The sequence below is a fragment of the Carcharodon carcharias genome, chromosome 32, assembly GCF_017639515.1.
Source record: "Carcharodon carcharias isolate sCarCar2 chromosome 32, sCarCar2.pri, whole genome shotgun sequence".
Classification (NCBI taxonomy): domain Eukaryota; kingdom Metazoa; phylum Chordata; class Chondrichthyes; order Lamniformes; family Lamnidae; genus Carcharodon; species Carcharodon carcharias.
In genome coordinates, this window is record NC_054498.1 from 9,090,796 (window position 1) to 9,145,147 (window position 54,352).

Below are 54,352 nucleotides of genomic sequence, written 5' to 3' on the forward strand. Positions count from 1 at the left end.
CTCCCCCTGCCCTCTCTCTCTCTCTCTCCCCTGCCCTCTCTCTCTCTCTCTCCCCTGCCCTCTCTCTCTCTCTCTCCCCTGCCCTCTCTCTCTCTCTCTCCCCTGCCCTCTCTCTCTCTCTCTCCCCTGCCCTCTCTCTCTCTCTCTCCCCTGCCCTCTCTCTCTCTCTCTCCCCCTAGCCCCTCTCTCTCTCTCTCTCCCCCGAGCCCTCTCTCTCTCTCTCTCCCCCTAGCCCTCTCTCTCTCTCTCTCCCCCTAGCCCTCTCTCTCTCTCTCTCCCCCTAGCCCTCTCTCTCTCTCTCTCCCCCTAGCCCTCTCTCTCTCTCTCTCTCTCTCTCTCTCCCCCTAGCCCTCTCTCTCTCTCTCTCCCCCTAGCCCTCTCTCTCTCTCTCTCCCCCTAGCCCTCTCTCTCTCTCTCTCCCCCTAGCCCTCTCTCTCTCTCTCTCTCTCCCCCTGCCCTCTCTCTCTCTCTCTCCCCTGCCCTCTCTCTCTCTCTCTCTCCCCTGCCCTCTCTCTCTCTCTCTCTCCCCTGCCCTCTCTCTCTCTCTCTCCCCTAGCCCCCTCTCTCTCTCTCTCCCCCTAGCCCTCTCTCTCTCTCTCTCCCTCCAGCCCTCTCTCTCTCTCTCTCCCCCTAGCCCTCTCTCTCTCTCTCTCTCCCCCTAGCCCACTCTCTCTCTCTCTCCCCCTAGCCCTCTCTCTCTCTCTCTCTCTCTCACCCCCAGCCCTCTCTCTCTCTCTCTCTCCCCTAGCCCTCCTCTCTCTCTCCCCCCCAGCCCTCTCTCTCTCTCTCCCCCCAGCCCTCTCTCTCTCTCTCCCCCTAGCCCTCTCTCTCTCTCTCTCTCCCCCTAGCCCTCCCTCTCTCTCTCTCCCCCTAGCCCTCTCTCTCTCTCTCCCCCTAGCCCTCTCTCTCTCTCTCTCTCCCCCTAGCCCTCTCTCTCTCTCTCTCCCCCTAGCCTCCCCCTCTCTCTCTCTCCCCCCTAGCCCTCTCTCTCTCTCTCTCTCCCCCTAGCCCTCTCTCTCTCTCTCTCTCCCCCTAGCCCTCTCTCTCTCTCTCTCTCCCCCTAGCCCTCTCTCTCTCTCTCTCTCTCTCTCTCCCCCTAGCCCTCTCTCTCTCTCTCTCTCTCTCCCCCTAGCCCTCTCTCTCTCTCTCTCTCTCCCCCTGCCCTCTCTCTCTCTCTCTCTCTCTCTCTCTCCCCCTAGCCCTCTCTCTCTCTCTCTCTCCCCCTAGCCCTCTCTCTCTCTCTCTCTCTCCAGCCCTCGCTCTCTCTCTCTCTCTCCAGCCCTCTCTCTCTCTCTCTCTCTCCAGCCCTCTCTCTCTCTCTCTCTCTCCAGCCCTCTCTCTCTCTCTCTCTCTCCCCCTAGCCCTCTCTCTCTCTCTCTCTCCCCCTAGCCCTCTCTCTCTCTCTCTCTCCCCCTAGCCCTCTCTCTCTCTCTCTCTCCCCCTAGCCCCTCTCTCTCTCTCTCTCCCCCTAGCCCTCTCTCTCTCTCTCTCTCTCTCCCCCTAGCCCTCTCTCTCTCTCTCTCTCTCCCCCTAGCCCTCTCTCTCTCTCTCTCTCCCCCTAGCCCTAGCCCTCTCTCTCTCTCCCCCCTAGCCCTAGCCCTCTCTCTCTCTCTCTCTCCCCCTAGCCCTCTCTCTCTCTCTCTCCCCCCAACCCTCTCTCTCTCTCTCTCCCCCCCCCAACCCTCTCTCTCTCCCCCCACCAACCCTCTCTCTCTCCCCCCACCAACCCTCTCTCTCTTCCCCCCTAGCCCTCTCTCTCTCTCTCTCTCTCTCTCTCTCTCCCTGGCCCTCTCTCTCTCTCTCTCTCTCTCTCCCCCTGGCCCTCTCTCTCTCTCTCTCTCCACTCTCTCTCTCTCTCTCCGCCCTCTCTCTCTCTCTCCCTGGCCCTCTCTCTCTCTCTCCCCTAGCCCTCTCTCTCTCTCTCCCCTAGCCCTCTCTCTCTCTCTCTCTCTCTCTCTCCTCTCCCCCTAGCCCTCTCTCTCTCTCTCCTCTCCCCCTAGCCCTCTCTCTCTCTCTCTCTCCCCCCCTAGCCCTCTCTCTGTTCTCCATTAAGACACTCCTTCAAACTTAGCTCTTTAGCCAATCATGTCCTCACTTGTCATACAAACTAGGAGCAGCAGTAGGTCACTTGGCCCTTGGAGCCTGCTCCGTTATTCAATAGGATCATGGCTGATCTGAGTCCTGCCTACTCCTGGTAACCCTTCACCCCTTTGCTTATCAAGAATCTATCCAGCTCTGCCTTGAAAACATTCAGAGACTCTGCTTCCACCACCTTTTGAGGTAGACAGTTCCAAAGACTCACAACCCTCAAGAGAAGAAATTTCTCCTCATCTGTCCGAAAGGAGTGACCCTTTATTTTGAAACAGTGACCCCTAGTTCTAGATTCTCCCACTTGAGGAAACATCTGCTGCACATCCACCCTGTCAAGACCCCTCATCCCCTCTTATATGTTTCAGTCAAGCCGCCTCTTACTCTATTAAGCAAGCCTAACCCGTCCAATCTTTCCCCATAAGATAACCTGCCCAATCCTGATTTCCAGTAACTCATGTGTAAAATTTTTTTGGCTGGGAACCCTCCTGTAACATGATTTGGGGGACAGTGCACCACACGACTGCCGCTACATAAAAGCAAGTTGTTGTTATATTCTTAGCATGCAAAAAACAACACACGTGATGCCCTTACCCAGCAGGCCGTCCACACTCACCCACCTTGATTGCCTTGTCACTCCGAATTTTCTCCTCCAGCTCCGTGAACGACTTCGATGCAAATGGGGGGCGGCCGAATAAAGCTTCTGCAGTGGAACCAGAGCACGCCGGGGGTCAATGAGGCCCCTTTTCACATCCGTCTTACAGAGTCTATGTACAGCAGCCCACCCTCATCCCTACACTCAGAGGGACTGTTAGAGCAGGAGCTGCTCATGGGCTACGCACTGTGAACATGGGAAGAATAGTAAAGGGCAAAGGGGCAAGACAGGGATGTGGAATTCTGCAGACGTTGGGGATAACGCGGTGGAATGGGAATGTCACTGGGCTAGGAATCCAGAGGCCCAGGCTATTGCTCTGGGTACATGGGTTCAAATCCCGCCCCCCCCCCCCCCCAAAAATCTGTAACTGAACGTCAGTCTCACTAAAGGTGGGAGCGAAACTATCATCGATTGTCATAAAAACCCATCTGGGCTCACCACATGCCCCTCAGGGAAGGAAATCTGCCACCCTTACCCGGTCTGTGAAGTATGAAAAATAAAGAATAAAAGGGTTTGAATGTAGCAGGGTCCTTCCTGATTTTGGGATAAGGGGTCCGGTACCTGTATTACCGTTCGTGCTTCTTGCTGGATTTTCAAATTGACTCCCCCTATGTGCCAAGCACCAAATATTCCTCCACATCAGATTAAAGTGGGGAACCATCATACAGACTCCAATTCTTAACTCCTTCCCCCACTGGGTCTCAAAGCTGTGCAACTCCTCAACCTTTCCTTCCTTCTCCAAGGCTCACAGGAACAGGAGAACGAGGCTATTCAGCCCCTTGAGCCAGTTCCACCATTAGATCATGGCTGATCTGTGACCTAACTCCATACACCCACTTTTGCCCCATACTCCTCAATACCCTTGGTTAACAAAAATCTACCACAGTTTTTCAAATTAACAATTGATCTTGCATCAATTGCCATTTGTCAAAGAGAGTTCCAAACTCCATCCTTTGTGTGTTCCTAACTTCACTCCTGAAAGAAATGGCTCTATTTTTTTAGACTCTGCCACCTAGACCTAGACTCCCCAACTAGCAGAAATAGTTTCTCTCTATCTGCTCTATCAATCCCTCTTAATATCTTGAAAAAGTCAATCAAATCACTCCCAGCCTTCTAACTTCCAGGGTTTACAACCCTAGTTTGTGTAATCTCTCCTCATTATTTAATCCTTGGTATCTTTCTACACAGGACCCCTTCCAAGGCCAATATATTCTTCCGAAGGTGAGGTGCCCAGAGTTGCGCAAAGCAGGAACAAAGGAGCAAGGCCATTCAGCCCTTCGAGCCTGCTCTGCCATTCAATAAGATCATGGCTGATCTGGTTGTGGTCTTAACTCCACCTTCTCAGCTGCTCCCCATAACCCCTCACTCCCTGGTCAATCAAAAATCCACCTAACTCTGCCTTGAATAAATTCAATGATCCAGTCCCACTGCTTTCTGGGGAAGAGAATTTCACATAATAACGACCCTTCGAGAGGAAAAAAAATTCTCCTCATTTCCATCTTAAGAGGGATAGACCATAAGACGTAGGAGCAGGAGTAGGCCATTCAGCCCATCGAGTCTGCTCCGCCATTCAATGAGATCATGGCTGATCTGATAATCCTCAACTCCACTTTCCTGCCTTTTCCCCCCATAACCCTTGATTCCCTTACTGATTAAAAATCTGTCTATCTCAGCCTTGAATATACTTACAACCCAGCCTCTACAGCTCACTGCAGTAAAGAATTCCACAGATTGACTCCCTCAGAGAAGAAATTCCTCCTCATTTCCATCTTAAGTGGGTGGCCCCTTACTCTGAGATTATGCCCTCTGGTCCTAGACCAAGCAAGCAGCACTTGCTTAGCAATAACCTGCTCACTGGCTCTAGCGGAACCCAAGCTGAGTCTCACTCAGCTCCTGAGCTCATTACAGCCTTGGTTCAAACATGGACAAAAGAGCTGAACTCCCAAGGTGAGGTGAGAGTGACTGTCCTTGACATCAAGGCAGCATTTGACCGAGTGTGGCATCAAGAAGCCCTAGCAAAACTGAAGTCAATGGGAATCAGGGGGAAAACTCTCCACTGGCTGGAGTCATACCGAGCACAAAGGAAGATGGTTGTGGTTGCTGGAGGTCAGTCATCTCAGCTCCAGGACATCACTGCAGGAGTTCCTCAGGGTAGTGTCCTAGGCCCAACCATCTTCAGCTGTTTCTTCAATGACCTTCCTTCCATCATAAGGTCAGAAGTGGGGATGTTCACTGATGATTTCACAATGTGCAGCACCATTCATGACTCCTCAGATACTGAAGCAGCCCATGTCCAAATGCAGCAAGACCTGGACAATATCCAGGTTTGGGCTGACAAGTGACAAGTAACATTCGCGCCACACAAGTGCCAGGTAATGACCATCTCTAACAAGACAGAATCTAACCATCGCCCCTTGATGTTCAATGGCATTACCATCACTGAATCTCCCATATCAACATCCTGGGGGTTACCATTGACCAGAAGCTGAACTGGACTAGCCATATAAATACTGTGGCTACAGGAGCAGTAAAGAATTCCACAGAGGCTAGGAATCGTGCGATGAGTAACTCACTTCCCGACTCCCCAAAGCCTGTCCACCATCTACAAGGCACAAGTCAGGAGTGTGATGGAATACTCCCCACTTGCCTGGATGAGTACAGCTCCCACAACACTCAAGAAGCTCGACACCGTGCAGGGCAAAGCAGCCTGCTTGATTGGCACCACAACCACAAACATGCACTCCCTCCACCACCGACACACAGTAGCATCTACAACTTGCACCAAGACTCCTTAGACAGCACCTTTCAAACCAACAACCACTAACATCTAGAAGGACAAAGGCAGCAGATAGATGGGAACAGCATCACCTAAAAGTTCCCCTCCAAGCCACTCATCATCCTGACTTGGAAATATATTGGCCGTTCCTTCACTGTCACTGGGTCAAAATCCTGGAACTCCCTCCCTAACATCACTGTGGGTGTACCTACACCACATGGACTGCAGTAGTTCAAGAAGGCAACTCACCACCACCTTCTCAAGGGCAACTAGGGATGGGCAATAACATCCCACGAATGAATAAAGAAACTCTCCTACAAAGGGAAACAACATCTCAGCATCTGCCCTGTCAAGCCCCCAAAGAATCTTATATATTTCAATAAGGTCGCCTCTCATTCTCCTAAACTCCAATGAGTACAGGCCCAACCTGCCCAACCTCTCCTCATAAGAAAATCCGACCATACCTGTCAACAACCTAGTGAACCTTCTCTGGACTGCCTTCAATGCCAGTATATCTTTCCTTAAATAAAGGGACCAAAATTGTTCACAGTATTCTAGGTGTGGTTTAACTAGTGCCTTATATAGTTTTAGCAAGACTTCCCTATTTTTATACTCCATTCCCTTTGAAATAAAGGTCAACATTCCATTTTCCTTCCCTATTATCCGCTGAACTTTTATGTTAGCTTTTTGTGATTCATTTCACAAAGACCCCCAAATCCCTCTGTGCTGCAGATTTTTGCAATCTTTCTCCAGTTAAATAATATTCAGCTCCTCTATTCTTCCTGCCAAAGTGCATAACCTCACACTTTCCCACATCATATTCCATCTGCCAAGTTTTTGCCCATTCACTCACCCTGGCTATATCCATCTGTAGACTCTGTTTGTCATCCTCACCACTTGCCTTCCCACCTATTTATTGTGTCATCCGCAAACTTGGCGATAGTACATTCACTTCCCTCATCCAAGTCATTAATATATATTGTAAACAATTGTGGCCCCAGCACTGAACCCTGTGGCACTCCACTAGTTACAGGTTGCCATCCTGAAAATGCCCCCCCTTTTCCCAACTCTGTCTTCTATTAGTTAGCGAATCCTCTATCCATGCTAATATACTGTCCCCAAAACCATGGGCTCTTACCTCATCAAGTAGCTTTATGTGCAGTACCTTATCGAACACCTTTTGGAAATCCAAATATATTATGTCTACTGGTTCCTTGTTATCTATCCTGCTTGTTACCTCCTCAAAGAATTATAATAAATTTTTCAGGTATGATTTCCCCTTCATGAAGCCTTGCTGTCTCTGCTTGATTAGATTATGTATTTCTAAATGCTCTGCTATTACATCCTTTATTATAGATTCCAACATTTTCCCAATGACAGACGTTAAGCTAACTGCCCTATAGTTACCTGGTTTTTGAACAAGGGTGTTACATTGGCAGTTTTCCAATCCTCTGGGACTTTTCCAGAATCTAAGGATTATTGGAAGATTACTACCAGTGCATCCACTATCTCTGCAGCTACTTCCTTTAATATCCTAAGATGCAACCCATCAGGTCCAGGGGACTTATTGACCTTTAGCCCCATTAGTTTCCCTAGTACTTTTTCTCTAGTGATAGTTATTGTATTTATTTCCTCCCCGCCTTTTGCCCCTTGATTATTTAATATTTTTGGAATGCTATTAGTGTCTTCTACCGTGAAGACTGATGCAAAGTATTTATTCAACTGCTCTGCCATTTCCTGGTTCCCCATTATTATTTCCCAGCCTCATTCTCTAAGGGGCCTATGTTCACTTTGGCTTCTCTCTTCCTTTTTATATATTTAAAGAAGCTCTTACTGTCTGCTTTCATATTACTTGCTAGTTCACCCTCAAAGTTTATTTTCTCCCTTTTTTGGTCATCCTTTGTTGGTTTTTAAAACTCTCTCAATCCTCTGGCTTACCACTAATATTTGCCACGTTGTATGTTTTTTCTTTCAATTTGATACCACCCTTAACCTCCTTGGTTGACCATGGTTGGTTTATTCCCTTCCTAAAATCCTTCCTGGCTCTAGCTCTTATTCTTGGATTGTGTCCCCTAGTTCTAGTCTCTCCCACAAGTGGAAACACCCTCCCAGTCTCCACCCTATCAAATCCCCTCAGGTCTTATATGTTTCAATAAGATCACGAAAACCACTTTGTCAATAAGATAACCCAAGTGTGGTCTAACAAGGGCTTTGTAAAACTGAAACAACTCCTATCTCCTCTAGTTTTAAGTTTCTAAAAACGCATTCCAAGATGTTTGGAGGGAAGGGGAGGGTTGAAATGGGAGAGTCACTAATTTCTTGAATAATCCCACCAGACTCCCTACTTCCTTTTCCCAAATATTGCTATCCGACATTTCAGCTCACCGTACAGGATAACTCCCACTGACCACAGGTCCACTCGAGCATCATACTGCTGCCGACAAACCATCTCTGGTGCCATATACAAAGGGGATCCCCGCAGGACGTATTTCTCATCCCAGGGAGACATGTGCTGAGCGAAGCCGAAATCTGGAGATAAAACAAGACATCAGATCAAAGCCGGGCATCTTCTAAAAGGAGAACGTTTTTGCTGCATGAATTTGGTACAACAACAGCAAATTGCATTTATATAGCACCTTTAATGTTGTAAAACAAGGCAATTGACTGGAGTGTTATCACAGAGTGGGCCACAGTAGGAGATATTGTGATAGGAGACCCATTAAAGGAGGTAGATTTTAAGCAATGTCTTATAGAGTATAGGAGTGAGTGAGGCAGCGAGGGAATCCCAGAGCTTTGAGTCCTGGACTAATAAGCCAGGAGTCCAGGCAAGTGCTCTGGGGATACAGAGATAAAAACAAAAAAACTGCGGATGCTGGAAATCCAAAACAAAAACAGAACTACCTGGAAAAACTCAGCAGGTCTGGCAGCATCGGCGGAGAAGAAAAGAGTTGACGTTTCGAGTCCTCATGACCCTTCGACAGAACTGCAGTTCTGTCGAAGGGTCATGAGGACTCGAAACGTCAACTCTTTTCTTCTCCGCCGATGCTGCCAGACCTGCTGAGTTTTTCCAGGTAGTTCTGTTTTTGCTCTGGGGATACAGGTTCACCAACGATAGTGGAATTTAAACTCAATGAATAAATCTGGAATATAAATCTAGTCTCAGTAATGGTGACCATGACAACCATCATGAAAAACCCAGCTGGTTCCTTTAGGGAAGGAAATCTGCCATCCTTACCTGGTCTGGCCTACATGTAACTCCAGACCCACCGCAATGTGGTTGACTGCTAACTGCCCTCCGAAATGCTGTGGCAGACCACTTCGTTCAAGGGCAATTAGGGATGGGCAACAAATGCTGACCTTACCAGCCATACCCACATCCCATGAAAAAAGCAATCAAGTTCTCCCTGGCAACCTAATTATACCACGACCAACATCACTTTAAAAAAAAAACAGGTTCTTATCCATTACTGCTAGTGGGAGCTTGTTTTGCTACCATGTTTACTACATTACAACAATTCAGAAAGTACTTCATTGACTGGAAAGTGCTTTTGGGGCATCCTGAGGTGAGGGAAGGTGCTATATAAATGTAAGTCTTTCTTTTCTTTATGTATCGACCTTTGTTGCAATTTAGGAAACAGTTTTTTTTGGGGGGGTGGGGTTTAGAAAGAAAGCAGGCATCAACTCACCAGCAAGCTTGAGATGAGGGGTGGTCAGGGAACTAAGCAGGATATTCTGTGGCTTCAGGTCGAGGTGGGAGATATTCCGCTGGTGGAGATACTGGAGAGCTGAGGCTGAGGGAGGAGGGCAGAAAGAAAAAAGAAGGCTGAATTGTGGAAGTGATAAACTTCTTAATAACTTCTAATACTCGTAGTAACTTTTTTGTGTAATAATTATGCACATTTTTCTTTTCGTAAGAACAAAACTGTCCCATCCCATAAAATTCACCTCTTCCTTTTACCACCGGCTAACTTTGAAATCTTGAGCTAACTATCATGGTGAGTGTTTCCCCAGAGACTCCTCCCTCTAGCCAAAGCTAGGCGATTCCTCCAGCCCCATTTAAATCTTACAAACTTGGCCTCTTCAATCGGACTCCTGAATAGTGTTTAGATAATGCTGCTTTCAGTTTGTTTGCTATAGTAAAGGTCTTAAAGCTTGAAATCTTGATTTGTGTTCCTTCCAGTCAGTCACTGGAAATTCAAATATCTTTTTGAAAAGTTATCCGTCACTATGGAGATCGTAATAATTGTCGGTGGGCCAAAAACCTGCAACTCCCGGTAATATCTTGGTCTTGCGCTTTTCTTCAGTGTTACTAATTAGATGCTTGTAAGATTGATTTGTTTTGAGGCTGCCTCTTCAATTTAAGGTTCAATTTTTAGGTTAAAATGGTGGAATGAAGAGAAGGGTCATTTGATCTGTTCTGAATTCTGCCTGACAACAAGTTTGGTTGTTAAAGATTAAGGGTGGGGGGATGCAAAATTATACTCTAAACTGTCTTTTTAATTCCAAGATTGAATGAAGTTGGGTACTTAAAAGATAATCAGCATTCCTACCTGGATACAAGGCCCGTGCAATTCACATTGCCATGGAGATGGGCTTTGAGAGGGGAACAGGCCATAAAACAAAATCATTGCAGCATCAGCTTACAGGTTTCTTTCTCATGATATCCCTGAATCTCACAGGCAAGACAGCCTGCGAGAAATCAGAGAGAGAGCAGAGCAGAGAATTAAAGGCAGCCAGTCTCTACTGTTCACCGCACAGAATGCAGGTGGGAGCTCGCGCTTGGAATAAAGAGACCAAGTTCGTGAGGATTTAAATGGGACTGGGAGATTCATATAGCTTTGGCTAGGGGGTGGAATCTCAAGGGTAAACGATACTGTGAAAGTCAGTTCGAGGTTTTGAAGTAATCCAGCTGGAAAAGGAAAAGGAAAGCAAGCTATTGGGAGCTGAGAATAACTTTGGACTGGTTCCTGGAGAATTAACTGTCCATTTAAGGTAAGAATAACGTTTAAGTGTGGAGGGGAATTTTCTGACAATTTAAAAGTTAAAAGGGGGGTCTTTTCTGCCTACTAAAATTGTGTTTAGACACTGTTGCTTTTGTTTGTTACAGTAAAAGTATTAAAACTTGCAATCTTGTCATGTCATCCTCCCAGTCAGTCACTGGAAATTCAAGTATCTTTTTAAAAAGTTATTCTCTACGGAAATCATAATTGTCGCTGGGTTAAAACCCTGGAACTCCCTTCCTAACAGTACTTTGCGTGTACCTGCACCAGACAGGCTCAAGGAGGAGGCTCACCACCACCTTCTCAAGAGCAATTAGGGTTGGGCAACAAATTCTGGCCTTGCCAGTGATGCCCACATACCATGAAAGAATCAGGTCCTTTCGCCAGAACTCAAATAACGACAGGTCATTGCCCAGAATACTGGGCATTTTGTGGCATTTTTCAATTTTATTTTGGGCTGGGCTGAGTTTGTTTTCAAACTGGAATAAGATAACAAGCAACCCATCATGGTTTAGCGTGACGATGCGCCAGCTTTTCGTTGCAAATTGTTAAGCAGCTACAGGTGAGATTTATGCCTCATGCATTAATTTTAGTCGAGGCCCACTCCAGAACTTAGCCACAGAATCTAGCGCAGTGCTGAGGGAGTGCTGCACTTGTTGGAGGCACTGTCTTTTGGATAAGACATTAAACCCGCAGGTAAATATAAGACTATTCCAAACAGCAGGAGAGTATTCCCGTGGGGTGGGATCCAGGTCAATATTTATTCCGCCACTAATAACTGGCCATCCGTCTTACGACCTGTTTGTGGGATCTTGCTGTGCAAAAACGGGGTGGCATACACACCAGGAATGGCTGTTCTTCAATACAGCAGGAGAAGAAATATTTGCATTTATGCAGCACCTTTCGTAACTCCAGGATGTCCCAAAGTGCTTTACAGCCAATGAACTACTTTTGAAGTACAGTCACTGTTGTAATGTAAGAAACGTGGCCGCCAATTTGTGCACAGCAAGATCCCACATATAACAATGTGATAATGATCAGATAAATCTGTTTTTGAGATGTTGATTGAGGAGTAAATATTGGCCAGGACACCAGGGATAACTCCCCTGCTCCTCTTCTAATAGCATTGAGGGATCTTTTATCTCCACTTGAGGCATCAGTTGAGTGTCTCATCTGAAAGATGGTACCTCCAACAATACAGCGCTCCCTCAGTACTGGCACTAGAGTGTCAGCTTAGGTTTTGAGCTCAAGTCTCTGGAGTGGGACTTGAATCCAAGACCTTCTGACTCAGGTGAGAGTGCTACCCACTGAGCCACTGGGCTGATGCTATTGTTGTCCCTGAAGCGCTCTGGGACGTCCTGTGGATAGGAAAGGTGATATGCCAATGCAGTTCCCTTATCTCTTACCCAGCTGCTGCAGAAAGCGCCTGGCCACTTGTTCAGGAAGCATCCTGCGACTGCGGATGAAGTGGGAGAGATCGCCGCCGGCACAGAACTCCATGATGAGGTAAATGTTCACGTTGTCCCACTGCCGAGTCAGGGTCAAAGTGCACGTTAAAAACTGCGGCAACCAGAGCCGCCAACATCACCCCCGCCCACCCTGCAATCAAGTCATTTCCCACTACCAGCAATACCCAAAATATTCCACAGGGTGGGGAGGTCCCCTGTTAATAGACCTAATCGCTCCAGTCCACAGAAGGCAGTGCAGTTCCTTGGAGTATTGACATTGGAGGGATGATTCCGAATTCCAGAATTCCCAGTGGGAAAGAGGAGTGGGTATTCCAATGGGAGGTGATCGCAGGCTGCTATCCACAACCTACAACTTTATAACTGGCCTGTTGGCTGCAGGATTGAGGACTTTCTTTTATTGATTATATAAATATTGGAGACTGGGGAGAAAGCCGGTTTCACTGATTAATTCAGTCACGTACCAAAGAATCTGTTCCTTTTCCAATTGGCTGTGGCATCTGAAGGATGAACCAATGGTGGGCATGAGGGGCAGGGTGGGAAAGAAGGTCACATGATAAAACCTTCCAGGAATATGTCCAGCTCAAGGTGGATCGATGACGAGTTAGCTGAGGTGAGTTAGTCAGGTCACCAAGACTGGCCAGGGCTCCCCTTCCTGATGGCTAGCCAGTGACTCCTCTCTGGATTCATAGGTTCAGCCTCCCTCGAATTCCCTGACTCCACTCCACCCAACTGGTACTCAGCGCTCGATGAAATCCCCAAGTGTCTGGCAGCAAGGTCAGCACAGGTCAGACCCATGGGGAGGGAAGGGAAACCAAGCTCGGTGCAGGCACAGGCACGAGCACCCAGACCAACATGCACACCGACACACACCCAAAAAACAAAATACTCCAGGCAATCAGAAACAGGCTGCAAACACTCAGCAAGTTAGGCGGCCTCTGTAAAGGCAAGAAGAATGTCGATGTCACTCGGATGGGAGAAATAAGTAAAGTGGGTGGAAGCCCTTTGTTGGGGACTGAAGTTACTTATCCAGCTCTGTTAACCTTATACATTTATCCTGCTCCCGTTTTCACACAATCTCAGCTCAAACCCACTTGAAAATCCTTCAGCTGCACGATATGAGGATGTCTGACCGTCTTCAGGATCTCGATCTCAGTCAACAGGTTCTCCACAGAGGCTTTGTTCAAACTTTTCTTACTCACACACTTAATGGCGACCACCTCTCGACTGTTCACCTGTTGGAAGACAGCGGGGAGGTCTCCATTAAGAGAAATGGGTGGGCAGTAAAACGCTGACTGATTAGATGGACCGTGCAAATGGGCTGAAGCTGTGAGGAACAATTAATGTATCTTTATATTGGTGCAAGTTATCCAGTTACAGTCAAGTTATTTGTTCATGTGTCACTGTCTTTCTCTAAAACTCATAACGGAAAGCGAATCTCCACTTTTATCTGGAACTTCACAGGGAGCAAACATGGAAGGTCAGTATCCCTAGTTGGGGTACAGTAGCGCTCTTGCCTCAGAATCAGAAAGTCATGGGCTCAAGTCCCACACCAGAGATTCGAGCACTTAACCCAGCCTGCAACACCGAGGGAGTGCTGCAGTGCCAGAGATACCATTTTGTCAGATAAGACGTCAAACCAATATCCTGTCTACTCTCTCAAGTACAAGTAAAAGATTTCATGAGACTATTTCAAAGGGCAGATCTCTCCTCGGTGTTTGGGCCATTATTTGTCCCTCACCCATCACTTAAAAAATAAAGGTCATCAGCTCAATGTCTCATTGCTGTTTGTGGGATCTTGCTTTGTGTAAATTGGCTGATCTGGTGCCTATAACAATGATTGCACATCATAAAGTATCTCATTAATTGTAAACCTTTTCGGGGCATCTGAGGTCATGAAAGGTACAGTATAAATGTTTCTTTCTTTGACATTTTCTCTGCTCCAAAGCAGAGTTGTACATTGATGAAGGAGTCAGGGTTGTTTACGCTTTACACTTTTGTTTATTCTTTCATGGGATGTGGGTGATGTGTGAGGCTCGCATTTGTTGCCCATCCCCAATTTGCCTTGAACTGAGTGGCTTGCAAGGCCATTTCAGGGGACAGTTAAAGAGTCAACAACATTGTTGTGGGTCTGGAGTCACATGTAGGTCAGGCCAGGTAAGGAGGGCAGATTTCCTTCCCTAAAAGGACATTAGTGAACCAGATGGGTTTTACAATAATTGATGATAGCTTCATGGTCACCATTACTGAGACCAGTTTTCAATTCCAGATTTTATTAATTGAATTTAAATTCCACCAGCTGCCGTGGTGGGATTTGAACCCATGTCCCCAGGGCATGTCTCCAGGGACACAGGTTCAAATCTCACCAAGGCAGCTGGTGGAATTTAAGTTCAATTAATTAATAAACGTGGAATTGAAAAACTAGTCTTAGTAATATGTGACCGTGGAACTATTGTTGATTGTCGTAAAAAAATATCCGGTTCACTAATGCCCTTTAGGGAAAGAAATCTGCCATCCTCACCATCTGGAAAAGACAGACTATGTTTTTAAGAGACAGTCTCCAGAGATTGCAGTCTACATGGGCTTTAATTCCACTGACTGTTCAAGGCCATCATGAAAAAATTCCACTTCAGCCACAAATACCAAAGGACTTGAAAACAGTGAACTCTCTTTTTTAAAAAGATTTTAGCATTGAAGATTAAATTTGGTAAGGATGCAATTTCCTTTTGTATATCTTGTAATTCTGCATGTGTGTGTGTGTATGTTGCAAAGGTCAAACTCAATAAAAACAAAAACAAAAACAGAATTACCTGGAAAAACTCAGCAGGTCTGGCAGCATCTGCGGAGAAGAAAAGAGTTGACGTTTCGAGTCCTCATGACCCTTCGACAGAACTAAGTAGAAATAGGAAAGGAGTGAAATATAAGCTGGTTTAAGGTGTGTGTGTGTGTGTGTGTGTGTGTGTGTGTGTGTGTGTGTGTGTGTGTGCTCACGTCAACTCTTTTCTTCTCCGCCAATGCTGCCAGACCTGCTGAGTTTTTCCAGGTAATTCTGTTTTTGTTTTGGATTTCCAGCATCCGCAGTTTTTTGTTTTTATCAATAAAAACGAACCCCCTTTTGTTTCAAACTCGAGAAAGCCTGCCGGACTAGTTTCTTTGTAACCAGCACGTGAAGGGTTAAGCACAGATGTTGAGTAAATGTAACCTTTATCCATACAAAGTCACAAAATAAAAACCCTGTCACAGTCAGACTTGGAGTGGTAGGAGAGGGAAGTCACTTTTACCCCTCCTTATGTGGCCATGACAGGGGTCTTTCACATCGTAAACAGGTAGAGGGGGCCCACTCACACTGTTCCATTCCAGACATAGATCAATGAAAAGTAAATTTAAAACCACTATATAATATAGCAATGGGGAACAGATGCATGAAAATAAATACAAGGTAGTGGAATCCAAGACACATATGATACCCATACAGTTTCTCACCTGTAGCACAGATGCCATTACCCGAATACAATTTCCCACAGGCTTTCTGTTATAGTACCCCTACCAGTCTCTCACCTGTGGCAGGGAAGCTATTGCCTTAACACAGCTTCCTCTAGGCTGTGTACACAAGTACCCCCCCCACCAGTTTCTCACCTGAAGTACAGGTGTCGCTGCACAACACCGTCTGCCACCGGTGTAAATTGCTCACCTTCCTGTAGGCTTTATACACAGTGGCATAGGTGCCACTACCCAGTTTTTCTGTGAGAATGAACTCCTCCAGTTTGGGCGGAGCGCAGCCAGACGCCATCCTAGCAGCTCCATTCAAGGGGGACTGCACCAGCCTAAATACAAATGCAGAGAGAGAGAGAGAGAGAGAGAAATTAAAACCAGAGGTTTAAAATGCAGCCGTCCAAGCTCCACCCACCGCTTTCACTTTGCAAACTGATCCTGCAGTCACCCCGATGCCGGCAACAACTTCCCTCGATGAGAAATGCTTCCGGGGAAGGTGGAACATAAATCAAGGCGATTAAAGTCACGCATCTTGCAATAAACATGAAACAAAACGACTGCATTTTATACATGTAAAAAAAAAATTGCGTTTAATTCAATCAATTCATGCGCGCGTCGCATTTGTAACATTATTTTGCAACATGCCTCTCAATTTACATTGTGCAATTTAAATTCAGGATCTTCGCTACAGGATAAAAACGACCCGGAAAATGCAATGCATTTTTTTTTCTGTTGCTGTGTACGGAAGCAAGTTTTTTTTTCGCAATGCAGAGGAGTAATATTTCGCAACTTCAAATTGAGTAAAGCAAATTAGTGTCAGCTTGGCAGCGACCAGCAGTGACCCAGTGCAGCACTTCCTGTAGTCATCTTCTGGCAAGATGCATTTGCTGTCTCGGTTCCTGCTGAAGAACCGAGTTCTTAAAGGAAGGGTGAGAGTACTCTGCAAGAAGTATCACTCTCTGGGAACGACAGTAAAATCACTTAAGATTGAAAAATGAATCTGTTTTAATGTGTAGCACTTTTGGAAAAAAAATATTTGCAGAGTACTGCTTGGAAGCAAACTGCATGTTGAGTGGTAGGATTATTTCCACTGTCTCACACAGCTCTCCTAAGATTGTGAAGATAATAGGGCTGTGATGTGCCCTTGATCTTGGAGTTGGCACCTTATCAGCCGTATTTGCAACTCTATCACTGTCAAGTTATGTTTTCGAATCAAACTGATTTTGAGAGAGGGTAGACTAACTAGAAGTCTGTTAAACCAGCCATAACGTCATTTCCAAAAGGATTTCATAGCTGGACTAATTTTTACTGTTGAAAGGCAACATATACATGATCACAGAATCACAGAGTGCAGAAGAGGCCCTTCGGCCCATCGATTCTGCATCGACATGTGAGAAACACCTGACCTACCTACCTAATCCCATTTACCAGCACCTGGCCCATAGCCTTGAATGTTATGACGTGCCAAGTGCTCATCCAGGTACTTTTTGAAGGATGTGAGGCCTCCACCACCCTCCCAGGCAGCACATTCCAGACCGTCACACCCTCTGGGTAAAAAAGTTTTTCCTCACATCCCCCATAAACCTCCTGCCCCCTCACCTTGGACTTATGCCTCCTTGTGACTGACCCTTCAACTAAGGGGAACAGCTGCTCCCTATCCACCCTGTCCACGCCCCTCATAATCTTGTACACCTCGATCAGGTCGCCCCTCAGTCTTCTCTGCTCCAACGAAAACAACCCGCGTCTATCCAACCTCTCTTCATAACTTAAATGTTTCATCCCAGGCAACATCCTGGTGAATCTCCTCTGCACCCCCTCCAGTGCAATCACATCCTTATGAAAGGTCATTGCCTTGAAACATTAACTTTGTCCCTCTCTCTACAGATGCTGTCTGGCCTGCTGAGTATTTCCAAGACTTCAGTTTTTATTTCTAATTTATACGTTATTTGATCTGATCCATAACAAGGTATGAATCATTGGGAAAGAATTAAATAGTTTAACATGGAGTTTTATAGCCACGTCCTGCTTATACCCCTTCGACATTCACATTCCTAATGTAATTTGATGGAGCTGATCCAACTACAATTCTCCTCATTGAGAGCATTTGGGATCATGTAGTTTGCTCCCTGTGATCAGCTGATAGAAATGCAACTCAAACAAGAGCAGAAAGGCTCAGCAAGCCTCTCCTTCCAAATCATAAAGTTATCATAATAATTACATTGAAGCATAAAGATAGTCAGGCCTGACTGAAGTTTGGAAAGTTTAGCAAACTGAGTTACATGCTAATTATTCTTTCATGGAATGTAGGCATTGCCAGCAAAGCAAGCATTTGTTGCCCATCCCCAATTGCCTCCATTTCAGACGGCAGTTAAGACATTGCTGTGGGTCTGGAGTTACATATAGGCCAGACCAGTAAGGACAGCAGATTTCCTTCCTTTCTTAATGGGCATTAGAGAACTAGATGGGTTTTTTACAACAATCGATGAAAGTTGTCATGGTCACCATTACTGAGACAAGCTTTATATTCCAGATTTATTGTGAATTTAAACTCCAGCAGGTGATGTGATGGGATTTGAAACCATGTCCCCTGGGCATGTAGCTTGGCCCTCTGGATCACTAGTCCAGTGACATTACCAGTGTGTCACCATCTTCCGATAGAATATTTCTACGTTCCACATATTTATAAGTCAAGGCAAAGCTGTATTTTTGTGGTGTTTATGCATCCATGCTACATATCTTTCAGGACTAGACCTGCCCCTTACATTGTTGAATCTTGAAGGATGCTGTCCTCCACTTGAACCTCACCCAATTTAAGAATGGCAATAAATCAGGGCTACGTTATTGTCATTCCTGACACCATCATCTTATCACTCCTATGCCCTAATGACTCAGATTGTTTCAGTTTTGTTTAGTTTTAGTACATCAGTAAGATGAGCCAGTAGTGGCACATTCTGTCTGAAAATGCTCAGTGTCAAACAATGGGAAGTCACATATTTAATCTAATTCACATGGTTTCATTCCAATGCTCTCTTGTAGCTGTCCATTTTCTCTAAACTTGAGCTCATTCAAAACTCAGTCGCCTCTATCCAAATTCACACCGAGTCCCATTCATCCAACGCCCCTCAGTTTCAAAATTCTCATTCTGGTTTTCCAATCTCTTCATGGCCTTACTTTGTATCTGTCTTTGTCATTTCCTTCATTTCCTTCAGACCTGACATTTCAGCATTCCTTCAACGCTGGTCTCTTGCGTATCCCCAATTTTCATCGCTTCAGCATCGGTAGCTCTGCCTTCAGCTTCCTCCACACTAAGCTCTGAAATTCTCTCCACCTTACTCTCCTCCTTTGAGACATTCATTAAAATCTACCTCTAAGCTTTGGGTTACCTGTCCTAATATGTCATATCTCCATGTCATTGTGTTTGTGCTCCCATGAAGCACCTTGGGACATTTCATTCCTTTAAAAAGGAGCCTATAATAAATGCATTCTTTTTGTTAACAATGTAACACCATACATTCCATTGGAAAGCTTGTTCAAGTGAATGACCATCCCACTTACATGTGTGAAATCAGAAAAAAAAATTACATCGGCTTACTTTGATAAGATTTCAAAATAAAATATATTGTTTTTGGAAGTGAACAGCAAGATGAATTGGTCAGTAAAGAGATGCCAAAGGAGTTAATTTCAGATACTGAAAACAGAGACAAGCTATCAAAGATTTTCACCTTGCACTCATCATAACAGTTCGCAAGAATACCAATTGTAAAGGGAACTACAATTTTTACTCCATGAGAAGACAGTGCCGATTGGTTGGCAAGTGGACTGATTGGAAGACGAAAAGCTTCGATAGACAGCATGTCCCTTTTCCTAGCATCAAAGTTCTGTACTACCAGCCCATTCTAAAAACAAACACTTGAAAAGACTAGCAAAATCAACCTTTTTTTAATTCATTCACGAGATGTGGGCTTCACTAGCTGGGCCAGCATTTATTGCCCATCCCTAATTGCCCTTGAGAAGGTGGTGGTGAGCTGCCTTCTTGAACCGCTGCAGTCCATGTGGTGTAGGTACACCCACAGTGCTGTCAGGGAGGGAGTTCCAGAATTTTGACCCAGTGACAGTGAAGGAACGGTGATATATTTCCAAGTCAGGATGGTGACTGACTTGGAGGGGAACTTCCAGGTAGTGATGTTCCCATCTATCTGCTGCCCTTGTCCTTCTAGATGATAGTGGGTGTGGGTTTGGAAGGTGCTGTCGAAGGAGCCTTGGTGAATTCCTGCAGTGCATCTTGTAGATGGTACACACTGCTGCTATGTGGAGGAGGGAGTGAATGTTTGTGGAGGGAATGAATGTTTGTGGATGTGGTGCCAATCAAGCGGGCTGCTCTGTCCTGAATAGTGTCAAGCTTCTTGAATGTTGTTGGAGCTGCACTCATCCAGGGAAGTGGAGAGTATTCCATCACACTCCTGACTTGTGCCTTGTAGATGGTGGACAGGCTTTGCGGAGTCAGGAGGTGGTTTACTCGTTGCACTATTCCTAACCTGACTTGCTCTTGTAGCCACAGTATTTATATGGCTAGTCCAGTTCAGTTTCTGGTTAATGGTAACCCTCAGGATGTTGATAGTAGGGGATTCAGTGATGGTAATGCCATTGAACATCAGGGGCGATGGTTGGATTCTATCTTGTTGGAGATGGCCATTGCCCGACAGTTGTGTGGCATGAATGTTACTTGCCCCTTGTACAGGTCTTGAGCATTTGGACACGGACTGCTCCAGTATATGAGGAGTCGCGAATGGTGTTGAACAACATGCAATCATCAGTGAACATCCCCACTTCTGACCTTATGACGGAAGGAAGGTCATTGATGAAGCAGCTAAAGATGGTTGGGCCAAGGACACTACCCTGAGGAGCTCCTACAGTGATGTCCTGGAGCTGAGATGACTGACCTGCAACAACCACACCCATCTCCAACCAGCGGAGAGTTTTCCCCCGATTCTGATTGACTCCAGTTTTGCTAGGGCTCCTCCTTGCCACACTGTCAAATGCTGAATGATATCAAGGGCAGTCACTCTCACCTCACCTCCGGAGTTCAGCTCTTTTGTCCACGTTTGAACCAAGGCTGTAATGAGGTCAGGAGCTGAGTGGCCTTGGCAGAACCCAAACTGGACATCAGTGAGCAGGTTATTGCTAAGCAAGTGCTGCTTGATAGTACTGTTGATGACCCCTTCCATTACTTTACTGATGCTCGAGAGTAGACTGATGGGGTGGTAATTGGCCGGCTTGGATTTGTCCTGCTTTTTGTGAGCAGGACATACCTGGCCAATTTTCCATATAGCTGGGTAGGTGCCAGTGTTGTAGCTGTACTGGAACAGCTTGGCTAGGGGGTGGCAAGTTCTGGAGCACAAGTCTTCAGTCCTATTGCTGGAATATTGTCAGGGCCCATAGCCTTTGCAGTATCCAGGGCCTTCGGCCATTTCTTGATATCATGTGGAGTGAATCGAATTGGCTGAAAACTGTCCTCTGTGATACTGGGGACCTCTGGAGGAGACCAAGATGGATTATCCATTCGGCCCTTCTGGCTGAAGATTTTCGCAAATGCTTCAGCCTTATCTTTTGCACCGATGTGCTGCACTCCTCCACCATTGAGGATGGGGATACTTGTGGAGCCTCCTCCTCCAGTGAGTTGTTTAATTGTCAACCACCATTCATGACTGGATGTGGCAGGACTGCAGAGCTTAGATCTGATCCGTTGGTTGTGGGATCGTTTAGCCCTGTCAATCACTTGCTGTTTATGCTGTTTGGAGTGCAAGTAGTCCAGTGTTATAGTATCACCAGGTTGACACCTAATTTTTAGGTTTACCTGGTGCTGCTCTCCTGTACTCTTCATTGAACCAGGGTTGATCCCCTGGCTTAACGGTAATGGTAGAGTGGGGTAGAGTAAAGTGATATGCCAGACCATGAGGTTACAGGTTGTGTTAGAGTGCAATCCTGCTGCTGCTGAATGCCCACAGCGCCTCATGGATGCCCAGTCTTGAGTTGCTAGACCTGTTTGAAATCTATCCCATTTAGCACGGTGGTGGTGCCACACAGCATGATGGAGGGTATCCTCAATGTGAAGCCGGGACTTTGTCTCCACAATGACTGGGCGGTGGTCACTCCTACTGTCATGGACAGATGCATCTGCAGCAGGTAGGTTGGTGAGTTCACTAATGTCCTTTAGGGAAGGAAGTCTGTCAAGTATATTTTTCCCTCTTGTTGGTTCCCTCACCACCTGCCACAGACCCAGTCTAGCAGCTATGTCCTTTAGGGCTCAGCCAACTCAGTCAGTAGTGGTGCTGCTGAGCCTCTCTGGGTGATGGATGTTGAAGTCCCCATCCAAAGTACATTCTGTGCCCTTGCCACCCTCAGTGCTTCCTCCAAGTGTTATTCATCAGCTGAGGGAGGGCAGTACGTGGTAATCAGCAGGATGTTTCTTTGCCCAAGTTTGACCTGATCCCGAGACTTCATGGGGTCCGAGGTCGATGTCGAGGACTCCCAGGGCAATTGCCTCTCGACTGTATACCACTGTGCTGCCACCTCTGCTGGGTCTGTCCTGCTGGTGGGATAGGACATACCCAGGGATGGTGGTGTCTGGGACATTATCTGTAAGGTACGATTCTGTCTGTGAGGATGACTATGTCAGGCTGTTGCTTGACTCTAGCTGCAAGTAAGGAGGACTTTGCAGGGTGCCTAGGTTGATGTCAAGTGGTCCGTCTGGTTTCATTCCTTTTTTGTGACTTTGTAGTGGTTTGTTTCAACTGAGTGGCTTGCTAGGCCATTTCAGAGTCAACCACATTGCTGTTGGGTCTGGAGTCACATGTAGGCCAGACCAGGTAAGGATACAGATTTCCTTCCCTAAAGGACATTAGTGAACCAGATGGGTTTTTACAACAATCGACAATGGCTTTGTGGTTATCAGTAATGATTTATTGAATACAAATTCCACCATCTGCTGTGGCAGGATTCAAATCCACATCCCCTGAGCATTACCCTGGGTTTCTAGATCACTACTCCAGCAACAAAATCACTACGCCATCACCTCCCCAGTTGTATTATGGCACAAAACAATCCTTTATTAAAGGTAGTACACAGCTTCAGAGTAGATGTTACAGATGCCAAGAGCCTATTCAAAATTCTTAAGAATTGGTTCAGATCAAGACCCAAACCTTCTGTGGTAGATTTAAAATCATATTCTAGGCTTGGCCAGTGAGGGAGAGTTGGATGTAATGTTTTTCAATTCTAAAGAGCTACTGTTCAAGCCTTCAAATTACTGAAGTATAGAGACATTCTTCAAATCATACTCAAGCTAATTGTCTGTCCTTTCAGGATTGGATTCTAAGACAGCTGAACTCAATTTCCAGGTCAGTCCACTTGTAGAATTCATGTATCTTCCTATTGAGTAAAATATTCATGTTGGATAAAAAAGTTTGTATTCTATGAAACATTTTTACTCAGTCTGAAGAGTTAAAGAACAACTGCAATTGAGTTAAAGACCTTTATTTGAGCACAAATGCTTTAAAAAGGACATTTGCATGGATTTTTTTTTAAACAATGAAAAGCTAACACTATACATTCCATTGGAAAGCTTGTTCAAGCGAATGACCATCCCACTTACATGTGTGAAATCAAAAAAAATTACATCAGCTCATTTTGATATGATTTCAAAATAAAATACTCAAATTATAAAGGTAAGTCCTGTAAACCAAGAGTTCTGAAGCTAAAGGGTGACAATCCCTAAATTGACACTCATTGTCTAGTTTTGTACTAAGCTCATGTACCCATATTCTGCTGGTAGTACAGTACTTGTTATATGCCAAACTAACCTGTAGGGAAGAGAGATCTTTATGAATAATTCAAACAGGAATTTTGCAGCTACAGCTTCTTGTGTTTTAACACTTCAGTGGAAATTACGCTGAATAGCACAAAATTGATTTCACTCTTCAAGTTCATGTGTCTGAAAGACCAATTTTTAATGAGCGAGGTCTGAGGAAAAAGTCATAATCGTGGGAACACTAGTTGAGGAAAGCTGGAAAGGATCTGCAGCAACAGTTCTGGAGAGCACTGAACTTCCAACAAGATAGCAAGAGGCCAAATCCCAGTCTCAGCTATCATTCACATGGTTTCCTATGGTTTATCCGCTTATCCGGGAGAAGGGCAAGGAAAAGGGAGACATCTTCAACCGAGGCGATATTTAACGTGCCCTTGGGAAACGGTCTACCCGAGAAGGGATAAAGTTGTTTTTTGGGAAAGGGCAAAGTGGCGAGAAAAAAGTTCCCAAAATAAATAAATAGATACCATCTAGTTTTTGCAAGTATGAACTAAAAATAGTTCTACTATCAGAATCCCAAATGGAGGCTGTGGAGCAAGCAGATTCTTTGGTCATACTGTTGCAAGCAGTTTCACAAGAATAGGGTAAAACAGGAAAACCAATCCAACCCAAAGCCTGGGACAGTTTTTGGAATGGATATCCCAGTTACAAGAAACACATATACAAAGGATTATTGGGAGATCCCAATGACTAAGGGAACCATTTAAAATAGGAGCTAAAAAAAAAAATTGCTTTTCCCCAAATGAATTAAGGCCAATTAGTTAACTGGGTCGTCGACCTGAAATATTAACTTGTGTTTTTCGCTCTTCACAGATGCTGCCTGACTTGTTGGGTGCTTCCAGCATTTTTGTTTATCTTTCAGATTCTGCAGTATTTTGCTTCTGTATTAACCAGCCACATGATTCAGAGTGAATGTCAAATCTGACCAATCAGATCCTTAAGAAACTTGTAGAAAATACTCGCTCCTCTCCTACCCCCACCAAATACTTCAGATATAATTTTAAAAGGTGGCAGTGGGTAGAGATGGTTCTTACAAAGAGCATTAGTGTTCCAGAGCAGACATTGAGCAATTGTTTTGATGAAGGAATATTAATATTGCCAAAAAGCACAGCTTTAAATATCCACAAAGAAAGCAACGCAAAATAAAAAATCTGCAGATGCAGGCAAATCAAACAAAAGAAGAAAACACTGGAAACACTCAGGTCAGTCAGCATCTGTGAACATACAGATCAGCTAAAATTTGAAACGTGGACACTTGGTCAGAGCTGGAAGAAATTACACGAACAGCATTTTAAAAAAGGAACATAATAAATGAAAGGAAGTAAGGAGGGAAAAATTGTATGTTTGTGTTGTCACCTCCTATTATATCTAAAACATTAATAACGGTTCTCTCCATAGATGCTGCCTGAGCAACTGAATGTTACGAGAAAATTCTCCCTTTAAATACCCAATTGTTTTTAAATAGCCCAAACATTTGAGAATTTATCATCAAGAAAATAATTGACAGGAGACAAACTCAAGCTATGAACTTAAAGCTTTTCCCTGTGAATTTGCAATATTGTCATGATGCTGCCAGGTTTCTGTGATGCAACTTTTACCCAAATGTGATTTTATTTAAATAAAGAAAGAACCACTAAGTCTGTTTACCATACCAAAAACTAACTGGACCCAGCATAACCGTACACATTTAACTAGACTGATGTAATGCTACAGAATAACAGATGACCAGCTCTGGCATACAACGTCATAGTGTTGAACAATACTTAAGGTGCCATTAAAATTTGCTGTGCTTAATATATTATTGAAGACGCTCATTAAAAGTATGAAGACTTCAAAAAAGTTAACCTGATATTTTAGTCTCTTCTATAAATGTACCTCCCCAATAGTCCAATAAACTGACCAATGATTCTTCATAAACAAGAAAATATGAAACACAGCCTGTTGAGCAGTTGCTTTTCTAGAGTAGAAAATGCAGTGATATTATCAAACCATCTGTTTGAAACCCTTTGATTAAAGCCAAATATATTCTTCCCCTTCTTATTGGTAGACACACAAAAATACACATTTTGTCCAATGAAAGTGCATCTTTATAAAGAATGTACAAAGAGGAAAAAATTTGAAAACAGTAATTTCCAGTATTTAGTTTCCTTGGAAGCTGTTTTGTGCAGCAGCTGTTGCAGCAGTAGCTGCAGCATTACGCACTGTGGTGTTGGAGAAGACCCCATGGGAAAATTCTTCCTGTGCTCTCTGAAAACTGGCTCCTGTGCTGCGGAATATTGAATGTACCTAGAAGGTAAGAAACAAAAACAGAATCTCAAAAGACTTAATTCTGATTTCACAGTGAAAAAGGAGGCCATACGGCCCAGCGAGTCTGCACTGGCTCTCTCAAAGAGCATTCCCCCTAGTCCCACTCCCCTGCCTTATCACCGTAACCTTGCATTCTCTCTTTTCAGGTAGCAATCAAATACCTTTTGGATCGAACCTGCCTCCATCGCCCTTTCAGGAAGTTCGTTCCAGACTCCAACTACCCTCCGGGTGAAAGAAAATTTCCTCATCACATTTACTCCTTTTGCCACTCATTTTGAATCTGTGCCCTCTTTGGTTCTTGATGTTCTCTTGAGCGGGAAGAGTTTCTCACTACTTACCCTGTCTGTACCCCTCAGGATCTTGAATACCTCTATCAAGTCTCCTCTCAGCCTTCTTTCCTCCAAGGAAAACAGCCCCAACATCTCCAATCTCACCCCGTAGAAAGTGTTGTTTCTCACATCCACCGCTGGCCCCCTCCCCGACCCCCATTCGCATATTTTGCCCAAAACCTTCAATCTGTGTCCCTGGCCTAATCGGCAGAGACTGATTGGAATGATTAGATTAATAACTCCAATTGTTGTTGTATCATGTGACATCTGAAAGCAAACTAGACAGACAGTGGCCTTTTATTGACGACCGGCTCTTCTTTCACTCGCGAAGCCTCCACTGAAAGCTGAAGTGATGCCCTTCCCCCGCCAACTCAAACAAACGATGCCAATGTTGCTCACCGGATGTACTGACGGCACCATCTGGCCATGTCCTTGTCCTGGGCATCAGGGGTTGCCATGGTAACGTGCCAAATACAGCCCCGAGCAGGGAACGAGTCATCAGTTTATCACCGGGGTAAACAACGGCTCACCACAAAGGGCTGCCTTCACAGGGGAGACTGTGGTGTTGTGATAATCCAGAGGCCCCAGTCTAATGCCCTGGGGACACGGGCTCAAATCCCACCACGGCGGCTGGTGGAATTTAAACTCCATTAATAAAGTCTGGAATTGAAAGCTAGTCTCAGTAATGGTGGCTGTGAAACTTTCATTGATTGTTGTAAAAACCCATCTGGTTCACTAATACCCCTTTAGGGAAGAAAATCTGCTGTCCTCATCCGGATCTGGCCTCCATGTGACCCACAGCAATGTGGTTGACTCTTAACTGCCCTCTGAAATGGCTGAGCAAGTCACTCAGTTCTGGGGTAATTAGGGATGGGGAACAAAGGTCGGACTTGCCTTATCCAAACTTACATCAGTGCATTTCTTATCTTCACCATTTTCATCAGCAACTTGCATTTATATAGCACCTTCTAGTGTAGAGAAACATCTGAAGGTGCTTCAGAGGCACAAGGTAAGAATGGATGCAGAGTCAAAAAATAAAACAATTGCAAGCCGGTTAGTGACCAAAAACGTGGTCAAGAGATGGGTTTTTAAGGAGGGGCTCAACGGTAGAGGTTTAGGGAGAGAATTCCTATCCAGTGGAGGCACAGCTTCAATCGTGGCAGGGTGCACAAAGCTTCATCAGAGGAATAGGAAATGTAGGAATAAGAGGAGGCTATATTCGCTCCTTGAGTCTGTTCTCCCATCCAATAAGATCACTAGATGCCTGGTATCTTAACTCCACATCACTTAATACCATGACTAACAACAACCTAGCAATCTCAGAATTAAAAATAATTGAGTTGGCATCTACTGCTTCTCGTGGGAGAGAGTTCCACACTCCTACTCTTCCTTTCCCAATTTCTCTCCTGAATGGCTTGGCTCCAACTTTAACATTATGTCCCTTTGTGCTGGACTCTTCCGCCAATGGAGCAAGTTTCCATCTTCCCTACAAATTTCCTTCAGGATCCTAAAAATCTCAATCAGATCAACGCTTAGCCTTCTATATTCCAGGGAATACAAGCCTCGTAATTTAACCCTTGGCAATCCTGGTAACATTCTGGTGAATCTGCGTTGCACTCCATCCAAGATCAATAAATCTTTTCTAAGCTGTGATGCTCAGAAGTGTACACAGTGCTCCTGCTGTAGCAAAACTTCCTCCCCTTTATAATCTAGTCCATCAGATGTAAAAACTAACATTTGACTAGCCTTTGATTATTTTTTGTACCTGATCACTACATTTTGGTGATCTATGTACATACATGGACTCAAATATCTTTGTATCTTCACTGGATGAGGTAGAGGTCAGAAAAATAGTGAGGGGCAAGGACTTAAACACCAGGATAAAAACATTTAAATTTGAGGCACTGGGGGAATCAGGAGCCAATATAGGTCAGCAAGAGCTAGAGTGACGGGCGAGTGAGATAGCATACAAGCAGCACGTTTTTGGATAAGCTGAAGTCTATGGGAGAGTGAAGGGTGGATGGCCAGCACAGCAGTGGAAGAGTCAAATCTGGAGACAGCAAAGGCTTGGATGAAAGTTTCAGTAGATGATGAGCTGAGGTCAGGATGGGGGCAGACAATGTTACAGAGATAGAATTAGATATTCTTACCCTTTGTACCAGCAACAAAGATAAGACAGCACACACTGTGAAGAATACTGCTACCACCATCATGACCACTGCCACAGCGAGGTTTGGTTTTGTCCAACTAAGAGCTGCAATCCAACCACTGAAAAGAGAAATACAAACAGGTTAAGTTAGTTGCTTGGTGTTAGTACTATTTTACAGAATCCTAGGACCATTGTTAAGACCAAAGGCAAACCACTCCGGTAGGATGAACAGCTAAATAAACTGCAAAATCATGCTGCTTCATAAACATAAGAACTTGAGGTCTTGGGAGAAATTATTGCAGTTCTACATAATTTACAGAAAGCATATCAAGTCGCTTTTGCCAACTGTGTAGGTCAAAGAGAGGATGAAGGAGATTCATGGCTACCAGATGTTATGAATTTGGGTTTCCCAGAGATATCTTGAGTTCAGTGTGTCAGCTGCTCCCTTAAGTGATCTGGTCACTGTTTTTTATACGAGTTGCCTCTCCCTGCCCTGTAGGTCCAAGAGCGACAGTCACTCCCAGGAGAGCAATGAAACTCATGTCCTCTGTGCCTTACACACAGGTACTCCATCAATCTCCAAGCATGGACTGAGCTAACATTAGGCGTGATGTTGTTCTGTGCAATTTGTAAATTGCTTTATTCCATAACAGACAAAACAAACAGAACACAAGGTACAGAATTTGATACAAATTTGTATAACTTCAGTCCGTATCATTAAAATAATAAAGAATACATGTATGCTAACCCACCCTAGGGCCCTTTAACATGTAGGCACCAGTTCGCCCTGGCCAGAGCAGAGAATCTCCTCTTGTAGACTGGTGCTGCCTGTCTTATTGGCTTTGGGGCTGATTTTAAGACGACTTTCTTCCAGAAAATTTAGCAACACTTGGGCACCAGCAATGCCTGGCCATTTAGGAGACATGAATTACCCATTGTTGGATCTCTAAAAGAAACCAGTTCTCATCTTGCATTTTAAAACTAAATCCCCTGGTTGATGAGAATTTTGGTTCAGCAGATTTTATAAATGTGAAGAATGAGTGGTGGAACATTTTTTTCCCTCAGGTATAGCTAGATGCAGATTACAATTTCTTTCCTCACAGTTCTATTCTCCACGTAGAAGGATCCATAACCTAAAACCCAAATGCATCAGTAAACCAGGGTGGGGAAGCTTTGCATTTGCCACACCAGGTTCCTTCGTGGCCTCCGAATGAGATTGCCAATTTGTTTGTAGTTTAAAACTCTGACCCATGTTTAAAGGGAACTGAGCCAAGACTGCTCAAACTTACTTCTTGTAGGATCCAAACACAGAGCTCAGCTCAGTTGCATTTGCTTCCCCTTAAAGGGCAGTGTTCTTACACACTTGATATAAACTTAAGGCTTTAAAATTATTGATATAGTTGTGTTAGTGGAGCATGTGAAACATTAACCTTATGGCCAGCTCACCCGCCATTGAAAAAAATAGTTTAATGGCAGCAAGTTTTATCTGGTCTGGAATTTTAAGTTACTGAGGACATGAAACACAATACAAATCATCAGACCAGTTATGGAAAGTACCCCAGGTTGAATAAATCTCAACTGCAGCAGAAAATAAACTTGAGATAGTTTCCTTTCTACTTTCAAAAAAAAAAAATTTTTTCTTGCCCATCCCTAATTGCCCTTGAGAAAGTGGTGGAGAGCCACCGCTATGAACCGAAGTTCACGTGCTGTAGGTACACCCACTGTGTTGTTAGGGAGGGAAACTGGCACACAAAAATAGTATAGCATGACCTCACGGTACCAACCTTGCCTACCAAAATGCTGGATTTGCCAAAGGCCTGCTTATATTTGTTAGTGATGTTTGTTCCCCCTCTCATTCAATTGGGTTTGACTATGTGAACTTTGGAGATCTGCTCATTACTGCTGAACCCTCTTGGCAGACCATTCTTCCTGCATGGCAAACATCACAGAAGACGCAGAGCACTGCCTCAGGCTGCAGAGTCACCAGGCTGAAAGGTCATCAGTAAATCACCAGTTCATATTCTGCAACTTCAGACCTAGATCAAATATTCACTCTATTACAGTAGTCTTGGTCCCAGTTGTTTTGGTAAGGCAAGGCTCTAAGATAGTATATTGCACCACCACTGTTAGAACAAACAATACTTTAGACAAGAGTGAAGTTACATTAACATCTGGTCGGGCCTTTTAAATCATTGAAATAATTAAACAGAAAAAGGCCCTCTGGCTTACTAAGGATTTTAAGCAATCATCTTTAGAAATATCTAAATTTGCAAGCTAATTTTGGTCCAATCCACTTCTTACCTCTATTGTGAAGTTCCCAGGAACATTTTTTTTTAAAAAGTCTCTATATAATTGTTATAAAACTCTAAACCAACAAGTCTATCATAGATTATATGAATATGCGACATATTTTATAAGGCATTGAACGAATAAATGAAAATACCATAATCTCCTCCCCAAAGGGGAAAAAAAGGGACTTATCTGGGACAGGTACAGCTGAACTAACCTGTACTCTCACATTAGATTCCTGCTGGTAGGGTATTTAGACATGACTAGATCAGAATTCTGTACAGCCAAGAATCAACTTTTAAATGAATTCAATTTATATTAGAGTTGGCCCTTGCTTCAGTAATTAGTTTCAGTACAATTAATTTGGTCTTGTAGCAGTTTCAGTTTACAGTGCAAAGTTGGAATCAAGAGAGGGGGAGAATAATGCAAAACCATAAATATTCCGCATAGACTATCCCTCAGTCCAAAATTAGTTAATTGGAATTACTGGATAACAAATTCTTCTTTAGCTGCTTTTGAACATGACCATGTTATTTCCCTTAGTCAAATCCAATTCAAATCATTGGATAATTCAAGCTTGTGCTTGGTAAAAATAAAAAAAAAGTTTAGATATCAGGACTAGACTGTATTTTGAGCAGTATTTTGTTGATTAACTAAAAAAAGACAATACTAGGAAAGGTTTGTATTGTCAGAGATGCATATAATTCATTTGTAGCACCTTTATCTTGTGCCAGTATAGAAGAATATTTGTTCTGGGGCTGCAAAGAACCTGATCAACTAGCAGTACAGCAACCATAAGAAATGTGCTTCGGGTGGACAACAGTCACTGAAGGATCAGCCAAGGCAAGCTTGTTTTTTGGGATGTCTGAGCCTAAATGACTTTTAGAGCAGAGCACACAGATTAAGAAAATGGAGAGATTTTTTAAAAAAAGCACACACACAGCAAGCATTATGAGTAGAAGAGAATGGTCAGTATAAGAAATACGTGCCTCTCCAGTGGCTAGAATAGTCAGCAGGGAACGTGTCTTATCAACTGCCTATACACACTACTGGAATCTGTTGAAGAAAGGGTATAGAGATATATGCAGAAAGCCACAGATAGCACACACGAAAGACACTAAACTCACACTGAAGAATTATGTTTCTTTCACTTATCACAGAATGGAATCCTTACCTGACACCCCAGTTGGGAATGCCGACTGCCTGAATGATATAGAGAACAATTTGACAGAAGAACACAAAGAAGAAGAAAAAGAAGTTGAATGAACTGTCGGACCTGAAAAACAAGTTTGGAAAAAAAAAAATTAGTTCTTATAAAAACACTCTCATTACACGTTTAACCGCTCCCACAGTTCATTCCAGCATCAGTACCTCAACACTGATTTTTTTTTTGTTATAAGGCAACCACCTATGAAATCAATCTCTGTCCCTTTAGTGTTTGAATTCCATAAATTTTTGTTTTGTAGTTTCATCTCATCAGGGCTCCTGAAGGAGCTCAGATTTATATTTAGTCTGGCCTTTGACTCTCAAATTTTAAGTCATTTTTATGCCCGAATCTCAAACAAGGTTTTCCTTCTCCATTTTTATTCTTGTCTTTTCAGCCTATTGTTTTGAAACTTATGTCATAATTGTTTCATCTCTGAAAGCAGTCAAGAAAATGTGGAGAAGCAAAAGAGATGCAAAATAAATTTACAAAGGATAATATCAGAACAGAGTTTATAACTGTAAAGATTAAACATGCTGGGGCTCTTCTCTAGAAGAGGAGGATAAGGGGTGACCTCATAGTGGTCTTTAAAATTCGAAAGGGATTTGTTTGGGCAGACATTAAGAAGATGCTTTCACTTACATGAAAATCCAAAACTAGAGGACTATAAATATATAGTCACAAATAAATCCAATAAGGAATTCAGCAGAAACTTCTTTACCTAAAGAGTAGTTAGAACGTGGAACATGCTACCATATGGGGTAGCCAAGGCAAATGGAATAGATGTACATAAGGGGAAACGAGATGAAGTATATGAGGGAGAAAGGAAGAGAGAAGAGCATATTGATGGTGTTAGGTAAAGCAGGGTGGGATGATGCTTGTAAACATTGACTTTGAGCAGCTGGGCCAAACGCATTTTTGATCTGTAAATTTTATGTAATGTAATAAATTGGGCTGTTATTTACCCATTTGAATTTCTAGAAGCTGCTTCAAATGTTGTGCATTACTGACAAGCGCTGATTTAGTCCTAGAAAATTGAGATAATTTTCTTTTCAGTGCCCTATCATTCTGCAAGGGCAGACAAGTAAGACCCCACAAAGCCTGCAATAGCTCAATTGTTGAAATGGCGATGAGATGAAGAACTTCCCCAACTCAACCGTTCCTCAGATTTTCCCACTTTGTCCTGTAGATAGAGTCAGCAAGAGGATGTAAGGCGGAAAATAATGTAGTTTTCCAAGCCATCACTACCCAGTTCCTCTGATAAAACCACTATTATACCTATATGTCTTTCATGTTAAAAATGATGCCTGTGCACACATACTTTAAGTTAGAAATTCCTATGACCACATTTAAAATGGAAACTACCCAAATAAACTTGTCACACTGTAATTATATTCTTTACCAGTGGAAGCACTGCAACAGCAAAGAGACAGCAGGATGTAATTACAATACAGGCACAGTGTCCCAAATCTGACTATCTGAAAACTGGACATTTCATAAAGCTGCTGTGCATCGATTTTAATTTTTATTAAATGAGTAAAACAGCTTAACGGGACAATTCGACTAGGTGCTGCATTGGCATGGTGGTGAGCCAGACTAGTTATTGGCTTTGCACGGTCTTCTCCCGCACCCAGTGGTCTGAGCGACTCTTGACCCCACCTGACCTGCATAAAAAGAAACTTAACTCACTTAATTTCTTGCATCTCCTATTATTTGAATTAAGGCTCTGATTTTTTTCTCTGAAAACCGCAAAATCTGAAATTTGTCACTGACTCCGTCCTGAGGTGGCACTTTTGAAGCACTGTACCTGTAAGATCAATTTACATAAGTAGCTTCTATAATAAACATGGACATCAGACTTTAGCCCTTAGTTTATATTTGGCTCCAATTGTCCTTTACATTAAAATGGGTCATCAATTACACCTGCATGCACAGATCTAATAATGTCCCATACTCTAATTCTGCTTCACCTAAAGACTACATTTGTACACAGACATAGCAGATGCATTATTTTATGCCCCGCAACATATGTTTCAAGGGTCACCGAACTAGTGACCAAACAAATCAAAATAGTTTTGTTAGAATATTGTACAAATGTTGAGATATTTTTGGTTTATTTGCCATCAGAAGCATGTCATAAAGGCCAGTTTCAAAAGTTCTCTTGACAGGGATCTGAAGCTATCGCATTATTAGCTGGAAATGCAAAGCGAAATGAAAATACTGATCACGACTACATTTTACCTGAAAGCCTTGTAAACTGGCCTATACCAACAGAGGAAGGCACAAGGAGTGAAAAGTAAAAACCACAAGATCGCCAAGCCAAAGTCTACTCCATGTTTTGAATCAACAATAAACTCAGCCAGGCAAGCAAGCAGGTTCAAGAATAATGTGACTGCATGAACTGTTGGAAGAAAAAGAAACATGATTTCAATGACTTACATGAGCACATTTACTGAGATGATCACTCAAAAAGTAACTTCGGAATCATAGGACGGTAAAGAAAACACCTCCAACTGAATTTTTTTACTCCCCAAACAGCTCATTGCAAGGATGCAAACTGTGACTCTCATCATCTGTATAATTCACTCACTTGCTTTTTACCAACTGAGACATCATAAGAACTTCTAGTTATATGTCGCACCTTGATTTAATAGCTTACACGAATAATATGGTTGCCAATATTCTCTGAGTTGCACATTTGCACAGCAATTATGAAGGTACGGTTCAAGATTGAGCGTGTGTGCCACGGAGCAATAAAGTGCCGCACATTGAAATAAACAGGCAATGCACAGCAAAGAAAACTGAAGGATCACTGATTGCAACTTACACATCCACAAGTAGTATAACATTTTTACTGTCCTCTGGAAGCCTGATGGGATCTCTGCTGCGAAGTCCTGGTAGAAGCATGGTTTGATGGGGCAGAACGAAGGAAAAGGGGGCCAATTATTTCTCTTTGCTGTATGAAGGGACAAAGAAACTTTGTTTAAAAAAATATTCAAGTTTGTTAAAAGGAGAAATGTATTCCAAAATACCAGAGAATTCTGAATGTTCTAAAGAGCAAGGTTAGTAAATTCAAAGCTGATCAGCTGAAAGCTATGAATTATGATTCTTAACGCAGCTTATGAACAGATGCACTGGACAGAACTCAATTGAACATGGCATTTTGCTCTAGTATCTCTGCATTTACTGATTCAGGACAACTGCTTTCATTACATTTAACTTCATGCAACAATTCTTCTTTAAGAGCTCCAGGTGTAGTGTTAATAGACTTGAAACACAGTAGAAGGATTGCAACTATTAAACACTTCTGGAAATGACCATTGTTTGAGGAGTTAAATTTGGTTCTGGTCTTTTCTTAATGGTTAATAGCTCTTGCTGCAATTTGCGTTTATTCAAACGATCTTTTCCCAAAATTCCATAATGCTGTGCACACAACGCTTCAATTTATTGCATTTCTCAAATAAGCCTTAATGCTTAGAAACAACTTTCACTTACATAGCAGTTTTAACATAACAAAAATGCCCCAAATCCTTTCCCACTAAGGGTTGTACTAGAGCATCAATAGTGAAGAAATTAGAGAGAGTAGATACTCAAAGAAATAGGTTTTAAGCAAGTTTTTGAAGGTGGTGAAAGCTGTAAACAAGGATATGGTGAAATAATTCCACTATATAGGGTAAGTTGGATGAAGGCTCTGGTATAATTGAAGCAGGAAAGAAAATGGACAGTAAATGGGACTCTGAAAGGCAGAAGATTTGAGCAGGAGCATATGGTTAGAGAAGTTACACAGGGAGAGAACAAGGCCAAGGAGAAATATGTAGATAAAGATGAGAATTTTTAAGTCAATATATACTGAGGAACAGGGAGTTAAGAGATCGGTATGGACAGGAGCGATAGGCAGGGATGACTTATAAACCGGTTAGCAAATCCTTACAAGCGTAACTTTCATTCTTCAGTTCTTGCTCTTTGCGGTCTAGTTCTGCAGCTTTTCTTTCTAGCTCTTCCTGCTGTCGAAGCAGTGCCAGCTGTGCAGCTGTAGCACTGGCCTGAATAGTATAAAAACAACATGTAAGCGTGGTGAAAAACCAATAGCTTTGTAGAAAAATTGCTCATTACTGATTTTCTGATTTCCCAAAACCTGCTCACTTTGTGAGTAAAGTAAAACTAGCAGAGTGTCAGGGGCACCATGTTCAGCTAGCTACCAGTTACATAATCCTAATACAGGACCGGTTCTGCTAATTTTTGTTTCCTCTCTTCTGATCTTGAATCTTTACTGCTTAGCAATGCTCTATCAAACAAGGTTAGAAGAGGACTGGAAGTTGTGCACTGCTTTTTCAACTTTGGCACTCAAGTCCAAATCTAAAGATTAGCTCATTTGCTGCTGACCAAAAGTTTCCTACATGAAATGAGACCAATGTAACCCGGTTCTTGGTGGATACAAACGCACAGCAAAAATAGTCAATGATGACGTGTGGAAAATAAGGAATCGTATTGGTGCAGTGGGAAGCACTCTTATGAGACTGGAATTGGGCTGCATCATTAAGTTCAAGTAAGGGGTGTTTTACTTGGCATCCCACAATGTGAGAACTAAATTGGGAATGCTGCCACTTTTACTGCAGAATCATAGCCAAAACAGAAAAATGAGTCATTTTCAGACATTTGAAGTTTTAATTTTTTTGTGAAATGTCTATTATTGAAACAAAGTACACCATTCTCCAGCTGTGCAGTCAAACTGATGTGATATTGATGGAAAAATGAAATAACCAATTTTCCAATTCAAGAATGAGGCACTATGTACAAGAAGGGGTTGGCAGGTGTGGAGACCATGTGACAAGCCCCATAAAAGGGGCAGTATCTTAGTGGTTCCCCACTCACAGTTTGAATGACCACTTATTCAGCTGTACATATAGGATCATGAAACTAAGAAAACTGAATGAAGAAGTTGGGTTACATTCTCAGACTGGGATTTGAACTGTGAATGTGTGTGTTTGATACCTATCAGGATACCAAGATAACTATTTTGTTCAAACTAGATTGATAGAGGACGTACCTTTCAGATAACTGAGGAAAGAAAAATACTAAATTGTGGGAATACACATGGATAACCCAATTTACATTAAATTTATATTTATAGAAATCTGTCTTTTTCAGGAAACAGCTAGTTTTCCTACCTGATCCTATTTTTCTTCTCACCTGGTCTTTAAATTCGAAAGGAATTCCCCCTAACAACCTGCAGGTCTCTGAGTACTTGTCATTGTTAATTGGAGTAGACAATGGACTGGATAAGGTAGTCAGAAACTTCCTGGCCTGCTGAAACAGTAGTATCTGCAACACAAGCTAGACAGTCTAACTTCATGATCTTCAATAGCTGAAAGGGCCTATCTCAAAAGTTCTCACTCCTAACTGAAGTGTGCAGTCATTGACACAAGCCACACATAGTGAGGCCTGCACACTGTAAATACCCCAAATTGCCAAAAAAAAAAATCACATGATCAGAATGAATTCCTCAAAACGAAAAATCATAAGGACCCTACTATTCCATCCCTCTAAGTTTTGGAAAGTAGCCAAATTTTATTTTTAAAAAAACATCCTCAAAATGAAGACACAGCTGAAAGGAAGGATTCTCAAAGTTTAATAGATAAATAAATAGAACAAATCAAATAAATAAATACAATAGATGTCAAAAATATTAAGACACTAGCAGGTTTAAAATTTGTTTAAAGAGCAAAATATACTATCTCAGTAATCTGCCAGCTGGAGGTTTAAAAAGGATTATATCCCTTAAAATCAGTGAAACCTTATATAAATTTGGAGCATAACTGAACTTTTGAGACCGACTCTTGTTTTACCACGATAAATATCTAGCACTGGTATTAACTTAAAAACAACTGTGATTCTTAAAAATATTGTAGAATAACAGCGAAGTTAAATATGACTGAATACTAACTTTTAAGATATAGTAATTTACTGAGTTCACTTCAGCTGTGAAACACTTCAGCATTGAATGCTCAAGTGGTTTATAAATGTCACAAGATATTCCTTGACTGAATTACTGTCTCCTAACTCACTCTTGCTGCTGGCTAATTGCCTGTGACATTAAATTCAGAGAGTGTGATAATGCACCATACTTTGATTGTAGGTTTGGCAGCAGGAAATGGTTACAAGTTAACAAGTGAACATTAATATGAAAGATGCATGAAACTACAGAATAAGGCAAAGTTGGAAGGACCCTGTAAGACATGCTGACTTGAAAAAAGTATTTGTGTTAGAGGAATTTTGAGCAGTGTTATTGATGAATCTTGCTCAACACAAGGTCCAAGGCAGAAATTCCTCAAGCATATGCCTGCTTGGGATTGAATAGCAGCATTCTACAACAGGCATTTCAACGTCAATACACAGTATCTATTAAAAATAGATGTCCTTATCCTCTTCAAGGGCACTAACACCATGCATGGGTTTGGCACTACACTGATATTGCAGCCACTCGTGCATTACATGGAATTTCTACATTTCCTGAATTCTTTGTTGCATATAGTAGACATCACCTAACTCACTGGCCTGAACTTTGCAGTCAGTGGCAAAGCACAGCACTCACTGATCTCAGAAAGATCTAGCAATCTGTGACGTGGCTCCCCCCAGCCACACACTTTCCCGGCCGTTTAAACCTGGCACCGAGACAAGTGAAGAGATCAGTTTACAGCAGCAATGATGTCAGAAAGCAGGTATACACACTGAAGTATTCATACACAGCAAACCAGGAAGTTTAAAGAACTTTCTCTCTCAATTTAAATTTTCAGATGGTGAAGTGATTGGATTGCAATAGAAGCCAAAATAATGAACAAATGCCTGAAATTTTCTTCTTTTTAAGTAGTGGAATTTATTATGGAAATATTTGCCATTCCAGAAAAATAACATTAGCTTTTCAGGGTCAGTGAGGCTGTTCAAAAGTAATTATGAAGTTGGTACACCGTTAAAAACCCAGTTACATCAATAAGGTGCTTTTCAAGGGCTTTTACAGCAAGGCTAACAGTGTAAAAGTGGAAATTCGCATCATTTCAGAACGCTCCTATTGATTACAATCTGGAGTGCAGGTCAGGGGGGAACCTCAACGGCACATCCTCTGGACAAATGTAGAATCACTGACAGCAATTTCTGGATTTCCACATTATTCTGCATATGTGTAGCCTCCAGAAGTTCAGTAATAACAGAATGCTGACAGTTTCACCGCTATTACTATTTGCTGCACCAAGTAATAATACAGCGAAGTGCCCTCAATCTATGAGAAAGTATTTGTGTTTCAGTCATCAATTTCATTAGAATCCAAAACGTACTGAGATTTTGTTTATCAGCTAAGCAAATTGGGAGTTAAGATTATTGTGTTAAGGTGGTACTAAAACAATCCCAAATGAGAAAAAGAGGGCCTATAAAACTGTCCCAAATCCACTCAAAAATTTTCTTTATGGAAATTCATAACAAAAACATGGAATAATGAATGCAAAGTGGATCCAGTCCAAGTAATTGCATATGCAGGACAGTGGTGTAACATAATGTTGCTGCAATATGCCCCATCATGGAGTGGTCAGTTAGCTTGAAGGACCTTTTTCCAGCAAAAAGAATATTATTTTTCTACTCTGAGGAAGTGCCTAACTTCCTACTTATAGCTAGACATGGTCAAAGGCATGAAAACAACTGGCCTACCCATCCACAGAGAAATTGCAATGGTGGGCCCAAGATTAAACTTTTTATGGCTCTTAAAATTCTATACAAAGTATAAAATATTGACTTGATCAATAATTAGTGTAGTTGATATAATCTGTAAGCTAAGAAAATAAGGTGAGGAAAGAAGGTGAAGAAAAACTTTCAATAGGCTTATAAAATTAAAGTCACATTTTAGATGTTTTTATTCTCACTACACAAGACAATTGAAAGAACAAAATTGTATTCATATAGATCATCACATCCTCAGGATATCTCAGAGCATTACAATAACTGAGGTACAGTCACGTAAGAAAACAGTACAACCAATTTGCTCCCAGGAATGTTCCAAAAATGAGATAACCAACACCACCAAAACCATGTTAAGAGGGAATGTTGGTCAGGATTCAACTCCCAGTTCTTCTTTAAACAGTGCATGGGATCTTTCATATCCACATGGACAGACAAAAGTTTGACATCCCTATCTGAAAGATGACTCTGATGACAATGCAGCATTCCCTCCATGTTGCATTGAACTGTCAGTCTTGGATTTTGTTCTCATCTGTAGTGTGAACTGAACCCACAACCTTCCGACCTACAGATGGGAGCACCACCAACTGAATTAAGTTGGTCTCTACAAGTTTTTGCATTTACTGTAATACTCCACACTGCTACCTGCTCAACGGATTTGTATAACGTTGACTTGTCATTCCATACCTGAGGACTGGGTTCTACTGTGGTCTGCAATATTGCTGGCTGAGAAGGAGTAGCCTTCTGTCCAGCTGGCACTTTGGTATCTGAAATAGGAGGCGTCTAAAAAAAAAACCAAAAACCCAGTTAGGAATGAACTAAACTGTTAATTTTAAATTAAGCAGCTACAATTGCTCTCCACACAAGTGTGCCAGGAATCAAACAGACATAACGATCATTCACAAATTTATAAAAAAAATTACATTTGAAAGTAACACTTGCTTTTCTATCATTCCTTATCAAATCTCCACATAATGAGCTACTTTTGAAGTGTAGTTACTGTATATAAACAAATACAGTAGCCAAACTTTAATCAGCAACCTCGTGCAAACAGCTTTTGAGGCAAATAACCAGCTAATGGGTATTTTTGTTGCTGTTAGCTAAGAGAGGAAAGTTGGCTGAAGCAATAGGTAACCACGTTGCTTTCTTTTGGTTACAGCCAAAGCCCAGCTGAACCAATGAAACAGGTAGACAGAGTCTCTATCTAATGTCTCATTCAAGAAATGTGGCTCTGAATTTATTGCTGTACAAATTTACAAACAAAATGTCAATTTAATTGATAATTTCTTTTCTATTCATCTATTCTCAAAGAATAAGTTCATTTTTTCTTAAAGAATGAGCTCAAGTGCTTTTGGTTTTATTACTGAATCCACATTTTTTAGGAATCCACTGGTTAGTTATCTAAAAATAATGGATTTTAATGAGTGATGCCTAATTTGGCTATTCAGGTGTCCTACATAAACCAATGCAATTAAAAAGAACCCATTTCATTGTTGGCTTATCCCAAAGACAAAAGCTTTTAGGCACAACTAGTAATTACTTTATTACATCATTCTATGCAGACAAGGATATGACCATCATAAATAATCACTGTGCACTGAATAACTTGGTTTCAGAACAATTTTCTAACTTTGTTTAATTTAGGTCAGAATTACAGTATCACAGCCTTAACTGAGTTAAGGTATTTGCATTTAGTAATATTCATCTTTCAGAATTACAGCATGCACTCAACAAAGAAGCGCTTTAGGCAATGCACAGCCAGGCAACGCACATAATGGCCTGCACTAAAAAGGTTCACAGATTTCACACCAGAGGGATGACAGAGTGCCTATAACCAGCCTCAGTGCCCTGGGTTAGGAAAGGAAAGCAAACACTCATTCCTGATCCTTATGCAGTGAGCCCTGTTGGAAGTACCTGGATATCAGGCAATTACTGTGTCAGGTTTAGATATGGCTGCATCCCACTGTCACTGTCAAGTCTACATAGGGGAGGTAGCACAAGTCAATGAGTGTTCTTGAACTATATTCCAGTAAAGAATTAACTTGTATCGAGGAGGTGAGAATAAATCAATAAGGAAAAAAGGAACTTATATTACACTCTCAGTTAGTAATTTCTGAATAATGCAGATCTAAAATAACATGTAGGTTCCTCGCTGGTTTGCAGTAGCTATTAAAGAAATTCTGACTATTCTTCACATCTGTAAGTTTTCTAAGCCTATTTCCCCAACCAATTTACAAAATCCAATTTAGCCATTTTAAAAGGTGTGTTTTGTAACATTTCCATTATTGCATTAGACCAAACTATAAGATGGACATTTAAAGTAAAACCGCGGCTAAACTACATCTCAATGGTCCTATTCAAAAATATTTCACAATATACAGCTTCTTACCAACTATATGTACAGAGTTGAAATAAGGTTTTGAAAAGTTAATAACTTATACTCCAAAATCTTGTGTAATCCACTAGAAATACCTTTTAAACAAGTTGTACATTATAAACAATTTTTGAACAAGTACAGCCAGCTGTCAACTGCCTGCTATGCTGTGTTCAATGTCACCCCAGTTACTCAACCTGATAAGGAAACACTAACTTTTCTAAATCTCTTCTGCCTACCCAGCTAAGATCAGAATCTCAATGACATACAGCCGAGAAAAAGACCCTAAGCAGAGAATATACAATCACTTTCTTTTCAAGGTTTCTGCGCACATACACCTTGCACTACACCTGCACTAGAAATAAGGAGCACTGCTTAAAGTTCACTTCTGAGCTGAGTAGGAAGTGCAAAATCACAATGTACAAATTAAACTTACCAGCCTGGAATTCTCAGTGAATGGATTAAAGTCATCAATACCTTGCTGGTTGGCATTAGCCAGTTGAGTTACTGATGGATCCTGAGAAAACAGAAACAACAGTGGCTGAGAGCACAAGTACTTCACAGCATTAAACAAAATAAGATTTATTCTTCCATCTCCCTTGGAGAAAGTACAGAAATGAATCTGGGTTGACGAATTGGTAAATATGTAACTCAACTCAGAGCAGGATAGGTGAGTTTGCTAAATTTTGCTCTGGTCTCATGTGTTGCGATATATTACAGCATGCATTCAACAAAGCTTTCCTCACAACATTTAAGTATTTAGATGAGCACTTGAAACGCAATAGCATACAGGGCTACAGACCAAGTGCTAGAAAATGGGAGTAGAATAGACAGGTGCTTGATGGGCGGCACGGACACGATGGGCTGAAGGGCCTATTTCTGTGCCATATAACTCTATAACTGGAAAAGGAACTCTTTTTGAAGTCATGTAGTCTGATATATTAACTTTCCTCTCATTTGTTTCTCAGTCTATTTCTTTGATTCCTATTTAAAGCATGGTTAGCCTGGAACCCACAGAGGGAGTAGTTATTCAAATAACAGAATGTCATGCTGCATTTTACCGTCAACCACCCCTACCCCTCACCTTCTGAAGTACTAACTCTGATATACTGCTCCTTACTGCTTGGCCTCTTTTGGAACCTCACTCAAGGGGTAATTTTTCATGTAACCCCAGACAGGGTAGAGGGACAACAGCGATTTAGATTTCTTTCCTCATCCACACACAGTCAATTTCTGTCAAGGGTGAAGACAGCAAATTTAGGGGGAAGAAACCTTGCAGATTTCTCCTTCCCTAGCTCAGGGGCAGTATCCCAGCTATCACCATAATGGCCATTAGATTAGTCAATAAGAACATCTTTATCCACTGGCATCACTAAACTCGACTGCCAACAGAAATTGCATTAAAAAGATCACCTTACAGACATATACCACATTGCCCATTCGCCAGAAAGGAATAGTTCATCGAAGTTTATTAAAGTCAAGAATAAAATGTAGAAATTCTTCAGAAGGAAATCACGAGTACGACATTTTGCAAAAGCTCTCTGAGGACAAACAGGGGCATGATGTAATTGCCTTTGAATTGCTAGTAATTGAATGTGGGACCTCTGGCCTGTGCAATTCAATTACATACTGTTTATCAGTTGAGCCATTGGGAAGTGGTGGATTTTTAAAAAACATTTTTCATATAAAAATAAAATTTAGTAAAAATCTACTGATTTTCAATATCTCCAACTTACTGCCTAAGCTTTTGTTCCAATTCAGTACCATAAGTTCTAAAAAATTTGAAGATAGAGCCGGATGTTAAACGTTACACCGTATGAGCAGACCCAGTTATAGTAATACACATCAATCTCAGCTTACAAAGTTAAGTTTGCAATTTTGTAACCAATTCAAGATCAGTTTACAAGTTTTGTTCAAAAATAAGCACGTTAAACTTCTCTCTCCGTTTGTCAGGCTGGATTTCCAGATTTGCAGTAACGTTCCAGTTTCTTGCCCAAATGAAAATTCTTCATGTAGAGTACAGTGAAAGTTAACAGGCTGTTTGGACAAAGACTTAATCTCATTCATAAAGTGTCAGCCTTGGCTCAGGCATAGCACTCTTGGCTTTTAAGTCAGAAGGTCACCCCCCTGTGACTTGAGAATTTATTTCAGGCTGACATTTAAATGTAGCACTGAGGGAATGCAGCACTGTCTGAGGCACCATCTGCCAGTGAGACATTAAACCAGGACCCATTTACCCTCTCGATGAATCATGGCACTGTTCCAAGAACAGAAACGTTCTCCTGGTGTCCTGACAACATTTATCCTTGACCAACATCAAAGATTAGTTGAATGTTTATCTCATTGATGTTTTTGGGAGGTTGCTGTAACTACATTTCATAGGGTCTCCTGGAGGCATAATGCAAAATTTTAATAAATACTTTGTTTCTTTAACCAAAACTGATGCAAATGCAATTTCAACAAGCAGCACTAGATAATTATCGTGAACTAACTTGATGAAACTAACCCAATTTTAGCTCTGATCATTTCCACTCTGATTGAGATTGCCAAACTCCATCACAAAACAAATGTCTTATTCTTCTTCAACATCCAAATCTGGGCTGAACAAAGACCTTCTACTATTCAATTGTGTACCTCAAACACCAGCAGTAATTATACTCTAATTGACAAGCTGTTTGAATCTCACAAAATGCATTAACAGTTGACACATACATCATTGTCACTGTTGGCATTATTAAAAATAAGACTACAGTGCAAAATTGGATTACTGTAAATACTGGGGAGGGAATTCTACTTGCTAACCTGAAATCAAATTAGCTCACTACTTCAGTTAATATTCTAGATATAGTTACTATCTCGATTATTGCACTCAGTTCCTGTAGTTTTAAATTCAACCTACATTTCATCTGGTGAAAAGATGCACAAACTGGCATTCAACTGGAGTTAAGCTGAAAAAGCCTATAACAAAAGTCAAACCATATGATTTTGTAATGCAAATTAAACTATTCCATCATTGCCCCCTACACCCTACCCCCCACTTTCTTGTCTTAGTTATTTTTGGTTGTAGTTGTAAGGTTCTGATTGCTAAAGTCAAATGTGCTGGAAGATTTAACAGATTTACTGCAGTGCAGAGATAAATAAATGCCAAAGTATTCTGGGTTAGTTCTCTCAGCTGTTAATTTAGATCCTTCAATTTCCTCTTCTCCACAACCTCTGACCAGGACTTCAAAACAAAAGCAAACTGACAATGCAAATCAAGAGAAATTAGAAAGTTAATCCCAGAAATATGGATGACAAAGGCCGTTTGCATTATCTTGGATTATCCATCCAGAAAGACCAGTTACCCCAGCAGAGCATCCATCTGTTTTTAAATTTAATTCCTTTCCTTCTTATTCATCTCTATTTTCTGCCTGTGTGTCAATCATCCTTTGTGTGAAGAACTTCCTCAAAATTGACCTAAATCTGCCTTTTACTAGTGTCACATTTTAGTTCATCTTTAATGCCCAGATTGACCTTTTCCCATACCATTCACTGCCGTACGTCACCTCTCAGTTGCTTCTTTTCATGACTAAAAGACCAAATTCCTCCCATCGTTTTCGCCTCAATTCTTCATTACTTGAATTAAATGCCCCATGGGCTTGAATGTCTTCTTTTCACCTTGATTGGAATTGGACACAGCACTCAAAGTATGGTTTGACCACAGCATGTTGCATTCCTATACGCCATTGTTTTCTTCTATAGAGTTCTGCATCCTATTTGCTTTACTGATTGAGCTGTACCTCAGTGGTACAGCCCAGAGTTTAACATTAATTTTTTTGTACTTCTATGATTGCATTAATTATGAAATTTCTTTCAGAATGCTTAAATAGATCAGATTTTTAAAAATAGCTAAGTTTTGCATCCAAAGCAATTTGTCAAACTGAAATTACAACATCTTTGCAATATAGAAAATTCGGACTGTACCTATATTGATTCAATTCAAATTACTGTGATACAATGCCTTCATTTTAAAAATGCAGACAAGTTATATGAATGGCATTCAGCTAACCACCTCAGCACTTTACTCAAGGTCTCCTACATTTGTGACGATGCATGTTCAGCATCTCGTATTAGATGTTACCCAAAAATCTGATTTTCAATGATAATAAAAATGTGCTTGCGACAATTATAACAATCTGAAATCATAAACTGAAATTAGATAATAAGAATCTTATTAAAAAAGGTATCCTTTTGCTATCCCTAGAAATCCAGGGACTTTATACATTAATGAGCTGAACCAACCAACCAGAAAGATATTAGTTCAATCCTGGCCTATATTGAGACAGGGAAATGGCCTTGTTATAACAATAGGTCTCATCATCCTAGATTGGCAGCGGGGGGGGAAATCAACAAAAATTCTGTTCCTATCTAGCAACATCCACAGAAAGGATGCATGTAAATACCAGGTGAGCACATGATCAGGCTTAGCTGTTACATACCCTCGCAGCCTCTATGGTGAAATAGTCAGATTCAGTAATGCCTCATGTGAAAAATGGGACTCATGCTAAAGATCATCAGGTGGCAATCATTTTTCATGAAACCATATCACAACAAGCAGTTGACCTACAGGAGATATGGGAACAAGAGAAATCGCCTTGCAACACAAACCTTCAATACCACAAAGATTATTTTTCAAATAAAGTGAACTAAAATAGTGCTGATACAACTTCCTTTATGCACAACTCAAACAATGCCTGTCACTGTGCTTTACAGATAGAACTGCTAGTTTGGGGCAGCCTGGGAGGAAGGTTTGCAAACTCCACTTTACTATACTGCATGAAGTGAACGACTTAATAAACATTGTTAAAATCACTTATAGGCAAAGTGCAATATTGGCCAGAGAGATGTGGTAGTCAAGGTTTTGTTCACCACCACCTTATCACTATATGAAAATTTGATTAAAGTTCCAAACAGAACCAAAACCAACCCATATTTGTGACGATCCACCAACCAGAAATGAAGTATAAATTTGCCTCTAAAATCATTTCCACGCTCCAGGTTTTTCCAAAGCAGTGTAGGCATTGGTGAAGTAACACTGACCCAAGTGATAGTTTTAAAAACCCAATTTATGCAGCAAAGTACCAGCAGTGAAATGAAAAATCTTTCGGGCTGTTCGCTGTTTCGGTCTGCTAGACTCAGCAACTTGTGCTTCATTTGCAACTCCATCTCCTGGTAATCTCTCCTTTTGACAATTCTTTTTGTGTTTATACTACACATTTAAAAAGTATGTATTTATTTATAATTTCATTGGAGAAGTGATTTTAAAATGTAAATACGTTGAGGGCCCCATTGCAATATTTTGACACATGTTTTGGGGCACTTGGCTTAAATTTCCAAAAGGCAAGGTCACCTACTCAAAACAATGCTTTCATGTACAGAAAGTGAAGTTATAAAACAGAAATATGATGCCAGCAAATCAAATATACAGAAAAATGATAACGAGAACTATCAGTGTTCCCTTATTAGCTTCCTCTCTTTTTGGAGGGGGTGGGGAGGTGGTTGGGAGAAACAGTTTGAAACCTTCAATGAAAATTAACAATTGGTCCATCAAAAAAAACAGGTAATTTGCAACAGACCAATAACAGGGCCAAACGAACTTACTGCAATTCAGCGGTTCAGTTGGACACGCACATTACCTGCACAAACTGGCATATATCGAGTGTAGCTGCATATATCTGGACCAAGTACTGTAACTGCAATAAATGTGCTTTTTAAACTTAAACTATCAATTCTGCTGGAGACAACATTTAAAATCTATTACTCTTGGAATGGAACATCTTGTTTTGAATACATAACCGCAACTGATGCAACTGTTTCAGAAACAAAGCTGATGCAATTAAATTGGGAGGTAAAGTGGATCAATAAAATAGTAGTAACTGTAAAAGCACCGTTAACTACTTGCTTGTGTTTTCTACACAATTTTTTTTAAAGTTTCCATTCCTTCTAGTTATATTACAATGAAAGTCAGTTTGAACTAAAAAGAGGGGCTTGCTGTCCAAAAACTCAACAGCATTTGAAAAAATTGCCAATGAACAAAGCTAGCAAGGATTACTGGAAAAACTCATTAGGTCGGGAAGCATCCGATGAGAGAGTTATACAGACTCGAAATGTTAACTCAGTTTCTCTCGCCACAGATGCTGCCAGGCCTGCTGAGTTTTCCCAGTCTTCTTTCATTATATTTCAGATTTCCAGCATTTACAGTATTTTGTTTTCATCTTAGCAAGGATTACCTTGCCTCCTAGCACATTCTTGCAGACTGGCACATTCCAAGATCCAGGACTATGTGCTGAGGGATGCACAGAAGCTTGGGGCAGCCGCTGCAAAAGTTCAATGAGGAGTCACTGTCTAAGGAGGCCCTTTTGAAATAGTATATCAAGGGACTGGAAACCAGGTAAAACCACTTGGGCTGTATGCATCAGGGAATGTTTGACATAAAATGTAAATGTACATTGCAAATATAACCTGTAATGGCAAGCAAAGTGAGGCACTGTATTGTATTGAAAGAAACTGATCTATATTGCACAAAATGTCAAATCTGAACTGTTACGTTATGCACTTTTACAAATTTTATGAATAAAGAATATTTTTGGAAAAAAGTATGCTTCTCTTCTTCTCCACATTAACTTACTACCTTTGAACCCAGACAGAGAAGCTCCTTAATGAAGGTTTACTTGTGAATAAAAGGAGGTAGGTGTTATGTGCAAACAGAACATCTAACATGGTATACTTCATGACAACGTATTTACTTCTTCAGTTTACTTAAAGTTATGGCTCAGCGAATAAATGCATCACATGGTTTGGCACTGAGCCAAAGGTCATAGGTTCTGCACCTGCTCTGCATTGAATCAGGCAACCTGAGCTGGAGGCTTCAATGGGACTCAACTGGATTGTTGGTGTGAGAAAGATAGGAGAAAGGGAAAGAGAATAAGGAACAGAAAAGATAGAATAAAAAATAATTGTTAAACTTCAAGCAGTGGCAACTGATTATCAGCAAACATCAGGCAAGAATAATAAATCTGGCCATGATTAAATAGGTCACCAGAATTCTCTGTTCAGATTCACGTGATGAATAGTCAGAAACAACATTAATGGTGCAAGAACATAGCAGCGCTGTGACAAAAATCACACCCACAGACTGCCCAAACAGCGTTGGCAAATACTTGCTTCAGTTCTGCACAGTGAAACTTAATATTTTACATTGGGGCAAGTTAGCAGAGGGCCACTGCCAGTGGACCTGAAACCATATCCCAGCATTTGGGTTCAAGTCCCACTCCAGGACTTGAACACACACACAAAAAAAAATCAAGGCTGACACTCCAGTGCATTACTGGGGATACTTTGAGACGACTGTGGCTGCGAAAGCTCCAAATAAATACAAGCATTTCTTTTCTTTATGTGACTACTAGAAAAGGCAAAATGGTAGGGGAAGGAGTGAAAATAAGCATAAAATAAAATTAAGCTACATATAGCATCACATCAAAAATAAATCAAATGCTGGATTAATTCTTTCATGGAGTCACATTTTGATGATTGTTCCTCTGTAAATAATGATGCAGAGCAGGATATTCACTATAGGGTTGGAAAGGAACCGCCCATTAAAATGGACTTAAGGCGTATCTGAGTGTTGCCTGAGACTTTCTGAACAAAAGGATTTCTGTGCATATTGCAACATGGAGTGAAGACACCAGTTAAAGTGACTAAAATTCATGGAATCTAACTGGTCAAACTTGTATTCTCTGAATAACTTGCTTTGAAAGTCAGATCTTATTACTTGTTAAAAAACTTAATGAAATTAAGGAAAGCAAAATTTAACAAAACTGTATTGGAAGGGCTCGGAATTAAGATAGAAAACAGTATCCTGGCTTTAAAATGATTTAGAATTGCTGTATTTTCATTTACTTCATACTTGCATCATCAGAATTTCAATCTCAGATCATACAATACACCCACACCTTTTATGAGTTGATAATGTGCAGGAACTCAAACTGCACCAAAGCTTAAGAAAATATGCAACTAAATCAAAAGGAACAAATATATGTGCATTGTAGGCACTAGATTCAAAGTGAAATAGGGAAATTAAAATTTACAGAAACTGGGGAACCTGATCTACTGCACATGGAAAAACTATTTAATGTGCGCCTCCTCCCATTTTCATTCTTGGCTGGACTATCCTTTCAGTTTTACTCTTGCTTAACAAACTATTCTTTAATCCAAGTAAGTTGCCATCAACACTGTCACATGTCACACATTCAAACGTGTAGCGTCAAATTGCTATTCATCTCACTGCCTGGTTGGCCTCCCCATCTTAAACGCTTCATTAATTTTAACTTAACCAAAACTCTGCTGCCTATATTCTAACTTGCACCAAGTCTGGTTCACCATTACCCTGAACTCACTGATATATATAGATAAGGCTCCTGGTCCGGCAACACCTCAATTCTAAAATTCTCATCCTGGTTTCCTCACCCGTACACGTACACACACACACGTACATACACACACACACGTACACGTACACACACACCACACACACACACACACACACACGTACACACACACACACACACACGTACACACACACACACACACACGTACACACACACACACACACGTACACACACACACACACACACACGTACACACACACACACACACGTACACACACACACACACACGTACACACACACACACACACGTACACACACACACACACACGTACACACACACACACACACGTACACACACACACACACACGTACACACACACACACACACGTACACACACACACACGTACACACACACACACGTACACACACACACACACGTACACACACACACACACGTACACACACACACACACGTACACACACACACACACGTACACACACACACACACGTACACACACACACGTACACACACACACACACGTACACACACACGTACACACACACACACACGTACACACACACACACACGTACACACACACACACACGTACACACACACACACGTACACCACCCCCCCCCCCCCCCTCCACCCCCCCCCCCCCCCCCCCCCCCCCCCCCACCCCCCACCCCCTTCCCCCCACTTTCCTCCAGCCCTCCAGGATCTTTGTGCGCCTCCAATTCTGCCTCTTTCACATCCCCACTTGTAATTGCTCTACCACTGGCAGTTCTGCCTTAAGCTGTCTGGGCCATGGACTCAAACTCCCTTCCTAAGGTTCTTCACATATTTACCTCTCCTCTCACCCCTCCTCGCCCCCCCCCCCTTTCAGATGCTCCTTAATGCCCAACTTCAAGTTTCTTGAAATTGGTACTGTTGCCATACAGTATAAATCAATAAACCTAACATAGAAAGTGTACATTTTTAAAAACAAAAACATGATCCATAATTAAAACAAGCACACATCAAGCTGAAGAACCATTATGTGGGCCTTTGACACACCAAGTGGCTGATTTACCATTACCCGACGTGTAGCTTTCATTTTTAAAAAATAATTAAACAAACTTTATAATTTTACCCTCCTGCATTCAATTAGTCAATTGCAGTAGCTCAAGGCGGCAGCTTACCTCCACCTTCTCAAGGGCAATTAGCAGTGGGCAATAAATGCTGGCCTAGCCAGCAATACCCACATCCAGTGAAAGAAAAATTTTAAAAATATATACAATATTTGTTATTAAAACATTGCAGGTGCTTTTCTCTATCAAAGCTCAGCCAGCTTATATTTTCAATTCTGCCTACTTCAGCATGCTTGCGCTAAGGATACTTTAAAACTGCCCCTATTTCCAATCTCCACCACACAAAGCTGCATCAAACTATCCTTTCCAGAAACATTATTGTGCAATAACATGGGAGTTGTACGATAAATTCCACACTGACAGTCTATGGTCCAAATTGAGATGGTAAATTCTTGTTTCAATTCTGCAGGACCAAACCAGATATTTTAGCTGATGAAAGGCAAGAAACCTGAAACGTTAACCATTTCGCACTACACAGATAACTGCCTGACCTACTGAGTCATCCAGCATTTTTTCTTTGTTTTTACCTTCTTCAAATCTAAATAGTTATTTTTCCATGATTATTTCTAAAAAGAATATTCTCTATCCTTGGCCAAGATATTCTAGAGGCGATGGCATAGTGGTATTGTCACTGGACTAATAATTCAGAGACCTGGGTAACATTCTGGGTTCTTGGGTTTGAATCCTGCCATTGCAGATGGTGGAATTTGAATTTAATAAAAATCTGGAATTAAAAGTCTGATGATGACTATAAAACCATTGTCAACTGTTGTAAAAACCCATCTGGTTCACTAATGTCCTTTAGGGAAGGAAATCTGCCGTCCTTCATTTGGTCTGGCCTACATGTGACTCCAGACCCACAGCAATGTGGTTGACTCTTAAATGCCCGCTGCACAAGGGTAATTAGGGATGGGCAATAAATGCTGGCCTAGCCAGTGATGTCCACAGCCCATGAATGAATTTTTAAAAATCTGTAAATTAACTGAAGCTATAAAATTGGATGTGTCAGTCTGCCCCACACATCAAATTTTACCAGATTTCCACCAAATCCTATCTAAACAGAGGGATAATATTGGAAAGCAGGGAGGTTGTGTTAAACTCCTATCAAACCTTGGTTAGACCACACTTAGTACCATGAACTATCCTGGTCTTCAGAAGGTTCAAAAAAGATTGACAAGGATGGTAGTTATAATGCCTCAGTTCTGCTATCAGGGAAATCTTAAACAGACTGGGGCTTTTTTCTCTAAGGGTGACCTAATAGAAGTTTTTAAAATAATAGGTTTGATAGGGTAGGCAGAAATGTTTTCAATTGGAAACGAGTCCAAAATTAGAGACCATTAAAAACATGATTAAAAAAATCCAAACAGGAATTCAGCAGAAACATCTTTACGCAAAGAGTGGTTAGGTTGCGAAACTTGTTACCAATAGGTGCTTTTGAGGCAAATAGCATTGATGGATTTAAGGGCTGGATATGTAAATGATGGTGAAAGGATAGAGGGGTCCAAAACAATGCAGCACACTTGATCAGCACCCCAGTCACCACCTGAAACATTCACTCCCTCCACCACCAGCACACAGTAGCAGCAATGTGTACCATCTACAAGATGCATTGCAACAATTCACCAAGGTTCCTTCAATAGCATCTCCCAAACTCATGACCTCTAGTATCTGGAAGAACAAGGGCAGCAGATGCAGGGGTACACCATCATGCCACACATCATCAGGACTTGGAATTATATCATTGCCCCATCGCTGTTGCAGAATCAAAAGCCTGGAACATCTTCCCCGACAGCACAAGATGGACTGCAGCAGCTCAAGAAGGCAGTTCACCATCACTTGCTCAAGGGCAATTAGGGATGGGTAATGAATGCAGGTCACAATTAGGGATGGGTAATGAATGCTGGTCTTGCCAGCGAAACTCACAGCCCAAGAATGAATAGAAAAAAAAATGCTGATAGGGTTTGCTGATTAGTAGTGGGAGGACACGCCAGTGAAACCCCTTAGACCAAATGGTCTGTTTTTAAAACCCAAGTAACTCCAACATGAACAATAACTAAAGTGAGTCTGGTGAACCAATTGTGCAACTAATGCTTTAAGATTTGCCTATGGCGATTAACTCTGGATTCAAAGTATAAATAAAACCATAATAACAATGAGATGGGTGTGGGCAGTAGTTTGTAACGTGATGACCTTTGCTAAGGAATGAGTTGCACCTGCTTCCAGCAGAACCTTGTGCCCAACCCTGCCAGGCAAGTCACTGAAAACTTTCAAACAAATATTTTCCAGGGAATAATTTAAGAAAAGAGTCTCAGATGCTGTATTTTCCAGTGACTTTTGTGACACCATTAAGTTAAAGACAAGGAAGCAGAAGTAAGGACCGTGCGCCTGCAGCTGAACTTGATGCTTTACCCCCGCCCTTGCTGGGCGCTGAATGGCCGAGAATGAAGCCCCGGGCTCTCTGATTGGTCGCGCCGCACGTCAATCAGCCACCCAGCAGGTTCGGTTGATTTAGGAATGCGCCTCGGCCTTTGTGGGGCCCACCCAAATTATTTGTTTACTCTTCCCATCCCCCCCACCCCCAACAACGACTGAATTAAAGACGTTTTGGGTTTTTTTCTTTTACCTGAAAGGGATTGATATCCACCGGGTCCGCGAACGGATTAGCATCAAATTCCGACATTATTAAATTAAAGTTTATAAGCGGCTTCACTTTCCCACGCCCCCCTCCTCCTCCTCCTCCTGCCACTCGCGCTCACTTCCTTCTGCCAACCGACCGGAGGCGAGTGGAACAGCGCACGCGCGAATAACAGCTCGCCGTTGCCAGCCAACCGCCAACCTCCGGCTGTGACGTCACAAAGGACAAAGGCGGGGCGCCAGCGCGCTGACATCACCGGACCCTCCAACACAATCGCCAGGGCCAGAATTTTTTTTTGCACTTTTTGAACAGAAACTTTGGAAAGGTTTGCGACGCCGTTCAACCTTCAGGTTCTACTTTGTTTTTGTGTCGGCATCACGGACTAAAATCCGTAGTTTGGCACGTTTATGTGCTTAGCCGCCGGCTGAACCAGACATTGTGAGATT

The 54,352-nt window shown here is 42.1% G+C and overlaps 2 protein-coding genes across 4 annotated transcripts in view; both read right to left on the reverse strand.

Moving 5' to 3' along the window:
* Positions 1-15,899, reverse strand: part of ulk3 (unc-51 like kinase 3) — a 46,071-nt gene extending 30,172 nt beyond the window's left edge. Inside the window, exons 1-6 of one of the 3 annotated variants that reach the window (XM_041178190.1) lie at positions 15,677-15,899; positions 13,080-13,220; positions 11,926-12,046; positions 9,206-9,310; positions 7,905-8,048; positions 2,709-2,791 (exon numbers count right to left, since the gene is read on the reverse strand). In XM_041178190.1, coding sequence (XP_041034124.1) covers positions 2,709-2,791; positions 7,905-8,048; positions 9,206-9,310; positions 11,926-12,046; positions 13,080-13,220; positions 15,677-15,775 — 693 coding nt within the window. In that variant the 5' untranslated portion in view covers positions 15,776-15,899. Of the gene's footprint in view, positions 1-2,708; positions 2,792-7,904; positions 8,049-9,205; positions 9,311-11,925; positions 12,047-13,079; positions 13,221-15,468; positions 15,524-15,621 lie in introns of those variants that run through there. The other 2 variants (XM_041178192.1, XM_041178191.1) reach the window with 2 other exon arrangements.
* A 7,092-nt stretch (positions 15,900-22,991) lies between these two features.
* On the reverse strand, positions 22,992-54,054 carry LOC121271978 (secretory carrier-associated membrane protein 2-like). The gene is made up of 9 exons (XM_041178246.1): positions 53,895-54,054; positions 42,149-42,229; positions 40,026-40,121; positions 35,548-35,659; positions 34,444-34,572; positions 33,858-34,017; positions 31,587-31,688; positions 28,125-28,242; positions 22,992-25,624 (listed from the first exon to the last, which is right to left on the reverse strand). The coding sequence occupies exons 1-9, from the start codon at positions 53,949-53,951 to the stop codon at positions 25,478-25,480; spliced, it is 1,002 nt and encodes a 333-aa protein (XP_041034180.1). The 5' UTR covers positions 53,952-54,054; the 3' UTR covers positions 22,992-25,477.
* Positions 54,055-54,352: the final 298 nt, after the last annotated feature.

Coding starts and splice junctions, on each gene's coding strand:
- LOC121271978 (XM_041178246.1), bottom strand. CDS start 53,951: ATGTCGGAATTTGATGCTAATCCGTTCGCGGACCCGGTGGATATCAAT. Junction 34,018..34,443: donor GTTATACTACTTGTGGATGT/GTAAGTTGCAAT, acceptor TTCTTCCAACAG/TTCATGCAGTCACATTATTC. Junction 31,689..33,857: donor CCAGTTTACAAGGCTTTCAG/GTAAAATGTAGT, acceptor CTTGTTTTTCAG/GTCCGACAGTTCATTCAACT.